Genomic DNA, 72,089 nt, shown 5'->3' on the forward strand with positions numbered 1-72,089 from the left:
TCTTCTTCCCGTTCCCAGACTAACTGTTCAGGTAAGCTTTGATTATTTGCATCTGTCTTTTCAGAATTAATGACAGAATACTGACAGAAAGGGAGGTGCTGGAGTTAATGGCAAATGTTTCTTATTGTTCTTCTTCATGAAAGCTTGGAAGACCCATCATCCCCAAGGTCTGTGGCTGGCTTGCCACTGCCAGAGCCTATTATTTAGAACTGTCTGTGTTGTCCTCTCAAACAACAAAGCTTGCTTCCCTTCCGTGTTTACTCACCTTGTCACCATCTTTCCCTGGGAGATGGAAGGGTGTATCAAAGCAAGAGAAAGCGTCAGTGGCTATTTCTTCCCCTTCTCTCTCTAGGTTGAGTATTGTTTCGGCACCTTGTATATACCTATGTAAATTCATGATGAAATATATGCTTTCCAAAGCAGTTCTTTGCCTTTTGCAAGAGACTTTAAAAAAAAATCATTGTGAAATTAACACAGTGATCAGGAAACAAGTTAGGCATGCATTGCTGGGTACAAACTCAGCTGCTCTTTGTGAAAGGGAGACTTGAAATTTGTTTCCAACACGCTGTGAACAGCTCAGCTGGACCATTACCACTTGCCTTCTACCCTCTTTACAAGTTACAAGCCACCTTGTATATTTATGTTATAGAAAAATTGGGCCCCACCCTGGCAATTCTGCAAATGAATAATTAATTGAAATGTTTACCAAGAAGTGAGGTAAGCTTCCTCTAGAATCTTAATCTTTCTCAGAGCACCTGCTACTTAAAACAGATGTCAGGGTTTGGTGGCTCAGGCGTTAAAGAGTCTGCCTGCAATGCAGGAGACCCAAGTTTGATCCCTGGGTCTGGAAGATCCCTTGCAGAAGGGAATGGCTAACCACTCCACTATTCTTGCCTGGAAAATTCCATGGACAGAGGAGACTGGTGGGCTCCATGGAGACACAAAGAGTCGGACACAACTGAGCGACTAACACACACAGAGGGTTCTAGTGAGGTCCTAACGCCACCCCAATAAGGAGGGTTCTTAGACAACTCGGTTGAAAGACACTTCCCTTCCCTACAATGTTTATAGTGAGGGAGGGGTGGGAGCAAGGAAGGTTAAACCGGGGGTGGGGGGTGGGGTGGGCGGGGGGGGGGTTGGTGGGGAAAGACATAGTTGTAAAGTTACAATGAAAGTTGCGTGGTGGTTTTTTGGCAGAGCAGGATGCCCCAGAGTTGAAGTTTTCACAGAAGGATACCCACAGATCAGAATCCCACAGCCTGGCACAACTCAACAGCTTGATTCAGTGAATGTTTATGGAATTCCCAAAGGCAGAGCTGCTTAGTTCGGGACCTGGGACCACTGACACCATCAAGGATGTTTTTTAAAAATACAAACTGTTGAGACCTACTCCAGACCCATTGAAACATAATTTGCCAGTGTGAGAATGGACTTTTACCCCCTAAGGAGGCTTCTTGGGTGATTCTTCAGCATACTGAAGTTTAAAAACACCAGGGTCTGTTTTATTCATTGATGTGTCCAAGTATCTAGAACAGCAATTGTCAGAGCTCAATAAATACCTGCTGAATGAATAAAGGTCCTTAGGTGTCTGTGGCACTCAGAGACTCCAGTTATAAATATCTTCTTGACTGTCTAATTCAAAATGCTGTCATAGAACAAGGATACTGTTGCATCCCATGGGGGCAGAGGAAGCTCTCCTATCTCTGCCCAGCAGCCTCAGCAAATTGTTCCCACTTTGACAGGGCTTTCCCTGCCTATATATGTGCATGCCTATGTATGTATGTGCATGCCTATGTATGTATGTGCATGCCTATGTATGTATGTATGAGGTCGCGTCCGACTTTTTGCGACCTCATGGACTGTAGCCTGCCAGGCTCCTCTGTGCATGGAATTTTCCTGGCAAGAATACTGGAGTGGGTTGCCATGTCCTCCTCCAAGGGATCTTCCCAACATAGGGATCGAACTCAAAGTCTTTTTATATCTCCTGCATAGGTAGGCTGGTTCTTTACCACTAGCGACAACTGGGAAGACCTTCCCTGCTTATACTTCACTGCAAAAACTGTGACAAAGACCAGCCTCACAGCTTTGTTTCCTTAAAAAATAAAAATTAAAAAATAATAATAATAGTAAAGGAATTAGTAAAACCAACTAAGGTATAATAGGTACCCTAAATCCAGCATATTGAGTAAATTATCTTTCCTAAACCACCCATAACTAAAGCTAGGCAAACATCTGTAAGCCAGTTTTATTTGTAGTCATAATAGCTAAGGGATCAAGTTTCTTTCTTAATCATTCAAACCACAGGAAAGATTGTATACACAATCTTGCTTTTGTATATACACTGTGCTAATAAGATTATATTAATAATTTATTAAGAACCCATTACATCCTTAACAGGTGAATGAATCAAGAACCTGGTCCATCCACACAATGGAATACTACTCAGCAATAAAAAGGAAAAACTTAATACACACAATATGAACCTCAATGCATTATACAAGAAACCAATCCCAAAGGATTATATGATTCTCTTTATATGACATTCAGGAAAAGGCAAAACTATAGGCAAGTGGAATGGGTCAGTTGTTGCCTGACTAGGCCTGGGAGTGGGGGTCACATTTAACCATAAAGTGACAGCTCAAGAGGGTTTTGGGGGGTGATGGAACGATTCTGTATCCTGTTTGAGGTGATTATGTGAATCCATTCATGTATTAAACTTCACAAAACTGCACATAAAGAAAAATGTGAATTTACCATATGCAAATTGTATTTTAAAATAACCCATTGCACACACAACTCATTAGGTCTCTGAGGCCCCCTCAGACACTTTCCTTCCCTTGATCAGTTTATTAATGTGGACAACACATAAACAAGTGGTCTTGGAGTAAGTGTGTGAAAGTGAGGGAGGATTGTGCTACCAGATGGTCCGTGCCAAGTACATCATGTGCTGTGTGTTTAGTCCTGTCCAACTCTTTGCAACCCCATAGACTGTCCTGCCAGGCTTCTCTGCCCATGGGATTTTTCAAGCAAGAATACTGGAGTAGGTTGCCAATTTCTTTTCCAGGGGATCTTCCTGACCCAGGGATTGAATCTGAGTCTCCTGTGTCTCTTGCATTGGCAGGAGGATTCTTTACCACTGAGCCACCCGGGAAGCCCAAGTACATCACACCTGGTACCAAATTTAGCACCTTATAAATTGGAAACCATTTTGTAGAAAATGCCTTTATTATAGTGCAAATAACTTTCAGCAGTGACATCATAACGCTAAAACACATTTAGCAACATTTTACACCACGCAGTAAGTAAGAAAGTGTTTCTTTGAAAATATGTCATCATAGGAACATTATTTCTACATTAATAATGTAGCTGGAAAATGCCAAGGGTGTTTCTCTCAAGGCAAAAGGGATCCCTCCCTCTTTTTGGATATTTTCTTTTTAATAAAAATGAAAGGATTTGCCATTTTAATAAATCATCAACAATTCCAAGAATGATCCCTTTGGAAGTTTTGAACTAAGGTTGGCATGATTTGAAATGGGGTTTCAAATTTTTAAAAAAATTAAGACAATTCTGGGATAGCCCAGAAAGTAGAAGTCACTTCTATTAACTTTTAAGTAGATACATACATTCACTCCAATTTTGATGCAGAAATGAACAGATTGTCTAAAGCCTGCCTATTATTCCCCCAGAGCCTGATTGTTATTTATGTTCCTTGGTTTTGGTCATATTGCAGAATTAGAGCTCTGGTCAGGAATAACACCTTACACACCCAAATGCTTTCCTGTGAAGCTTAAAATTGCACTTTTCATCCTGAGTTCCCACCTTAGACCTCACATGCTGATGAGAGGATGTGAACAGTTTCCAGTTTACAGATAATGATTAATACAGCTGGACTAGCCCCCCAGTAACTTAATTATACCTGAATCAAACCATCACATCATTCAGATAAATTTCAATAAGCTTAACCAAGAGGTTCTCACTGACCCCACAGAACAATGAAGGGTTAACTGTGTATCTTTACACTAAGCTGCCTCAGGGCTTGGCTGCTAACCAGTTAGCTGATAGGCAGAGAGAACAGTGTCAGTTCCAACAGTTACACCCCCGACTCCTCTAGTTTCTGCTGAATTATGCAGTGGGTGGGAATGGATGCCCCCTCAAAGAAAACCTCCTGTGGGTGGGGCAGTCTTCTACCACAAGGAGAATCACAACCCCTACCAATATATTTCAGGGTGCCCTCTAGGTCTCTCTACAAACACTTGACAAAATCTAGTGGCTGCACAACGTTAGTCACTGGCTCCAAAATACCTGGAGCCAGAGCACAGCCCTCCTGGCTGAATATGGCTGGTTAAGTCAGCTGGGACCTAAAGCTTTTCAATGCTCAGACAGTCTTGTTGGCTAAAGCATCTTCTTACATAACTCAATGGAACTGTGCTAAACAGTTTCAAAGCTGAGGAGAATCCAAATATATCACCTATAAAAAAAATTCACGATTTTAGTTTGCTTTTTCTTAAACTTTGGTACTGAAACACTGTCTACATTCTTGACACGTGAAAATGACGTGGCCACTTCAGTGCCTCTGCATGTTGTGTAAAAAAAACTCAAAAGCAAAGCAGGACAAGGACGTGTCATAACAAGACGCAGTATACTGTACAAATAAAACCTAAATTATATATAAATACACCCCCACCCCAGCACCCCCTTATCCCCCCACTAGCTGACCAGAGCAATGCCAAGGGTCCTTTTCTCCAAGGCCAATGCAGTTTATGAAATCCAGCACCCAGGACTCCAACCATCTCTTGCCTTGCAGTGACGTGTGTATCACTGCAGGCTTTTCCCGGAGGCTCCCTGCTGCCTAATCAGTTCCACAAGTACAGGGAAACTCCCAGAGTTTCACTGGAGCATTCACACTATTAGCTGGACTCAAAGACTTAAGAGTCCTGGGAGTTAACTTTTCAGATAAACTAACTGGATCATTTCCTAGGTTGGATCTTGTCTTATCATACTATCTCAGCAGAGCCCACACAGTAGGAAGCATCTTCTACTCTGAAGCTCCAAGGCATTGCTTAGGGATTGGTGAGGGTCACATAAAAAAAAGTGATACAATGAGTTAACAGCTTAAGTGGATATAAATTATTTCCAAGTAAGTTATTTAGGGCCATTTGCTTCTGCTTTCCATTGCATTCCCAAATCATTTTCACACTATATCTTTAAAAATGTATATAATAGTCCATTTTAAAAACTATCGATGCAATCACCTCTTAATGTGTTTTCAATTAGCTTAATAACAACTTGATGAGCTATTATGTAGATCCAGTGAAAAGTAGTTAATTATTCTTAAGGAAGCCAATACTGTGCTAATTTCACAGTATGGAGAAAAAGCAATGTAAATAGAATTTAACATAATCATCAATAATTTGAAAAGCAGTCTTACTGAACTGTTGCAAAGTTTTCCCAAAAGCACTTACAGCAATTTATATCAAGAGATCCTAAGTGTAGGAGTAGGAGGATAAGACTCAACTCTTTAAGGTAGAAACTCACCTTTCTCATGACTGTAATAGGTAATTTCCTCACTCAGACCTAAGATAATTGTACATTCAAAAGTTCATAACAAGCTGTTCTTGAGACATTAATCATCTCTAACACATACACTGAGTAGAAATAAATAACTACAAGAAAGCTTAAAAAATCTGAGTTAACATTATGCTGTGCAAAAAGAAAAAAACAAAAACAAAAAAACCTTGAACAACCTACATTCTATGTTAAATACCCTGACTAAAATGTCGGTTGTGCTACACGATTCCACTTCAGTGCAGAAATGAGTTGATTTCTGTGTACCGTCTTTGTTGTTGTTTTAAGTCTTTAGCACTTTTGTTCTAAATATCACCTTGCTTTGAAAAGATGAATAACTTATTACCAAATCACAAATCGTCACAAATCCATCTCAGTTTAGTCTGAATAGAATCCAGCATAAATGTATTACTTTGTTCTAGGAATAATGGCTCTGTGTCTTAGTTCTGATAGCTTCCTAAGGGCAAACCACCGTTGAAGTCATTTTGGGTTTAAACTGCACAGAAAGAAGAAACAGTGAAGTCTGCCTTTTTGTTTTCTTTTTAAGTCTTTAGACCTTGCTAGGATACTTCTTCCAGATCAACAGTTGTGGCACCTGATGCTCTTTGAAACAGACGTGGTTTAAACATCAGCCAAGCTTAGTGATCTGGAGGTCTCCATTGATCTTTATGGTGTCGATTGAAGATAATGTTTGAATGCGGTGGTAAAAATCAAAAAGTTGGTGTCCATCCACAAACACTCTAAAACGTGGGTGCTCACAAAGGATTTCCACCTGGAAGAAACAAAATAAAACCCTCAGTTCATAATTTCAATGAACTCTGCTGGGAAAAATGAACAAATACCTCATTTTAGAGAAAGGCACCATCTTCAGTAGTTCTTAAACTCTAGAGTGCACTGGAATCAGACAGAAGGCTATAGAACTGACTGCTGGGCTCCACTCCCCCCCCCAAATTTTCCATTTAGTAGGTCAAGGGTAAGGTCTAAGAATGTGCTTTTCCACCAAGTTCCAAGATGATGCTGGTGTTGCTGGAATGAGGGACACACTTTGGGAGGCATTGCTCTACACTATTCAATGTCCTTGAAGGATTTAAAATTGCCTTATTATTTCTCCCTTCTCATTGCATGCCAGAAAGTGATATAAAGTGGTACAGATTTATCTATATGGCACTTAATGCCTCCATCCTCATCCCCTGAACAATTCTATCCCACCTTCAGAGAAGCCCCTCACAAGGCAGAGCAGGTACCCATTAGGCGCATGTAAAAACAGTCTGGACATTCAAACAAGATAAACACTAAGCAGAGAAGGATACACAGTAATTACCATTGGACCAAGGATGTGTAATTAACAAGGCTTTGTTAAGCCAAACAAAAATACTGATTCCATATGGTAAAAGCTTTTTCTTCCTCTTTTTTCTAACTTAAGGAATTCACCATAGAGTTTAATCACTGGTTTTGCGCTATGTATTTATTAAAAGCATTTGTATTTATCATGTAAGGAGAGACTCCATATGTGATATTAGTCACATTTAATGCATATTATTACTAAAATTATGTCACCAAGAAGGGCTGATTCCATCTCAATTTTGTTGTTGGGGAGCATTATCCCATTGGGCAGAAGCTTTGGTTACTCACACTCATGAGCTCTGCATTAAGAGTCACCATTAAGAAACTGTCACAGTTCAGGGGAGCCTCAGGATCATTATCATTCTAGAGAAGGGTAGGGGTGCCTTCCCTAGGCTATGCTAGAAGGGCAATTAGTCTCTATTCTATCACTGATGTCAATGTCATAGATTCTTCTTTCCCCCCAAGACTACAAGATGGGAAGAAAAATTATGACTTATTCATAAGGCCCTTGTACATTTCTAGATAAGGAGCAACAGGTTAAGGGTAGTTTTGGTTTGTTAGGTATATATGAAACAGGGAGCTTTTAACCAAGTTGTCATTATTATGATGTATGTTAACAAAGTGTAGGGCTTCCCTGGTAGCTTAGCAGTACAGAACTCATCTGCCCATGCAGGAGATGCAAGAGACATGGATTCGATCCCTGGGTGGGGAAGATCCCCTGGAGGAAGGCATGGCAATCCACTCCAGTGTTCTTGCCTGGAGAATCCATGGACAGAGGAGCCTGGCGGGCTACAGTCTGTATGGTTGCAAAGAATTGGACACAACTGAAGCGACTAAGTATAACAAAGTATAACGCAGACACTTCATCACCAGGTCTGACATGTCAGAAAATTCTTTTCTAACACATTACTGACTTGCAACTTTTACTTGGCATTGTCCATAGAGGAAGGTGCGGCTAGTGCTATTTGATGGGAATGGAAGTCTGGGCTGTGCTTACTGCCTGACAGATAGTGGGGAGCAAATCTATACTTATCCCGGCCCAAGGGAAGGAATCTATCAGCCACACAGCTTTGACAATGAAGTAGACTGAGGCTGCTTAACCCAGCATTAGTCACTCAGTCATGTCTGACTCTTTATGACCCCATGGACTGTAGCCTGCCAGGTTCCTCTGTCCATGGAATTCTCCAGGCAAGAATACTGGAGTGGGTTGCCATGCCCTCCTCCAGAGGATCTTCCCCACCTAGGGAACCTGGGTCTTCTGCATTGCAGGCAGAGTCTTTACCATCTGAGCCACCAGGGAAGCCCAGGGGAGCAACGGCATGGCTAGTCCTCATTAGCAAAGGGAACAAGAGAAAATAATAATCGCTCTATTCTTAAAAAAGGTATAACTGATATGGTCTGGTACTACTTAAAGGTTGAGAAAAAATAAAGAAATTCTAGGTATTTATTAATATTTATTAAATAGTTACCTTAGGACAATTATCTATTAAATGCCTAGTACTATATTGAATACTACACAGAGAAGTATTTATTCTTAACAATCTAGACATGTAAATATGGGTTTATTTACATGTATTGGCTAAATAGAACCAAGACCTACTACTGACTGTTAATTCATATTGCCAAACAGAGCTCGTTTGATCGTTTTTCTTTTTTTCACCATCAGGTGACAAATTTCCTGGACATGCAAAAATTCTGGCCGCTTAAAGCACTCTTGGCACATCTTAGATGAGAATATCACCATTCTGCCAATGGCTGGAGCTGAAGCCCTCGAGGTACTCACCCTGAATGGCTGGTCTGGGATGAATGGGAAGTAAGGGATCGCTGACTGTTCTTCACCCCTTTCCCCAGATATACAAGAATTTCTGAGTAGCTGCCGGTCTGTGAATACTGCTTTGAGTTCAATTGCCACGTCGGCAGGAGGATCTTCTGAATCACCACAGGTCAAGCTGATGGCAAAGCTGAAAAGAAAATCATCTCATTTATTCATGGTTGAGCAAAATAACATTTAACAAAGACCCAGGCTCCCATTTCCTTCTTCGTCTCTGGATTTGACAGCTTTTAATGGGCCAACACTCTCCACAGGGCAGGGGTAGGGGTGTGATAGACTATGGAGAAGTAGGATTACAATCAAACTAGTTTATTTTGTTACCCACAGGAGGTGGCCCTGGAGAAAACTTTGATAGAGATGAAAATAACTAACTGTAGACATTTCAGATACCCCAAACTACCCACACATCTGTGTTTTAATCCATTTCAGAAGACTCAAAAACAGCCAAGGGAAATTGACCAAGGGAAACAATATCTTGTAGTTTGGTTGTCATTTATATTGATAGGTTCTTACTCTAAGCACTATGTTTGAAAAACATTAAAAAAAAGTCCTTTGGCCTCCCTAAGGGTCAAAGAGAAAATGATGTGGGTCTATATTTATAATCTCTGATATAAATAGCTGTCTAGAGAAATGACCGCTGAGATTCATACACATTCTTTTCATGGGAACATAGTACTTTCTTGGCATTTGCAATCAGTAACACTGGCCACAGGGGGTTGGAAGAGCAGCAGAAAGCCACAAGAGTGAGCAGGACCTTGTAACTGCTGGATAGGTATGTGTTGTAGTGAAAAAAGACGAAAAAGTTGTTTTGTTTTGTTTTTTCTCTTGCCCTTTTCTGAGCTCTTTTTTTCACTTTAACTGTTCCTGATCTGTAGTAGGTAATCAAGACTAACCTGATATGCTGATCGAATTCTGTTTGGAGCTCACCTTTACAGCACTCTCTTTGCAGACGACCCCTCAGTTCTCTTCCTTTGTTTTTGCATTACAGAAAGGAGGCCACAGTACAATTCATGCAAGACAATGGACCCAACTACTTGGCTACCTGATGGCCAGTCTATGACTGTTTTTGAAATGATCCAAAAGGAAGAATACAAGACTTTCACACCTTTGTTCCTCATCACCACCCCCTCATCTATATAACCATCCCCACTCCCCACCTCTGATTCCTCATGGAAGGGGCGCACAGTTCTTGAGGCTCTAGCCTGCTGTGTCTCCCCTCTTCTGGTTGAGGATTAAAGCCACCCTTTTATTTCCTCCAAACTCTGTCTCCATATTTTTCATTTGGCTGGGTGGGCAGAGAAAGCCAAGATTTTTGACAGCATCATAGGAGACAAGCAATCTGCCTTACCTTTCTGGGTTGAGGTCTACAATGCCCATCACTAACACCTTCTTGCCTGGTCTCATGCCACCTTTAATGTGCCCACAAAATGGCACGATCTGTAGAGGATGAGAGCAGAAACAAACTTTACAGCCTGTTAGGGAAGGGCCCAGCCCTCAGTTCCTTAGGACTTGACCCATTTGAAAATGCAATTAGAAACAAGAGGGTACAGGCAGACACCAAAGAGGGAACAAAATCATTTACCAGTCGTGGGAAGTACACGTCGGCTTGAACTGGAGAGCCCAAGGAGTTGTTTAAATGCCCATCATCTAGTTTCTAAAAATAGAAGCACACAGATTGGCTTTCCAAAGGCTTTCGGAGGTGGGTGTTAGCAGGAGCGGGGAAGAACCTATACAAATCTGGAGGAATCTAGCAGCCCTCCCCACAACATAGGCTCAGTCCACCGAATACCCGCAGAAAACCCCGGAACCAAACCCGTCCTTTCTATCAGGTAGCTAAGCCTCTGATGCTCCCCAGACCCTTCAGATCTAGATCAAAATGAAGGTCGAGGCCCACTGGGGAACCAGAGCCCCGCTCCGGAGGAGGACAGGCTCCTCTCCAACCGCAAACGCCCCTAGAACCTGTCGCCCAGGCCTGTCCTCCAGGACGTGGCTGGAGTGCAGCAGCCGCGCTCAACTTCTCCCGCGAGCCCCCGGCTAGGACCCATTTCCAAGGGGGAATCCCCGGGATGTCGTGGAGCGGGGGGTGGGTGGGAAGAGGACACGGGGCGCGCGCGCCGAACACACTCACACCCGCACACCCGCGCACACTCACACCTGGCCGGTGGCTGCACGGCGCGGAGTGGGCTGTAGCTCACCCCCACCCGCAGGCCGCCCCCAACACCTCCACTCAGCCAGCGGTCCTCCCGCGGGGCACCCCTCCAGCCCTCCCCCCACTCCGGTCGCACACAGCCGGCTCCCCCTAACCAGGTACTGGGGCGCCTTCTCCCGCCGGGGGCGCGGGGCTGGGCCTCCGCCAGGCGGGAGCCGGTGGCGGGGCCGTGCGGGCCGCGGGAAGGGGGCGCCTCGCGCGCACTCACCACCACTGCATCGCTGTCGGCCACCGACCCCGCCATCTTCTCGCGCAGCGCGACAGGGTGCGCGGCTGCCGGCCGGGCGGCGGGGGACGTGGGACGCGGCTCGCGGGCGGGGATCCCAGGGCGGTCCTGCGCCGGGCGGGGGCGCGGGTCCGAGGCTGGCTGGGGCGCGCACACACGCGCGGGCACGCGCGCGCGCACGCCCGGGTGCCCGGCGCCGACCCGGCCGGCGGGGCCCGGGGGAGGGGGAGGAGTAGGGGGAGGCGGAGGAGGAGGAGGGAAAGGAGGGAGAGGAGGAGGGGGAGGCGGGGGAGGCGGCGCGGGCCCCGAGGTCGGAGGTGGCCGCCGCGGCCGGGACGGAGCTGCAGAGTCTAAGCTGCTTTCTTCCTCGGGGTGCAGCTGCCGCCGCCAGAGGAAAAAGGTGGCGAGGGCCGCGCCGTGTCGGCCTAGGGCGGCATTTAAAGGCCGCCGGGGCCCGGCTCGGGAACCGGGAACAGGGCGGAGACCCGGCTGGGCTGCCGCGGCTTGCTCAGCTTGCCCTGTCCCTCGGCCATTGGACGGCGGCAGGAGGCTGGGGCGGGAGGGACTGGCCTGCCAGTGTCGGGGCGTGCGAAGGGGCGGGCGCCTGGTCGGTCCTCTCCTGCGGCAGGGTGGGTGGGGCCGGGGGTGAGGAAGTGAGGCCGGGGCCTACAAGGTGACAGGTGCTTGGGACATCCCCGCCCCTCCCCTCCGGCCACCCCTTCCTTCTCTGGCTGCGCCTGGGGGGCAGGTGGGACGGTGGAGGCCGAGATCCAGGGAAGATCGGAGGTGGAGGTGGTGTTCCAGAGCTCGAGATTTCTTAAAAAGAATTTCAACGAAGTGTGAGAAAAGATCCATTTCGAGCTTTCCAGGGTACAAAGATAATGAAAGGCCTCTGGGCTTGCATAAATAAATATTTGACCCAAAAGCAAGAGGCAGAGAGGACTTGGAGTAGGGACTTTTATATAACAGGAGGCTGAGTATGGAACAGACCTCCCTGCCTTGCGAAAAGATGGGGAACCTGGAGACTGTTTTCAGCCAGAGGTCTGGTTAAGTCTCACCAAATTGAACTGAGCACAGTGCCTGCCCTCAGAAAGCCTTCATTGGGCTGTTTTGTTTGTTTGTTTTTTACAAGTCACCTGCTCAATCTAGGCGAGTGGGTTTCTCACTGAACATCTCCTGATACCTCTTGAGGAGTGATTCCCAGGGAGTGCACCTCTCCTCATTCCAAGTCACAAATTCCTTTGTGGTGTTTCCACATTAGGATGATTATGTAACTTGTCAGATAAAGTTGTATCAACATACCCTGTATTAGGTGACATCTTGGCTTAATTTTAAACATTCCATTGTGTGAATCACCCTGGTGTTTTATATTTAATAATCAGGGAACATGTGTGACCTCAGAGGGGCCCTCAGAGACTCTTTTCCTGCCATGGTTGCTGACTCTGTGGCCTGGAACATCACTGAGGCTTTTGTGTCTTAGCTTTCCCTTTATGGACCAGAGCTAATCATGGTAATCTCAGTTGAGTAGGGAGAATTACCTGCACAAGACAGGAAGCCACAGTCATACCCTTTGTGTGCTCTGAACTCGAGACTGGAGTGCAACACAGTTGTGACTCACACTTTTGCTCTTGTTTACCAGTCTTAGCTCAAAATCACACCTTATTGATGATTTTAAAACGTTAGGCAGTCATAAGAAACAATTAATGTTGTTAAAGCGCACTTTGATATATTTCAACTTCTGGGAGTTTGATATAGGGAAGACTTTTTGAAGTTTTTTTTCATCATTAGCTAAGCTAAGAGGGACACAGTATTGTGATTAAAGAGCCTGTGCCCTAGGTTCAAATCCTGGCTCTACGATTAACTAGCTGGGTGATCTTGGACAAGTTACTAAACTTCTCTGTGCCCCAGTTTCTTCATCTGTGAATCCAAGATGACAGCAATGATGACGATAGCACCTATCTTGTGTTATTGGAAAGATTAGGTAATTGGTTCCCATACCTTCGTTAGATTAGTACCTGGCATATAGTAAGCACTTTACAAATCCACAAACATCCTGAAGGCCTGCCATGTATCAGGCACTGGGGAATTTGTGGGGATACTTTTTGTAGTTCTATTTTATTATTATTTTAAAATCATTTTAAGAATGGAAATATAATTATATTATATTGTGTTAGTTTCAAGTGTATGGCAAAGTGATTCAGCTATCTATCTATTCTTTTTCAGATTCTTTTCCCTTTTAGATTATTACACATTATTGAATATAGTTCCCTGTGCTATAAGTAGGACCTTGATGTTTATCTATTTTATATATGGTACTGTGTATCTGTTAAGTCAAACTACTAATTTATCCTTCTCCACCCCTTCCTCCTTTGGTACCCATAAGTTCATTTTCTATGTCTGTTTCTGTTTTGTAAATATGTAAATACAAATGTTCATTTGTATCTTTTGTTAGATTCCACATGTAAGTGATAAGTGATATCACATGATATTTGTCTCTGACTTACTTCACTTACTATGATAATCTCTAGGTCCATCCATGTTGCCACAAATGGCATTATTTCATTCTTTTTATGGCTGAATAATATTCCATTGTGGGCTTCCCAGGTGGGTCAGTGGTAAAGAATTCACCTTCCGATGCAGGAGATGCAGGAGACACAGGTTCAATCCCTGGGTCGGGACAATCCCCTGGAGGAGAAAAACAACCCACTCCAGTATTCTTACCTGGGCAGTTCCATGGGACAGAGGAGCCTGGTGGGCTACCGTTCATGGGGTCGAAAAGAGTCAAGACACGACTGAGTAACAGAACAATATTCCATTGTATATACATAATGCATCTTCTTTATTCATTCATTTGTCGATGGATATTTAAGTTGCTTCTGTGTCTTGGCCATTGTAAATAGTGCTGCTATGAACGTTGGGGTACACGTATCTTTTTGGAATAGAGTTTTCGTCTTTTCCAGATACTTGCCCAGGAGTGAGATTGCTGGATCATATGGTAACTCTACTTTTAGTTTTTTAAGGAACCTCAGTGAGGACTTTTTTGTTGACCTAAGCAGAGTAAAAGCAGGACTTAGGAGGCTCCTGCACCAATCCAAGCAAGATATCGTGGTGGCTCAGACACGGTAGAAGTGCTGAAGATATGAGAAGCTGTGGGCCCTTGATAAGTCCTAGCCGTTGTTATTACGTAGTTCGGAGAGTTCAAATTGACTTCTAAGCCTCAGTTACCTCACTGCAAAGTTAAGAGGTTGGGCTCATTCACCATTCCTCCTTAGCTCTTAAAAAGTTCTTCTGGTTCCTGAAAAGCTGTGTAAATACCATCTAAATGTAAATGGTTTGAGAGTAGGTGCTTTTGAATGAAAATAATTTTGGGTTATATCTTTCAATAAGTAGTTTGTAGGGTGAAGAATAACGCTTTGATTTACATTGTAAGTGGAGTTGAAGATACTTGGATTGCTTGAGATGAGGTCTTACATTTCTTATGTTTTAGGAATGTAAAAAACAGGAAGATACTGAGCCTGCCCAGAACACTTTATTCTGGAAAATTGCTTTTATTCCAAAAATGCTTTGTTCCTTCTCAATCATTCTATAGAATAGTTTTGAACATGGAGAGCAGGCAGAAAGCCTAAATGAATTTTTTTTTTGTTATAATTAAAGCTGAGCAGAGTCAAACTATCCCTTACAGGGAAATTCATTAGCAAATAAATGAAATATAGAGCTTGAGTTTTTAAAGAGTTGTACAAAGAAAGACAGGCAAACTTTGCTCTGGGCTTTGACTATGGGCATTTGTGTCTAAAAAACATTAACCAAGACTGTGACCCTTTTATGAAATGCAAGAGTGAACTGCATTACTGCTGGAAACTCCTAAAAAGGCTAAGGTAGGTGGGGGAGGCAGTCAAACATGATTAGCATCAAAAAAGAAGTATGCACAGCTCTTTGAAGACAGACTTTGCTAAATGATCTTTCCAGATGGAAATAGTAGAAGGGAAGTGTCTTTCTTTCCTTCCTGTTTAATATGTTTGTTTGTTTGTTTGTTTTCAAATGCAGGCATGTAGAATTTCTAATATTGGGTGGAAAATACAGCATTGACGTCAGTTCAGCAACCATATTGTGAGCAAGGCTAGGTGCTGTGATACCGTGCACCAAGAAGAGATATTTGAAAATGCATGGATGTTGTCCTGCAGGAGCTCACAGGTCATTCTGGGAACCTATGTAGAATGCAGGAGATAAGATAATAAAGGCCTCAGATCTACAGCCCAGAGTAACAAGTTGGGGGAGTCACTCCCATTGGGAAGACTACGGCAGCTTTCTGGAGGGGCTGGCATATCTCTGACCACATGTACAGCAGCCCCTTCCATAGTCCCCCCAAAACGAGTCTGCAGAGACTGCACTACCGCTCTATTCATGGTTCAAATTCTAAACCACCTGAACCCCTATTCTCAGAGGCTGATTTTGTCTCCTGCTGTGGTCCAGGTAGATACGTGCCTTCTTTCTCTACATGTGCCTGACTTTGACCTTCAGACCACTTGTTTCCTATCTGTGTGTATGTATACACATCAGCAGCAGCAGGGTTTCTCATCCTCAACCCTATTGACATTTTAGGGTGAGAAATTCTTTCCAGTGGGGGGTAGATGCCAGTAGTGCTACCCGCACCACCACGAAATGGTGACAACCAGAAATTCCTCCAGCACTGACAAATGTAAAATGTCCCTGAGTGGGATGGGGCAAACTTGCCTCCAGTTGAGAACCAGTTATCTAAAAGGTGCTTTCAGTTCAGTTCAGTTCAGTCGCTTAGTTGTGTCCGACTCTTTGCGACCCCATGAATCGCAACATGCCAGGCCTCCCTGTCCATCCCCAACTCCCTGAGTCCATCCAAACCCATGTCCATTGAGTCAGTGATGCCATCCAACCATCTCATCCTCTGTTGTCCCCTTCTCCTCCTTCCCTCAGTCTTTCCCAGCATCAGGGTCTTTTCAAATGAGTCAGTTCTTCGCATCAGGTGGCCAAAGTATTGGAGTTTCAGCATCAACATCAGTTCTTCCAATGAACACCCAGGACTGATCTCCTTTAGGATGGACTGGTTGAATCTCCTTGCAGTGCAAGGGACTCTCAAGAGTCTTCTGCAACACCACAGTTCAAAAGCATCAATTCTTTGGTGCTCAGCTTTCTTTGTAGTCCAACTCTCACATCCATACCTGACCACTGGTAAAACCATAGACGGACCTTTGTTGGCAAAGTAATGTCTCTACTTTTTAATATGCTGTCTAGGTTGGTCATAACTTTCCTTCCAAGGTGTAACCGTCTTTTAATTTCATGGCTGCAATCACCATCTGCAGTGATTTTGGAGGCCAAAAATATAAAGTCAGCCATTGTTTCCCCATCTCTTTGCCATGAAGTGATGGGACCGGATGCCATGATCTTGGTTTTCTGAATGTTGAGCTTTAAGCCAACTTTTTCACTCTCCTCTTTCACTTTCATCAAGAGGCTCTTCAGTTCTTCACTTTCTGCCATAAGGGTGGTGTCATCTGCATATATGAGGTTATTGATATTTCTCCCGGCAATCTTGATTCCAGCTTGTGCTTCCTCCTGCCCAGCGAGTCTCATGATGTACTCTGCATATAAGTTAAATATGCAGGGTGACAATATACAGCCTTGACGTACTCCTTTTCCTATTTGGAACCAGTCTGTTGTTCCACGTCCAGTTCTAACTGTTGCTTCCTGACCTGCATACAGGTTTCTCAAGAAGCAGGTCAGGTGGTCTGGTATTCCCATCTCTTTCAGAATTTTCCACAATTTGTGGTGATCCACACAAAGGCTTTGGCATAGTCAATAAAGTAGAAACAGATGTTTTTCCTTTAAAACTCATTTTACTCATGTATGTGTGTGTATCATGTCTGACTGAAGTGGGTTGCCATTTCCTTCTCCAATATGTGTGTGTGTGTGTGTGTGTGTGTGTGTGTGTGTGTGCTTCCCTGGTGGCTCAGTGGTAAAGAATCTGCCTGCAATGCGGGAGACCTGGGTTTGATCCCTGGGTTGAGACGATCCCCTGGAGAAGGACATGGCAACCCACTCCAGTATTGTTGCCTGGAGAATCCCATGGACAGAGGAGCCTGGCGGGCTACAGTCCACAGGGTCTCACAGTTGGACACAACTGAGACGACCAAGCAGTGTGTATATATATAATCTATCTAATCTGATCTAGAGTAGAAACTTGTGCATCAGAAACATTTGCCTTTTTATTTAAGAAGTCATTGCTTCCTGATATTATGAGAGTACTTTAAGTGGTTCCACAAAGAACCTCTACAATGAAGAAGGACCTGTGAGGACCCCTATGAATGTAGCTGCCAGCTCAAAATGTGTGTAATATTGAGAAATTTGTGTGACTTTTGCATTCTGTTCCACAGTATCACCATGTTTATTTTTGATATAAACATGACGTGCTCCCCACACCCATAAATACAGTGAAATTGAGACATCTAAATGTTTACCCATTTGTCTTGTGGCCTGATTCCCTGCGTGTCCCAGACCCCAAAGGGTGGTTGCAGCCCACTTTGAGGGATAAGATAATGCACCGTTTTACAGGCTGGTCAGGCTTTCAATGCTCCATAATTGTTTTAGTCAGGCCAGTCTCTGCTCAGGATAAATAATCACTTAGGCAGAAAATATACAAACTCAGCATTCTTTTGTTTACCTAGTTAGGTAGGAGGGCAAACATTTATCAGCTCTTTTTCTGTATTTCAATACATGATTAAAGTTCTTAATTATTCTAGAAACTCTGGTCACGGTTATCAAATAATTATTTTGGACACACGCACAAATTTGTGTTGTACCAGTGTAATTAGGGGACAACCATAAAATTTGGCAATCAGTGCCAGTTTCCAACATTTCATTATTTTCAGTTTATTTATAAGGAAACTAGAACCAGACTCCTGCTTGCATTTTAATTATTTAGTGCAGGAAGGATTGATTTCAGAAAACCTCCAGGCTGAAGAGGGTAATAATGAGCCTGTTTCCCAGGAGGAATTCAGGGCTTCAAAGCTATGCATTGCTTCCTACTCCAGGGATGGCACTGTGGGCCCTTTATCATGTCTGAGACACCTTGGGAGTGCACAGGTCCCAAGGGGGCTCACTCCTGTGAAAGATAACAGGAGTCTTTGCTGATGAGGAAGCAAAAAGCATTCTGCTGGGAAACAGAAAAGAACGCTACTTCCAGCCTGTGGATCTGGCAACATGAATGAAAGGCATTTTAAGACACAGGCTTTGTGTGGGTATTGAGAGCCAAGGCTGTGTTTGTGTGCCCCCCTCTCCAGCCTTCCCTCTAAGTAATTCCAAGAGTCAGATCTGTGTGCAGCCAGCCTTGTACCAATAAGGAATGTGACCGGACTACGTGACGGAGCCCCAGGCCTCATTTTACTCGTCTCATTATGCATGAGGTTTCTGTTTTCATCTGCTGGTTTATAGTCCTCCTTTTTATTGCCTCTGTGATTTTATTTTCTTGTCATCAAGTGGCATAAAGGGTTTCTTGCTCTGGTAGTTTCATGGAAACTTGCTTGGCTTGGCTGCGTGGAAGCAGATGAAGGTTCAGATTTAGCAGTCCGCTGGAAATCCTGACTAATGGGCACAGGAAAACTCCGGAGGCAGGCTGCCAGGTGGTCATTTGCTTTTTAGAGGAAACATGTTTGGGTGACACAGATTTCTAGACTTCTTAAAAGGTGAACTGCACAGAGGAGGGATTAACACAGGCAGCTTCTGAACAAACCACCAGCCAGGAGGGACCTGGGAATTTAAACTTGGCATCCAAATTTGACTAACCAAAGAGATTCAGAGGAAACAGACTTCATTTATTTGTTCAACAATCCTTTATTGAGCTGGGCTCTGTTTTAGTTGTAATTAGGATCATTTTTTACTTTCTTAAAAAAGCCCCAAACGATCATACACATACTCATACTTAAAATATTTGCCCTCCTTTTCCATATGAGTCTCTTTAGGGCATCTCTCCTTTCTCATACTGTAGATCCCTCCCTGCATACTGCCTATTCCATCTGACAGTATCCAGAATGGGTCTAAGAGCTCCCTTGCCAACATGGCAGCATAGCCCAGAAAATAAAAATAAAGTGTTTTGAATTCAAAGGCTGGTTTCATTCCACTTCCAGTCAGATAACACATTTTCTATCTAAATTTAGTTTAGCTGGTAACGTGTTGATTTTTAGGCCTGAAATTGTTCAAATGATTAATTTATCCCATAGAGAAAGATTAATTGAAGAGTTGAAGAAAATGTTTTAAATTGCAGAAGTTCAAATTGGTAATCTACAGGGATTAAACTCATCACATTTCATTCATTCACAACCTTGGCCATGGCTGGCTCAGTGTTGCTCTTGAACGTAAGAATTAATTGGAACTGTAAATTTAGAGGTCTTCCCAGGTGACTCAGGGGTAAAGAATCTGCCTGCTAATGCTTGGAGATGCAGGAGACACATGTTCGATCCCTGTGTCGGGAAGATCCACTGGAGAAGGAAATGGCAACCCACTCCACTATTCTTGCCTGAAAAATCCCATGAAAAGAGGATCCTGGCGGGCTGCAGTCCATGGAGTTGCAAAGAGTAGGACACGACTGAGCGACTGAGCATGTCACACATCACATAAATTCAGGAGGCTTTGGAGTTAGGTGTGACTTTTTATGGTTGCTTGGTATGTGAGATGTGTGTGTGTGTGTGTGTGTGTGTGTGTGTGTGTATAACAAATGGGGCTTCCCTGGTGACCAGATGTAAAGAATCTGCCTGCAGTGCAGGAGACCTGGATTCGATCCCTAGGTCAGGAAGATCCTTGGAGAAAGGAATGGCAACTCACTCCAGTATCTTGCCTGGAGAATTCCACGGACAGAAGATCCTGGAAATTATAGTCCATGGGGTCACAAAGAGTCAGACACAACTGAGCGACTAACACTTACTTACTTGGTATGTGAGGTGTGTGTGTGAGTGTGTGTGTGTGTAAGGCCAGGTGGAGTGGGGAAGGAGGGAAAATTTCAGCCTTTCTTAAAAGCCAGTCCTCATTCTAATACCAGGAATAGATGGAAGTAACTTCAGGAGAGGAAGCAAACTAGCTGACTGGTTGTTTTTGAGTCCATTGATTTAAATGCCGGTAAAAACCCCATCAACAGAAGAGAACCTCATACTTCTTTTTTTTTTCAGATGACTGAGGCAGAGATACACATATTAAATTTCTATCCTTTGATATTTTCTCTGCTAACAGATGTCCTCCTTGACGCTGGTTCGGAATCTTCCTTCGCAAAACTCTATTCCTGGCCAGTAATGCCCACTTTGCACATTAGTCTCATGGGCACTTTCCCCAGTGATCCCAGCTCCTCCCCCGCCAGGCTCCTCCACTTCATTGCTGTTCCCAGGCTCCACCCCTCTCTTCCCACTGGATCTGGGCTCTCCTCCTGGGCAGGCCCCTCCTCCACAGCCTGTCTTCAGTGAGTAGATGCTCACCCGGCCTGAAAGAGAAAATCAAAAACAGACAAGCTCTTCTCTGAATTTTTGGTAGAATTCAGCTGTGAAGCCGTCTGGTCCTGGGCATTTGTTTGCTGGAAGATTTCTGATTACAGTTTCAATTTCCGTGCTTGTGATGGGTCTGTTAAGATTTTCTATTTCTTCCTGGTTCAGTTTTGGAAAGTTGTACTTTTCTAAGAATTTGTCCATTTCTTCCAAGTTGTCCATTTTATTGGCATATAGTTGCTGATAGTAGTCTCTTACGATCGTTTGTATTTCTGTGTTGTCTGTTGTGATCTCTCCGTTTTCATTTCTAATTCTGTTGATTTGATTCTTCTCCCTTTGTTTCTTGATAAGTCTGGCTAATGTCTTGTCAATTTTATTTATCTTCTCAAAGAACCAGCTTTTGGCTTTGTTGATTTTTGCTATGGTCTCTTTTGTTTCTTTTGCATTTATTTCTGCCCTAATTTTTAAGATTTCTTTCCTTCTACTAACCCTGGGGTTCTTCATTTCTTCCTTTTCTAGTTGCTTTAAGTGTAGAGTTAGGTTATTTGTTTTACTTTTTTTCCTGTTTCTTGAGGTAAGCCTGTATTGCTATGAACCTTCCCCTTAGCACTGCTTTGACAGTGTCCCATAGATTTTGGGTAGTTGTGTTTTCATTTTCAATTCATTTCTATGCATATTTTGATTTCTTCTGTGATTTGTTGGTTATTCAGCAGTGTGTTGTTCAGCCTCCATATCTTGGAATTTTTAATAGTTTTTCTCCTGTAATTGACATCTAATCTTACTGCATTGTGGTCAGAAAAGATGCCTCGAATGATTTCAATTTTTTTGAATTTACCAAGGCTAGATTTATGGCCCAGGATGTGATCTATCCTGGAGAAGGTCCCATGTGCACTTTAGAAAAAGGTGAAATTCATTGTTTTGGGGTGAAATGTCCTATAGATATAAATTAGGTCTAACTGGTCTATTGTATCATTTAAAGTTTGTGTTTCCTTGTTAATTTTCTGTTTAGTTGATCTAGCCATAGGTGTGAGTGGGGTATTAAAGTCTCCCACTATTATAGTGCTATCGTTAATTTCCCCTTTCATATTTGTTAGCATTTGTCTTACATACTGCAGTGCTCCTGTGTTGGGTGCATATATATTTATAATTGTTATATCTTCTTCTTGGATTGATCCGTTGATCATTATTAGTGTCCTTCTTTATCTCTTTTCACAGCCTTTGTTTTAAAGTCTATTTTATCTGATATGAGTATTGCTACTCCTGCTTTCTTTTGGTCTCTATTTGTGTGGAATAGCTTTTTCTAGCCCTTCACTTTCAGTCTGTATGTGTCCCTGGTTTCGAGATGGGTCTCTTGTAGACAACATATATAGGGGTCTTGTTTTTGTATCCATTCAGCCAGTCTTCTGTCTTTCTGCCTGACTTCAGGCTCTACTACAAAGCCACAGTCATCAAGACAGTATGGTTCTGGCACAAAGACAGAAATATAGATCAATGGAACAAAATAGAAAGCCCAGAGATAAATCCACACACCTATGGACACCTTATCTTTGACAAAGGAGGCAAGAATATACAATGGAGAAAAGATAATCTCTTTAACAAGTGGTGCTGGGAAAACTGGTCAACCACTTATAAAAGAATGAAACTAGAACACTTTCTAACACAATACACAAAAATAAACTCAAAATGGATTAAAGATCTAAACGTAAGACCAGAAACAATAAAACTCCTAGAGGAAAACATAGGCAAAACACTCCGACATAAATCACAGCAGGATCCTCTATGACTCACCTCCCAGAATATTGGAAATAAAAGCAAAAATAAACAAATGGGACCTAATTAAAATTAAAAGCTTTTGCACAACAAAGGAAACTATAAGCAAGGTGTAAAGACAGCCTTCAGAATGGGAGAAAATAATAGCAAATGAAGCAACTGACAAATAATTAATCTCAAAAATATACAGGCAACTTCTGCATCTCAATTCCAGAAAAATAAATGACCCAATCAAAAAATGGGCCAAAGAACTAAACAGACATTCCTCCAAAGAAGACATACAGATGGCTAACAAACACATGAAAAGATGCTCAACATCACTCATCATTAGAGAAATGCAAATCAAAACCACAATGAGGTACCATTTCACGCCAGTCAGAATGGCTGCTATCCAACAGTCTACAAGCAATAATGCTGGAGAGGATGTGGAGAAAAGGGAACCCTCTTACACTGTTGGTGGGAATGCAAACTAGTACAGCCACTATGGAGAACAGTGTGGAGATTCCTTAAGAAACTGGAGATAGAACTGCCATATGACCCAGCAATCCCATTGCTGGGCATACACACCAAGGAAACCAGAATTGAAAGAGACGTGTGTACCCCAATTTTCATCGTAGCACTGTTTATAATAGTGAGGACATGGAAGCAACCTAGATGTCCATCAGCAGACGAATGGATAAGGAAGCTGTGGTACATATACACAATGGAATATTACTCAGCCATTAAAAATAATACATTTGAATCAGTTCTAATGAGGTGGATGAAACTGGAGCCTATTATACAGAGTGAAGTAAGCCAGAAAGAAAAACACCAATACAGTATACTAACTCATATATATGGAATTTAGAAAGATGGTAACGATAACCCTATATGTGAGACAGCAAAAGAGACACAGATGTATAGAACAGTCTTTTGGACTCTGTGGGAGGGGGCGAGGGTGGGATGGTTCGGGAGAATGGCATTGAAACATGTATATTATCATATGTGAAACGAATCGACAGTCCAGGTTTGATGCATGATACAGGGTGCTTAGGGCTGGTGCACTGGGATGAACCAGAGGGATGGGATGGAGAGGGAGGTGGGAGGGGGGTTCAGGATGGGGAACACATGTACAACCGTGGTGGATTCATGTCAATGTATGGCAAAAACCACTACAATATTGTAAAGTAATTAGCCTCCAATTAAAATAAATAAATTTATATTATAAAAAAAAAAACCACAGACAAGCACGTTGCATTTACAAAATGTTTTTCTCTGGAAGGCAGGAGTTCTTGTCTTTCAGAAGGCTTCTCTTTTAGTCACTGTTAGTGACTAAAAGGCTTCTCTTTTAGTCACTGTTTAGTCTTCTGACCGGGCAGAAGAAGTGTCATCCCATTTCATAAAGTGATACAGCTGACAGTTATTCTAGAGAAGCTATAACTAAGGGTTGCTTTAGATGATTTATTCAAACTATCCAATGTCAGGTGATATTCTATAGTTAGAAATAACAAGGAATGAGCTCAGTGAGAAGAGAGGATGGGTAGACTTTCTGAGTATGGGCAGGATGCATGTTTCCTCAGGTCTAATGTTGGTTTTAATCTACAATGTGGTTTCATTCTCAGTGCCCTGATAGCAGCTCCTAAAACAGTCACAGTTCACCCCAAAGCCCTTAGAAATTACGGCACAGTGCTAAAATAGAGCATCATCCAAGTATCTGAGAGTAGCCACATCTTTTGTAAACTGTAATTCAGGTCTGTCTTCAATGCTGAGTTCACATTATCAGTATGTTCTTTTAAAAACATAAATCATGTACCATTGACTCGCCTTAAAATCACGAGGTGAGTTCTCATGGTGTTTAGGATGAAACCCTAATTCCTTTCCATGGCTTTTAAGGCCCTGTGGGAGCTGGCCCTCTCTCTCCATCTTTACTTGGGGGCCGTATTCCTCCCCCTGCTCACTGCTTTTCAGCCCAAACTGACCTTCCTGAAGTTTTCCCAACAGTCGAGCACACTCATTCCTCAGGGTCTTTTCACTTGCTCTTGGGGAAGCGTGCTTCCCCAGGCACTTCTTTGGGTTTCTTATTCTTAAATATTTCACTCAAATGTCACCTTCCATGAGAGACAGTTCCTAATATAGGCTCCAGCCAGGACTCTTGCACTGCGTCCACATTGTCCCTCCATCTTTAATTGTCTTGTTTATTACCTGGTGTGGCTTTTCCCCATCAGAGGGTATGAGCCTTGAGAGCAGATTCTTGTCTTTCTTCTTCCTGAAGTGAAGTGAAACTGGGAGCAAAGATTTATTGATTGAATGTATGAGTCAATGAATGAATTACTGAATAATGCAGATCTGCAGATGAAATAAAACCTCAGAACCAGACTTTGCTGGTGGTGTAGTGGATAATAATCCACCTGCCAATGCAGGGGACATCACTTCAATCCCTGACCTGGGAAGACTCCACATGCCTTGGGCAGCTAAAGCCCATGCGCCACCACTACTGGAGCCTGCGTGCTCTAGGCCACAACACACTGAAGCCTGTGCACCCAGAGCCTGTGCTCCTCCAGAGAAGCCACTGCAATGAGTAGCCCCCACTCACCACAACTAGAGAAAGCCCGCGCACAGCAACAAATATCCAGTGCAACCAAAAATAAATAAATAAATAATTTTAAAAAATAAACCTCCCACTTAGAGGGACCCCTCCAGGGTCCCAAGGCCAGAGTCTACTCATTTCCCTCTGTTGCACAGCCTGAGAACAATCTTCTTTGGACTGACATATAAAGACATGCCCTGAGAGATCCTTCCCATCCCTGAGAAGTGTTGATTGTAGATGCCATGGGTTACACATAAACTCAACCTAAACATGAAGCAACCTAAACATTAGGTTGTTGAACCTAAGTAATAATTGTCAGAAAGTACACTTGTAAGCAGTGAAATGTTGAATTGGTGAGATCAAGGGCAGAAAAGATAATAGTGAAAAAAAATCCCAAAGCACAAGCATAGAAATGTCAGTAGCTTTATTAGCAGTATTATTGTTTTCTCATCCTAATGAGATAGGCTCTCAATCTCTTTAAAGTAATCTGATATTGAACATTAATTATAACATCTTCTCTAAGAGGAATGAGCAATGAAGGTGCTGCTTCTCCCTATTACTTATTTAATTTTATTTAATTAGTGCTTACAGAATATTCCCAGGTGGTGCTAATGGTAAAGAACCTGCCTGCCAATGCAGGAGATGTAAGAGACGTTGGGTTCAATCCCTAGGTGGGGAAGATCCCCTGAAGGAGGGCATGGCAACCCACTCCAGTAGTCTCGCCTGGAGAATCCCATGGACAGAGGAGCTTGGGGGGCCACAGTTCATAGGGTCGCAGAGAGTTGGACACAACTGAAGCAACTTAGGACAGCACAGAATGTTCGCTACGCTCCAGGTATCTCTCTAAAAACTTGACAAATGCCGTCTCTGGTTGAGTTCTTTGGAAGCAATAGTGGAGAGAGTTTGGTGTGTAAGATGCTCGTTAGGGATGAACACCTTTGAAGAGGAAGCCGAGAAACCCACGAGAAGTCAAACTGTACTGCGGGCTCAGGAAGCCAGGGGAGGTGTGTTGCCAGGCGTGTGCTGCCTGTCAGAGTATCCTGTGTGGGACTGGAATGGCCTGCCTTTTACCCCCACCTCACTCAGTCAACAAATGTAGGCTCCCCTAGGAAGGGCACAGCCTTGGGCGAGGCAACTGTGTGGCTGAGGCACACTGGCGTTGCTGAGAGCTGGAGCCTGTCTGCTTCCTATCCTCCCTGCTTCTGGGCAGCAAGTTCTCCCTTGAAATGCACCTCTGGGTCTGCTCAAATATTAGCTTCTTTAACCCTTGCAACAACCCTAGCAGGTAGGCCTTTTCATTAGCCCCATTTTACAGATGACAAAACTGAGGCATGGAGAAATTAGTTCACTTGCCAAACTAGATCAGGTAAAAAAAAAAAAACCCTCTTGATGAGGGTGAAAGAGGAGATTGAAAAAGCTGGCTCAACATTCAAAAAACGAATATCACAGCATCCGGTCCCATCACTTCATGGCAAACAGATGGGAAAAAAGTGGAAACAGTGACAGATTTTATTTTGGGGGGCTCCAAAATCACTGCGGATGGTGATTTCATGAGTGCAACCATGAAATTAAAAGATGCTTGCTCCTTAGAAAAAAAGCTATGACAAACCTAGACAGTGTATTAAAAAACAGTGATATCACTTTGCTAGCAAAGATCCATATACTCAAACCTCTGGTTTTTCCAGTAGTCATGTACAGATGTGAGAGTTGGACCATAAAGAAGACTGAGTGCCAAAGAACTGATGCTTTTGAACTGAGGTGCTGGAGAAGACTCTTGAGAGTCCCTTGGACAGCAAGGAGGTCATACCAGTCAATCCTAAAGGAAATCAACCCTGAATATTCACTGGAAGGACTGAAGCTGAAGCTCCAATACTTTGACCACCTGATACAAAGAGCTGACTCATTGGCAAAGACCCTGATGCTGGGAAATATTGAAGGCAGGAGGAGAGGGGAGTGACAGAGGATGAAATGGTTGAATAGCATCACCGACTCAATGGATGTGAATTTGAGCCAACTCTGAGAGATAGTGGAAGACAGAGGAGCCTGGAGTGCTAGAGTTCATTGGATCATAAAGAGTCAGACGTGACTTAGCAACTGAATGACAACGACAACAAATAATCTTTTAAAGATATTTAGAAATCATTTCCCACATTACATAATTAGATTTCTTAATTCTACAGACTGGCTTAGGGTAAGGAAGGAATCCAAGGCTGACTGTTTTATTTTGGATGATGCAGAATACACGTTTCTCCCTATTTATCATTCTCTTTTTGTCTGTAAGAGTCCAAGCAATAGAAGTCATTATCCTTAAGGCTTTTCACTCCAGTGGGATTAACTTGTTTCAAATTCTTTTTCTGAAGTTTGGGGAAATCCCCTCTTTAAAAACAGTAGAGAAATTCTGTTTTAACCCCTCACTATCTTTATTTGTATATAAAAACACGTTCCAAATGGCTGTAATAACGTCTTGATAAGTAGGGCTCTTTGCAAAAATAGTCAGTGGGAATATGATTCACAACAGGACATGTAAACTTCCCAGCAGACCAAATGTGTCCTCTGAGGGATTAAAGGATCTACGTGGGATTTGAATAAAGGTCATTCTTGCTGCTGAACTGATTACGCTGTTATTATTGACCCTTAATGTTAACAGGTTCTTTCCCATGTCACATATTCTAGCACATTCCCTTATGGATATTTCAACACAATTTGCCCATTTTTATAACACATAAAGCCATCTTAGAAACTTACTTTTCAGCCCACACAATAACACTGCTCTAAATAATTCACAAAGAAAAGCAAATACATAGATATTAAATAATTTACAACTACAGGAGAACTCATGATGCCCAGGATGGATCTTACTTAGAGTAGATGCTCAAACTCATCTATTACACTAAACCAAATTGGGAGGATGTGTGTCTGGAGTATAGTATAGTTCAAATGCCATCATCTTAAAAATGAGCATGTTTACAGAGGAAAATAGCTGTTTCCTGGAGTACATGGTTTGTATTTGGGCCGGGGGACAGGTAACTTCTTTCTGAACTCCAGGATTTTATTGAAGAATATTTTTCCCAAACATGACAGGCTTTATGAAGACAGAAGCAGGAATAAGCATGGAAGATCACTGTTGAGCGGTAAGGATTGGGGTGACAGAAGGAAGAGGAGATATTTTGGAGTTCTTCATGCTCTCTATTGAGCCGCTGACAATTCTGACTTGCCTTTCTGTGGCATCGTGCATGGGACCCACTGAAAATAAGCCTTGTTTTAGGGATCACTGGAAAAGTGGGTTGCTTTAGGACACTGAGGTGCCTGTATTCAATCTTTGGACACTGCATTTGGAATCCATCTCTTCTAGGATGTTTGTCCCTTCCAAGAGCTGAATTCAGTATCAAAAAGTGATCTGTTTCATAGAATGCTTCACTCACCAGAAAAATCAGGATACATTCTTGTGAAAAATCAAAGCATTTGACTACTTAGAAGTGAAATCACTTGATTATAGGGTACACACATCTAATAGTTTATAAAGGCTGCTGGACCAACTAAACACATTATCTTCTCTCATATGTGATATATCATCACTCTGTTGAACCAACCCTAAGACAAAGTTATTTTCTTCTTCTAAAAAACAAAGACAAACATGCAACATCCAAATCACCAAATTTCAATCTCTAATAGATATTTGGTCACAGATAGGTCTAAAATAAATTCTATGGGCATCTGATATCAACCCTTGGCTCTGTGCCTCGCCCCTGTGATGCAAGCCACACACACACTTTTCAGCCTGCTCTGGTTCTAGAATTAACTGTACACCTCTTTCATAAGATGACATTCAAGCCACAAAAAGCAAGGTCAGTGAGGTCTGAAAGGGAAAGTGAGTGTGGTTCATAAAACCAAGAGGCATTTACGATTTAACAAGATTAACAAGTGCTGTTCAAAAGAGTTACCAGGCCTGAGTCACAGAGGGAGAAGGATACCAGCTCAGTTCTCTTGGCTTTGCTGTCACACCACATGAGTGCAAAGCTCCTGAAAGCCTTGCATGAAATTGCAATAAAGCAATCTGGAAAACGATTGTATTTTTAATGATTACTTCTTTTGGATCATTACAGAAGGAATGAGTTGTTCCTTTTCACTGGCCCTGTTATTTGTCGTTAGTATTTCTTTTGTCTGCTTTGTTGGGAAGGTTATGTCTGAAGCTTGCCCAAATTCTTAAATCCAAGGCATTTAATATATCATCAGCTCACACTGGACTCTTTTAAGCATTTTCTATTTTAAAAAAACTATAGTGGTTTCAGTATCAGCAAGATAAGGAAGACAGTTCTTCCTCTCTCCATGCTGGGTGAAAATGCATGAATTAGTGGAATTCACTGAAACACTTGTCACTCAAATATCGATCAGTCTTTTGGTTCCTGGGCAAAAGGAGTTCTTCCAGAGCAGCTTTGATAGCAATTTCAATTTTCAGAGCACTCTATGCTTTGTGTCTCATTTGCTGAAAGTTCATTTTAAATGCTTAGTGACTAGAAGTTATAAGGAATGCTCAGTCATCCTTGTGTAGGTAATTTGCTAAATGTTATATAGAGAGTGGACTTCCCTGGTGGCTCAGCGATAAAGAATCCGCCTGCCAATGCAGGGGACAACAGTTCGATCCCTGGGTCAGGAAGATCCCCTGGAGAAGGAGATAGAAACTCTCTCCAGTATTCTTGCCTGGGAAATCTCATGGACAGAGGAACCTGACAGGCTAAGTTCATGGGGTCACAAAGAATTAGCCACATCTTAGCGACTAAACAACATGTACAGAGAGAAGGAACTCTTGAAGGTATGCTGGGTGCATGTGCACATTGCAATACAGGCAGTTAATCAGAGCCAGGCATTTATTTTGATGCTTTTTAGATGTCTGAGTCTGGGAGTTACATCCATATAGAAATTACAAGGACTCTGCCCACCAGTGCAGTTAGCTTCGTATTTCCTTTATATCAGATACTTCCCAATGATTCCCTAATGTCCAGTTCCCCCACCCCAATGTTATCCTTTCCTTGCAAAAAGAACCTATTCAAGGTGAGTAGCTACTTGCCAGCTAGAAAGCTCTGTTCTCCAGACTTCCTTGCTGTCAAGGTAGTCTTGTAATGTCAGCGTGATTTCAATAGAAGTTTAATTGAAGGGGCTTTCCGAAAAGCCACTGTTTTACCCATAATTAGCCTGTGCCATTGGGAGAAGGCAAAGGCAACCCACTTCAGTACTCTTGCCTGGAAAATCCCATGGACAGAGGAGCCTGGTAGGCTGCAGTCCAGGGGTCGCTGAGTCGGATGCGACTGAGTGACTTCACTTTCACTTTTCACTTTCATGCATTGGAGAAGGAAATGGCAACCCACTCCAGTGTTCTTGCCTGGAGAATCCCAGGGACGGGGGCGCCTGGTGGGCTGCCGTCTATGGGGTCACGCAGAGTTGGACACGACTGAAGCGACTTAGCAGCAGTAGCAGCAGCAGCCTGTGCCGTTAGTTCTTTGTTCTTCCTCCTTCTTTCTTATTGGAACATGGACATAATGATGGCAGAAGCTACACGCTAGTCATGGTGTAGCAGAAAGTTAGGCAGAACCTAGTCCTTGATGGTATCAAGGACCCTTAGGTGTCTAACCTGGAGTGCTATCCGCACAATTCTTAGGCAAGGGAAATAATCTGCTTGTTTTAGGCACTGTAATTTGGTTTCTGTTTCATGCAGTGGAAGCACTGATACACATTACCTAATTTCTGTATCATGGGTGCTTATCTTGGGACTTAGTTCTAAACAAGAGTAGGTCAACTGTCCCAAAAAGTCACTGCACTTAGGGTTTGAGGATGATCAGTTTCAGATATCCTGAGGATTTGATTAACCACAGGAAAGAAAGACAACTCTGAAATTCGTCTTTTAATCCTTGCGGTGCGTTCAGTGGTCACTGTGACCCAAAAGTCAAGGAGTTTATTTGTCTCATGTTCTCAACTTTGCAGAGATTGAGTGAAAGAAGATAACTTTATAGAGTCTGTTTGGCTAACTCCTAGTCATATTTATGTCATTATTTCCCAACAAGCCAATGAGTTTCTCTGTGAGTGCTTGCATGCTAAGTCGCTTCATTTGTGTCCAATTCTTTGTGACCCCATAGACTGTAGCCAGGTTTCAGTCCATGGGATTCTCCATAGGGTTGCACAGAGTCAGACATGACTAAAGCAACTTAGCACATGGTGATATAAATTTGGGGACTATACATCCATTCCTCTGTCTTGAAAATTCACGACGTATAACTGATAACTAGAGACTGAGAAGTTGTTTTAAAGGAACTGATTAAACTTAATCCAGGATTCCCCTCCCTGTTCTTCTGCCATAACACCTGACAGCAGGAAGGTGCTGGAGGGACAGTGGGGAGCCACTGGAATTCTTTGAAAAGAATGATGTAAGCAGATGCTTTAGAAACATTTCTGAAAGCAGTGTACAACCTGTATCATCAATATTTTGGAAAGAGGGTGCCTCAGTGAAAACTAGAGGCAAAGAATCAGTAAGTCAGGGTCTTCTCAACCTGGCTACCTGTCAGAATCCCTTGGAGATTTTTAAAAAGGTGCCAACTCTGTATTGCACTTCTAAAGGTTCTGATTCGGTAGGTGTGCCTTGGGCTTGGGAATGTGTGTATGTGCGTGTACTTCTGATGCAGAAACTAGTGGTGAGAATTTAAGAGCCCAAACTGATTGTGAGGACTATTGGCAGTCCAGTTGAGAGCTTATGAGACCAGTACTTGGAGAAAGGCAGTGGGAGTGGAAAAGGTGGGGAAGGATGTAATAAACAAAGTGAGGGAAGAACTTACAATGCCTTGACATGTGAAGGAATGTGAGGATGGTATAGAACCAAAGGGAATTCAGAGACCTTTTATGTCTGGGTCACTGGGGGAGAATGATGGTATCATAATAGAGGATGAAGGTTGTTGTTCAGTTGCTAAGTTGTGTCCAGCTCTTTGTGACCCCATGAACTTCAGCACACCAGGCTTCTCTGTCCTTCACTATCTCCCTGAGTTTGCTCAAACTCATGTCCATTGAGTCGGTGATGCCATCCAACCATTTCATCCTCTGTCTCCCCCTTCTCCTCTTGCCTTCAATCTTTCCCAGCATCAGGCTCTTTGAAGTTTAGGGGGCAAGAAAGTACTTTGAAGAAAGAAGAGCTCTGGTTTTGGATATGATTAGGTTGAGATGCCAACCTATGTGAAGGCCTGCCAGACAGTTGGAAATGCAGGTTCCAAAGGCAGGAGAACAGAGAGGGATCTGGATCTACAGAGAGAACTAGTTACAACCCTGGGGATAGCTCGGTGATCTAAAAGATGATGTCTAAAGAGGGGAAAGCCAAGAGTAGAACTGTGAAAATGCCTTCATTCCAGGCACATACTCTTGGGATTCAGCAAGGACGGTCAGAGGAGCAGAACAGTCAACAACTATATTATGAAAGTGGAGGAGGAAAGCCTCTAGAAGGATGCACTGGGACAGGGGTCAGATCTTAGAGCAGAAAGTGCTACTGCAAGCTTTAAGCCTGACTCTTTGCTCCACTTCTTGATTACATGGTGTTCTTGAGCAAGTTTACTTAACCTCTCAGGGCCTCAATTTCCTCGTGGATGAAATGAGGATTACACTACCTCCATGCTATGGGTAAGGGCCAAATGCAATACCATGAAGTATGGAATATAATGGTGTATAATAGAGCATATTATATTACTACAATACATACTATATTGTATATATATTATTATCTTAGTGAGGTATCCTTTGACCCTTTAAAAATCAGCTATATTATAAAATCGGTAAAAGAAAAAATACTCAACCATAATTCTGTTGTCTTAAAAATAAATTCTTTTGATTTTAATGATCCCATTTTAGTCCTTGATCACATCCATTTATTATTTTACATAATTATAGCATCACTATAATTTCAAGGTGTGCTTTCGAACTTAGCATATATGCTAAGAATTTCATCTCATTGTTAATTTTCTTTTTAAAAAATTTATTATTATTTATTTGTTTGGCTGTGCCACATCTTAATTGCGGCATGCAGGATCTTTGATCTTTACTTGCTGCATGTGGGATCTTTAGTTGCAAAATGTAGGATCTAGTTCCCCTGTGAGTGAAATGAAAGTTGCTCAGTTGTGTTCAACTCTTTGCGACCCCATGGACTATACAGTCCATGGAATTCTCCAGGCCGGAATACTGGAGTGGGTAGCCGTTCCCTTCTCCAGGGAATCTTCCCAACCCAGGGATCGAACCCAGGTCTCCTATATTGCAGGCAGATTCTTTGTCGTAGTTCCCCAACCAGGGATCAAACCCAGGCCCCCTGTACTGGGTGCATGGAGTCTTAGCCAACACTGGACCTTCAGGGAGGTTCTATTAATTTTCTTAATTATCATTTTCTTTAGTCAACAGTTTACCAATCAGTAGACATCTAAATCATTTCCAGTCTTGTTTTCTGCTTTATTTTAAATACTTATCTAATTAATGCAAACATTAATATAGCCCCTTTAATTTTTATAAATTATCTCCTCTTAGATGAACTTTCAGCATCAGAATTATTGTGTCAAAGGGGATGAACAGTGAATGATTTTCAAAATAGATTGCTCAGTGGCTTTATCAGAATTGTATCAATTAACATAGTTTCCAGGGGTAATACTTGTTAACCAAGTATGAGTGTACCTGTCATTGTACATGTCTGTCATCCTTACCAGAACTAGTAATCTCACTGTTTTTTAATATTTTTGCCAGCATAATGGGAACTGACTGGCAGAAAACAAAGTTCATTGTTTAATTTGTGTTTTGATAAACAGTTGGGCCTAAACAGTGAATATTTTCCCACATGCTTGTTTTACTAATTATATCTCCTCTTGTAGAGAAGTCTTGTTGATACTTTTGTAAAGGTAAACTTGTTGATCACACATTTGTTCACTTTTTAAAATGAAAGACTTATGGAAATCACCCTTGGAATGATGAAAGAAAACAAAGAATTGGGTAGGCTATTCTGTTAATCAAGGTCTTAGTCTTCAGCATGGTGAGGAATGCTTAATGAAGGGGATATTTACAGAAGTGTGATGTGTTAAGGAGAGCTAACAGGGGCTGGTATAGTACCCAGGGCTAGCAATAATAATACCATTTCTGGGGTGGGGGACAGATCATGGAACTCAGAGAGACAACTATAAGAAATGGCTGCCTGACATTTGTAGAGCTGTGACCTTCGAAAGGGAGACACAATCAATCCATGGTGACCCAGCAGAAAGTGAACAGGAAATGAATATCCTGACCTTGATGATTTCTACTTACCCTCCGATTTCCTGGGGTGTTTCTCACTGACCCAGCACAACTGCCAGAGGGTAGTTAGCACAGTCCATAAAGGTTAGTCTCCTAAAGCCCTCAGCAGGATGAAAAAGAGAGCTGAGTGTGTCTGTAAGGACAAATGGAAAATATTCAGCACAGATATCCTGGCATTAAGATATTTTAGAGTGGTTGGTAATATGAACCTTCACAAATAGATCAAGATGATAGATCTGAGGTCCCATTTAATTCAATTTTTAAATGTTATTAAAAACTATTTAATTTACATAAGTAAGCCTTCAAATAGAAACAAAACAGAATGTTAATGCCATTACTTGATTTTTTAAAGGACTCTGGATAGGAGAATTTACTCCTTACTTGAAGGAAGTTTTATTAAACCTGAATTTCAGAAACAAGTATGAAAGAAGTATTCCAGGGACTTTCCTGGTGGTCCAGAAGAAATAAAACAATTCCTGTTTGTAGATAATATGATTGACTATGTAGAACGTTCCAAGAAATCCACACAAGAAACCCCTCCCAGAAGCAATAAGTTCAGCAAGGTCACAGAATACAAGAGGCACAGGATGCAAGATGCAAAATAGATGCCAAATAATGTGCAAAAATAGGTTATATTTCTATATAAAATATAGAACCATGGTCACTGAAATTAAAGATGCAAGATCATTTATAATTGCTCAAAAGAGAGAACTGCTTAATGATACATTTTGGACTTTACAGTGAAAACTACATAGCACTGATAAAAGATAGCAATATCTAAATTAATGGAAACATACCATCTTTCATGGACAAGAAGGCTCAACAAAGATGTAAATTCTCCACAAACTGTTATACAGGCTTGACAGAATTCCTATCAAATCTCAGAAAGAACTTTTAAAGATATAGTAAGAGCATTCTAAATTTTACACCAGAAGATAAAGGAACTAGAAGAGCTAAAATAATTTTTAAAAATAATTAAGTAGGAGAACTCAGTTTACCTTAGTTCAAGATTTAATATACAGCTGTAGTAATCAAGACTAAGTGATAACGGTGAAGGGACACACACAAAGATCCATGGAACAGAACAGAGAACCCAGAAATAAGCTCACACAAACAGGTCCAACTTATTTTGGACAAAGGTGTAAAAGCAGTTCAGTGATGGAAAGACAGGCTTTTCAATAAATGGTGCTGTAGCAATTGGACATCTATAGGCCAAAAAAAAAAAAAAAAAGAACCTTGACTTAAATTGCACATCTTACACAAAATTAAAATGATCATGAATTTAAAAGTAAAATGTAAACTATATAGAAAGAAGCATAGCAGAAAGGCTATCAACTATGGAAAAGTTGACCTCTCGTGGCCAGGACCTTTGCTGAGCTCCATCCGCAGCTGGGCAGACTCCTTCAACAACAGCCTGGGGCAGCTGTAAGCCCCTCCACAACAGAGGGTCCTTGGGCCCAAGAGGGGTGAGGAGGGAAGACGCAGCAGAGGAACTCAGGTGGGGCTGGACCAGTGTGAGCCCTCCTGGTTGCAGCATAGAAGTTCCTCTTGGTGGGCAGAACTGCGTCTCAGCAGAAAATGATTAACCTGACTGTGAAGCCCCCTGAGCTCCTGGGAAACAAGACTGAGAGGAAATAGGTGTTTGTCTATCATGGGGCCCAGGATTCAAAAGTTGGTATGGACGTGCCCTGTCTAAGCAGACTCAGGGAGGCCGGGAGGTGCTGGTGATGAAATGGCCCGTTACCAGCAGGGCTCCTGGGTGGCACCATCCACAGAGAGACCTGTGGTTTTACCTTCCTGAAGCGTCCCTGGATGCAGTTAAGAGGCCGTTAAGGATCCAGTGTGATGGTAAAGAATCTGCCTGCAATGTAGGAGACCTGGGTTTGATCTCTGGATCAGGAGAAAGGAATGGCTACCCACTCCAGTATTCTTGCCTGGAGAATCCCCATGGACAGAGGAGCCTGTGGGCTGCAGTTCACGGGGCTGCAAAGAGTCAGACACGACTAAGTGACTAACAACTAACTAACTAACGAGGATCCAGTGAGAGGCTGGTACCCTGGGTATGTGGTTCAGGGTCTCAGATGCTGTCTCGTGGGCCTCAAAGTGAAGGGTGACCTCTGAGTGTGAGGAAAGGAGGACTTCTGGGTAACAAGAGAGGTTTCCCCATGGCCTCCATTCTGTTGATTTGCTCTGAGCCTCAGATACCACAGCAACTTCGGAGTTTTCAGATCTGGATTTGGTGTTCAGATTGAAAAATAAACGACAAGATTGCATATGTTGGGAGCTAGAGGAAGCCCATGGTTTTCTGCATGGGTAATGAAAGGAAGCAACACATTCCTTCCTTTCTTTTTTTTTTTTAAACTTAAGTCAAAACAACAGCCGCACAGATGAGTGTGTGTGACTGCTGCTGGAGCTGTCTCAGTCAGCGTGGCTCTTTCTAAAACTCCAGGAGAGGCACAGTGAGGACTTCCCTATCACTGAGAGGGGAGGGAAAAACTCCAGCCTGGAGATGGGAACGCAGGCTTCCACTTCTGGCTAAACCCCAGCTTCTCTGCCTACAAAATAGGTTGAAATTAAATGTTTCAATTCTAGGATTTGTCATTTTACTCAGGCTCTTACAAGTGTTTAAGTCAAACCCTATCTATCACTATGATTTTCTTCCTGCAGGTTAAATGGCAGTGTGTGTGTGTGCTGCGTGTGTAATGTGTATGTGGTATAAGTGTAGTGTATATGTACATTGTGTATGTGTGTTGTGTGTATGCGGCACATGTGTGTAATGTGTATGTGTTGTGTGTGTAGTGTGTGTGTTTGGCACATCATACACTATTTACTCCTGCTGTCCAGAGCGACCACCCACATGGCCCCATCAGTGCTGGATTTCCGGATCCTTCAGAAACCCTGTCTCCCACACCCAGCCAAATAAGCAAGAACACATGTGAAAAGCCTTATTCCAGTGCCTCTTGAGATGCAGCCAAACAGCTGGAATTATACCCTTTGTAGAGAACCAGGGACGTGGCATGGCAGTAAAAAAAAGTTCAGTTTGTATTTGGAAATCAAATTCCTTTTCCCAAACCTGAGAGGGTAGGGAGGGCTGGGCTGCCCTCTCTAAGGGTGTGTGTGTGTGTGTGTGTGTGTGTGTGTGTAGGGGGCATCTTTCATTAAAACCTCTGTCTTTTCTAGTGTTCCCCCATTTACACGTGCATTTGCATTTCAAGCTCCAATTTAAAAGTCAGCTTCTTCTTCCCTTTGCATCTCTTTCTCTGGTTCTATTGTTCTTCATACATCTCTCTAGCCCCAGCCCCCAGCGCTCCCCCTCCCACCCCCTGCTTCCTGTTTTGCCTGGGAACATGTCAAGCTCCCTGTGACAGCAGCTCAGTGTTCTTAATCTGCTGTGTGAAGGGGGCCCCACATTCAAGCAGGAAAGATTAGAATGCTGTATGATTGCTAGGCTGCTGGATGTCAGAATCTTTAGCACTTATACCTTCCTGGCCACAGGAGAGTTTCCTCTTGATTCCGGAGTTGTTCAAAGCTGCCAGGGTCCAGCTTGCCATTCCACATCTGTTCCCGTCCTATATTGCTCCTTACCAAGTCACCCCAAACTCAGTGGCTTCAAACAATGATCATCAGTTTTGCTTATCAATCTGTGATTTCAGCATGGCACTTGCTAGGGTGGCTCAAAGGTGAGGGGTGACTCCATGGCTGGGGGTTGGAGTCATCCGAAACTCATTCACTGACAAGTCTGCTACTTATTGCTGGCTGTTGGCTGGGACCTTAACTAGGACTGTCGACTGGAACACCTTCATGTGGCTTTTCTGAAAGACCTGCGTTCTCACAGAATGTTGGCTGGGTTCCAAGAGAGAATGTATCAAGAGACAAGGTGGAAGGGGGTGTTATTTTTATGACTTAGTCTCGAAAGTAATATAGCATCACTCTGTTATACTGGGCTGGCTGTGCATGCTAAGTCGCTTTCGTCATGTCCGACTCTTTGCGACCCCATGGACTGTAGCCCGCCAGGCTCTTCTGTCCATGGAATTCTCCAGGCAAGAATACTGGAGTAGGTTGCATTTCCTTCTCCGGGGGATCTTCCCCAACCAGGAATCAAACTCATGTCTCTTTACATCTCCTGCACTGGCAGGCAGGTTCTTTACCACTAGGACCATCTGGGAAGCCCATTCTATTATTAACAAAAATTAAATCAAACACTTTAAAGTATGCAAACATGTATGAAAACAGTCATAGAGTGAGAGGGAAAAAAGATTTGAACTAATTGTCCTAGTGAACAAATAATACTGAACCTTTAAGAAAGTAGAAATCCTTGGAAAATCTAGCATTTACTGACAATATGCAATGCTTTAGGGTTTCATCTCATTCTCCCTGAAGAAGGAACTGGAAAGGAGAATGAACTTGGAGTTAGGATCCTTCTAGGCTCTCTCACTACAAATCAGTTTTAGGAATCTAGATGCATTTTTTTTTTTAGCATTTCTTTAATTTTCTCATTTGCTAAATATTGAACTTGTTTCCAGGCAAGAGGAGCCTGGTGGGCTGCAGTCCATGGGATCACAAAGAGTTGGACACGACTGAGCGACTTCACTTTCACTTTTCACTTTCATGCATTGGAGAAGGCAATGGCAACCCACTCCAGTGTTCTTGCCTGGAGAATCCCAGGGACGGGGGAGCCTGGTGGGCTGCCATCTGTGGGGTTGCATAGAACTGGACATGACTGAAGCGACTTAGCAGCAGCAGCAGCAGCAGAACTTGTTTCATAGAAAGGTTGTAGTGCATAGCAGTGAAAAAAGTGTAAAACTGCTTATTTAATAATGACAGACTGTAAAGCATTTTATGTATAGATAATACCTGTTTAATGGTGTTAGCCATGGTAATATTTTGGTAATATAGTAATAACAATATTATAGTTGTTGAGGCAGTTACAAAATTCTGTCCAGATTCAAGAGGGGGGTGTAACATAGAACACACTACACAATGGGAAGAGGGTTTGATGGTAAAAACAGCCTGTGTAGTGTGTATGTGTGCATGTAATGCTCTGTGTACTCTATTGTACTAATTTGGTGTCTATGTATTAAGTATAGTGAATATGCACAATGTTGTGGCAGCTGTGTTTGAAAGAAAGTTCAGTCTACCACCTCTCTTTTCACATTCACCATCCCTTTCTTTGCCTCTTACATCCTAGTGGTTTGCATTTATAGACAGAGATGGAATTTGTAATAAGGTTTGTGTAATGTGTGGGTGTTAAACTTACACTTTTGCTTGAACCATGTGGTAGGAAGAATGGCCTCAAGATGGACCCCAAGATTTCCTCCTCCTGGTCTACATGTCCTGTATGATCCCCTCCCCTTGAGTTGGGGGAACCTGTGCCTATGATGGAGATTTCCTGGGGTGATTAAGTTACATGAGACACCAAAGCTAGAGGGATTTTATACATGTAATTAAGGTCCCTAATCAGTTACTTTGAGTTAATAAAAGGGAGATTACACTGGTGGCCTGACATAATCAGATGAGTCCTTTAAAGCAACCGTCCACGACCTTTTTGGCACTAGGGACTGGTTTCTCGGAAAACGATTTTTCCATGGACACAGGGTGAGGTAGGGATGGCTTTGGAATGATTCAAGTGCATTACATTTATTGTTCACTTTATTTTTATTATTATTAAATCAGTTCTACCTCAGCTCATCAGGCATTAGATCCTGGAGGTGGGGACCCCCTGTCAGATTTTCCCTAAATTAGGGATTCTCCTTCTGGTTTTGAAAAAGTAAACTGCCTTGTTGTGAGAAGGCCATGAGACTACACTATAAGGGTGGCCTCTAAGAGCTGCAAGCAAAGAGCTGCAAGCAATGCCAGTAAGAAAAAAGGGACCTCAGTCCTACAAGAAAATCCTGCCAACAACTGAGTGAAATCGGAAGAACTCCAGGTGAGAACACAGCCCAGCTAGTATCCCGAGACCCTGAGCAGAGAACTGAGCCACTCTGTGTCTCGGACCAACAGAAACTATGAAACGACAAATGTGTGTTGTTTTAAGTCATCCAATTTGTGGTATGTGTTATGCAGCAATAGAAAACTCACACAAGTCATAACTATGAGATCCACTGGCAAGAAAACATTATCGAGTGGGTAATTGGAGAAACACTAGGCAGATCTAGTAGCGAGACTATGCACACCTTCTAAAACTCAGCTCAGATGTCACCTCCTTTAAGATCTTCATGGAGTCTCTTCAGCTAGAAGTAATCTCTTGTATCTGAAATCCTATAGCTTGTTTGTCCCTCTTTTGCGGCACTTCTCACATTCTATTTGTGTTCACCAGGGCACATGTTTTGACTCCTCGACTGGACTGTAAGGTCCTCCCGATGGAAACTGTGTCCTGGTTTTTTTGGGGCACCAAGGTACTTAGTATAGTTCTTTGTGTATCAAAAAATGTTCTTGATAATTTACCAAGAACTAATTTTCTCAATGACTGAACTTCAACTTTTTTTTTGTTGCGGCAGTTCAAGAATACATTTTGAAATATGGAAATTCAAGAGATGGTAGTCCCTGTTGTTTTAAGGCTGCTTAAAATATACAAACTCACCTAGTATTCTGGCCCTCATTTGCAGTCAGTGAGAATGTTTCTGTCATTTGAGATTCTGAAATTAAGCCTCTGAATGTTCATCTAATAGACTCTGGTTTTCAGGCTCTGAAATTCTCTGCCAAGATAGATCTATGTGAGTAATCTATGAGATCACTCATAGATCACTCTATAGATCACTCACAGATCTATGTGAGTAATCTTTATTTTAATCCTGAAAACAGAGGAAAGGGCTTCCTAAGCCACTGGGATGAGGTACTATTTAGCTGTAACCCTTAGAATGAGGACCACCATGTTCATGAATGTAGGGATGATATTTATTCATAAAACACTAACTAATAATACAAGTCTATTTAGAGAAACATATAGACTTTGGATTTAGCTTTGGGACACTGAACGCAGAGGAAGCAGAAAGGCCAAAGGACATTAAAAAAAGAGTCATGCTTTTCATAGACAAAACTTTCATAGCAAAAGAAGCCAACATCTCCTGGGGACTGGTTGGTTTGAGCTCCAGAGGTCTCTCATGTCTCAGGGATGTGAGGACCTGAACACCAAAGGTACTGTTTTTGGCAAGCTTGATTATTAACAACAAAAAGCATTGCCATTAATAGTCTTCTTTGTAGCTCTTATAAAAATAGAATTGTATTACCATGAGGGTTTCTTTTTGAGCCAAATTATTAGTCAGGTCCACACTTATGCACATTAGAGGAATGCCAGCTGAGTACTCTGGGCTTGGGAACACCTTCCAAGGACTTCCAGATCGGGGCTTTTAAAAATAGTGAGTAGAAACACTGCATTTATATTGCTTCTGATAATTGGCAGAGTTTATATACATTATTCCATGAGGCAAAAGCTGTCCTCCCCTAACTTGGTCTACCAGGGGCAGGCAAAGTTCAGGGACTACGATTGCTAAGGCCTCAAAAGGCATCCAGTTTGTTTAGAAATTGAAAGTGTGTGTCCTGTTCTGGTTGCCAGTCTCACGAGGCCCCAGATGTCTGGAGGGAGCAGATCAGATCACTACTAGTTAGCATCAAGATGGTGTTAAAGGCCTGAGTCAGAAATTAATCACACCAGCTATTCTCTGGTTCACCCTATGGTTATCCCCATGGTCAATAATGAAACTGGATGTGACAGGTCCAGCTTTTACATTTCATATAGAGGACAGATAAGCATTTGCGAAATCTACCAGGAATTATTTTCCAAAACTCCTGGTATGGAATCTGTGGTCTATTTGCTGTTTAGACTCTAGACAGTCCTTGGACCTCACTGGGTATTTATCCTTATAAATGGCTTATATGCTAAATGTGTTAGGGGAACAGATCACAGTACCGTGTGTGTGTGTGTGTGTGTGTGTGTGTGTGTGTGTGTTTATCTGGAGGGAGGTGGGACAGTAAGTAACTATGAAGAGACCAGGCCGCTGCTTCTTCCTTCCTGGCTATATTGGGAGATGGAGAACTAAGAGGAAGGAGAAGGTGGAGGATTTGAGAAATAACAATGTTGGGATAAATGAACTAGGTGCATCCATCTCTGCCTTAGCTTCACTTAGAGACGACATGTCAGGACATTTGGATGAGCTCGCAGAGTGGTCGGTCAAGGCCATTCCTGCAGTGGGATGGCTTGCTGTCACTGATCTGCACGTGGAAAACACCATAGACATTCCCTAAATGCATGCACAGGTATGTCTATAATTTGAATTCTCTTCAGCCAGATCCCCCAAATGCCCATGAGCAGTCCAGGACTGACTGACTTGGGATGAATGCATGATGGAGGAGGAGAGAGAGTGAAAAGAGGCTGTGATTTTAAATTGTTGCTGATAGAAATACATATATTTACATATGTATATTTTATTATTTATACTGCAGATAGTATGATACATATTTCATATGGACCCTATAACTTATATATACTATATATTCTGGAGAAGGAAATGGCAACCCACTCCAGTATTCTTGCCTGGAGAGTCCCATGGACAGAGGAACCTGGTGGACTACAATCCATGGAGTTGCACAGAGTCGGGCACAACTGAAGCGACTGAGCAGCAGCAGCATATTGTATATATCAACGATATATATAACAGATATGTAGTCTATTATGTGTTATGTATTATATATTTATAATGGTAAATATTCTACTGTATACATGTGCCATATAAATTGATATACACACATATATATATATATATTGCCAATTTTACAAAAATATATGGCTGTATGATCCCATTGCTAGGGCCCTTCGAAAGCCTGGAGGAGTGAGTGCAAAAGGAGTCAGTGGATCTCAGAGCTTCATTGGCTTTACAGTAGATCCACCTCTGCTTTAATACTGAGACAGAGGCCAGGGTTGATTGTGGGAATCACAGGGCTGAGATTTTTCCCCTGAGAGTGCTGAGTGTTTTGAAAGTATTGGCCCTGTGGAGGACCTAAGCTGATACTTCCCAGTTGGTTATCCTCATTGTCTTCTGTCCCCTGAAACAATAGAGTTAATCTTTGAAGAAGTGGGGAGAAAAGTTCTAAGATGAGTACATATCTTGAGAAAGCACTGAGAAACAGAAGCTCTTCCTTGGAGCCCATCTAAAGAGAGCACAAACAAAGCTGGATTGTCAGCAGAGAATCCAGCAGAGAGTATGGCTGACTGAGTCATGTTGGAAGCTGAGCAGGCAGGAGGCATTAGCAAAGATATGAGGGAACTCTGCTTGTGGGTGGAGGGATGGGGTGGGGCAGTGAAGGTGCCTATCAGTGTGACTGACTTCAAGAGACAGGAGCTAACTGGAGACTTCCCAGAACCCTCAATACGTGAACATCTAAGAGTATAGACTCTACCCAGTAGAATGTGGACACAAAGACAGTAGAGAATGATACAGTAGGACATAAAGACAGTAGAGAATGATAAAATCCCCTTGTGATGTGGTTGCTGCTCTGTTGGCCAGGTTCACTCATACTAGCTAAGTGACATTCTGGATCACCCAAGCTTCCAGAGAGAGATAGACACAAGTGAGCCTCATCCAAAGACACCTGCATCACAGGGATTCTGGGTTATGAAGGACTAGTTAAACTCTCCCATCACTTCCTGGCAAAGAAAGGGAAAACATGGAAGAATGGCAGATTTTATTTTCTTGGGCGCCAAAATCACTATGGATGGTGACTGCAGCCACAAAATTAAAAGATGCTTGCTCCTTTGGAAGGAAAGCTATGAAAAACCCAGACAGTGTATTAAAAAGCAGGGATGTCACTTTGCCAAAAAAAACAGTCTGGAGAGTCAGAGCTATGGTTTTTCCAGTAGTCATGTACAGATGTGAGAGTTGGACCATAAAGAAGGCTAAGAGTGAAGAATTGACGCTTTTAAATTGTGGTGCTGGAGAAGACTCTTGAGAATCCCTTGGATTGCAAGGTGACCAAACGAGTCAATCCTAAAGGAAGTCATGCCTGAATATTCACCAGAAGGACTGATACTGAAGCTCCAATACTTTGGCCATCTGATGTGAAGAGTCGACTCATTGGAAAAGACCCTGATGCTGGGAAAGATTGAAGGCAAAAAGAGAATGGGGCAGCAGAGGATGAGATGGTTAGATAGCATCACCAACTCAATGGACATGCATTTGCACAAACTCTGGGAGATAGTGAAGGATATGGGTTTGCAAAGATATGGACATGACTTAGCAACTGAACAACAACAGTCAAACTGTCATTGTTAAATTAATACCATGACCCTGCTTTAAAATTCTGACCAAAATTCTGCAAGTGGCTTCCTTTTGTAAGTAGAGAAGAAGAGGTGTAGGTCAGGGAAGTGGACCTCAGCTGAGGGAAGGCTAAGGAAATGTACTAGAACCCAAATTCTGGGAACCTCTCTTTGCTGGAGGCTCAACTGGATGCAAGACTGGTGAACAGATCCTTTCTTCAGAAAGGATCCTTCTTCTGAAGTCCTGATCTCCTTTGGTTTTCTTCTTATTTTAAAAAATTTCAAATCAAAGAATACTATATATAGTAAAGTGTTTAAAGTGTATTAATCTTATGTGTACAGCTCAATAAAGTTTTGCATACATGTATATCTGTGTCACCACTACTCAGATATATAGACATTTTCAGCATCCCAGAAAGTAACCTTTGCTCCTGCATACTTTATTATCCTTCCTTACTCTAGAGGTAACCAGTATTCTGATTTCTCTTACCGTTGATTAGCTTTTCCTTTTCTTGAACTTCATACAAAAGGAGTCATTCAATGTATTTTCTATATTAGTTTTCTGTTATGGTATAACAGATTACCATAAACATAGTGATTTAAAACAACAGATATTTATCATCTCACATTTTCTGGGGCATAGCTTAGCTGGATCCTCTGCTCAGGATCTTCTGAGGCTGCAGTCAAGGTTTTGGCTGGGCTATGTTCTCATCTGATGGCTTGATGAGGAAGAAACTGCTTGCAAGTTCATTCAGGTTCTTGGCAGAATTCACTCCCTTGTGGTTGCGTGACTGTTGGCTTTGTTCTTAGGAAATACTTGTAGTTCCTTGCCATGTAGACCTCTTACCACAGGCTCTCTCATAATATGACAGCTACTTCATGGAAGGTAAGGGAGAATCTCTCTCTCTCTAATTTACAATGACAGAGTCTTGTATAAAGTGATATTACCATGGGAGAAATGGTGTTCCATTACTTGTGACATATATCATGATCTAACCAAACAAGCAATGTCCCATTACATTTGCTTTATTCTATTGTTAGAAACAAGTCACAGACTCCCCCTGCAATCAAAAGGAGAGGATTGGATAAAGATATGATGTGTTGGGGGGAGTCACCATAGAGTGTGTCTGCCACATTCTGTTTTGTGTTTGACTTCTTTGGTTCACCCTAATGTCTATGAGATTTGTCCATATTGATGAGTCCATACTTTGTTCATTCTTTTCTACCATGTAGTATTCATCTGTATGAACAGACCATTATTCTTTATTTCACTACTGAAGGATGTTTGGGATGTTTCTCCTTTTTTGTTATTATGAAAATAGCTGTTGTAAATATTCTTATACATATCTCTAGAGGACCATATGCATTTGTTTCTCTGGGATTATATTTAAGCATGTTTAGCTTTTTTTCCCCCTGTAATTTAATTAATTCAACAGTTATTTACCCTTGGCTCCTCTTGTTGCAGTTTTAAACATCATGACCTGAGATCAGGCTGGAGGATTAGAAAAGGGTTAACTTTAGATGTGAAAATCATGATTCACCTCCTTCCCCCTTGCTAAGGGTGGTGGTGATTTGATCCCTATTTTATGAAAGCTTTCCTGATGATTCCTCTCCCCACCACTTTTTTTTTCAACATAAAACAGCAACCACCCACCCTAACGTTGAGAGACTGCACTGTGGTTGCTAATCTCGTTTCAGTGGGATACACGTTTCCAATACTTACCACTTTCTGTGCTTTTCTCTGTGCATGGTTTCAGCCTGAGAGTCCTGGACAACAGAGGAATGCCACAGAAGCATGCGGCTTCCTCCAAGGGGCTAGAGTCTAACTCTGTAACTTTGGGAGGACTGCCAGAGTCAGGCTCTACTCTTTGAGGAGCCTTTCCCTCTGCAGTGCAAGGGAAATGGAAAGATTCAGTCATGTAGTAAAGTCCAGGTAATGAATGAAACATAGAAATACAGAAAAAGAGAAACACATCTGCCTTTCCTTATAGTTTGGAGTTGAAGAGGGAAGAATTAAGGTCACTCCTAGATCTCTGACTAATACAATCAGGGTGAATGGTGGTGCTGTTTACCGAGAAGAAGAGGGCCAAGGAGGAGTGTATCTGGGGAGAGAAAAAAACAACAACAACAACTCTAATCTATTAAATTTGAGATGCTTATTAGACATCTGAGTGGAGATGTGGAATAGGTAGATGGTTATAACAAGTCTAAATATTAGAGGAATGTAAGAGCTGGAGATATAAACTTGACACTCAAGCATATCAGTGGTATTGAAATCCAGATCATGAATGAGCTCACATAGGGAGAAAGGGCAGAGAAAAGAGTTGAGAGCCTTGGAAGACACCACATTTGGATATCTGACAAAAGAGGAAGAGTTAGAAAAAGAGATTGGGAAGGAATAGCCAGCAGTGTAGGAGGAAAACCAGGAGTCTATGGTGTCAGTCAAAAGAAAAGAATGTTTAAAGAGTGAGGAAATGGTCAGCTGTGCCAAATGCTGTAAACAGCTGAGTGGGACGAAGATAGGTGAGTGTTCCATGGATTTGCCTGAGTAGAAGTAGTGTTGCCCTTGGCAAGAGCACTAAAGCAGTGGTTGCTGAAGCTAAAATGAAGTGGATTAGGGGTGAATGGGAAGTGACTAAGTGGTGATAAGATGTGTAAATATTGCCTCCTAAAAATTTGGTTTTGGAGAGGAGTAAAGGATGAGGCAATAGCCAGAGGGGTTGGACAGCAGAGAATGAGGAAGAAACTGCTGCTGCAGGAGAGGAGGAGAGAACTGAAGGGGTGAAGATCTTCTTGGGGAAGAAGAGGGTGAGACCCTGGGTGCCTCTGGAAAGATTGGGCTTCGGCAGGAGGAGGGACACTTCATCTCCGCATATTGTGATGAAAAAAGATGCTCGTGGATTTAGGTTTCATCGGATGATTTCCGTTGTCAGGCTTCAGGACATCAGCTGTGAGGGGGGAAGAGAAGGGAGTTCTTGAGAAGAGAGGAGAGGGAGGAAAGAGCCAGTTTCAAGAGGGGTGTCTCAGCCCAGGTCTTGCAAGAAGCAGATGCCAAGATGGGAGTAAACATGCAAGGATTTTATCAGTAGAATCATGCGTAAGAAAAAAATGGGGAAGGAGCCAGAAGAGGCTGGGAAAGCTGTCAGACAGAGATGCAGGTCTGACTCCAAGTGAAGGAGAGAGGAAAGGAAGGGCGGGTGGAAGTGTACTAGACTGCCATGAAATCTAGAGAGGTTTCAGCGAGACCAGTGGGGAGCTGAAGCTGGCTGTCAGAGGAGTCCTCTGTTTCCTTGTTGTTCCTGCTGAGCCCAGTCATTGGGGAGCAGCACCTGGGAAGGTGGTCTTAGCATCAACACAGACCTGGATGGATCTCAGAGCACAGCTGCTGGGTCCTTAGGCTAATTATGCTCCCTATGATGCGTTCTCAACTGCCACCATAGGGAAGATGAACTTACTAGAACAGATGTGATCATTCTCAGGCAGGGTTGGGCACCCATTTGAAGTCTGTGATGATAAATTTAAAGTGAAAGTCATCTTTCCTTGGAAACTGTAATGCCCAAATTTAAATGCTGAGTGAGTGCTATGGTCTAGTGGACAGTTGGTAACTCCCAATGGGAACAAATTTTAGGCCAGCATCAGTGTGGCTAGTATTCCATGGGTGAAGTTTTGAGATTTTGACTTCTCATTGGCTTGTGTTCTGGTGTGTGTGTGTGTGTGTGTGTGTGTGTGTGTGTGTATACTCAGTCGTGTCTGACTCTTTGCGACCCCATGGACTGTAGCCTGCCAGTCTCCTCTGTCCATGGAATTTTCCAGACAAGAATACTGGAATGGGTTGCCATTTCCTTCTCCAGGGGATCTTCCCAACACAGGGATTGAATCCTCGTCTCCTGCATTGGCAGGCGACATCTTTTACCAAGTGAGCCACCAGGGAAGCTATATTCTGGGTTGGTTCCAGCATATTTGATGAGACAAACTTCATTCCTTCTATTGTACTGGCCCCAGCCCACCTTTGGACAGAGAGGCAATTGTCATTGTTTAGGAGAGTCACAGTCAGCTCTTCAGTTCTCGTAACAGGTGCCAACAGACGGCTTCTGATAATTCAATTTTTTAAAGTATTTTCCCAATAGCAAAAGTAATACACATAGAAAATTTGAAAACTATGTTGTGTGTCCATATTCCTCAATCTGTTCTGGAGGTCTCCTGCTGACAGGGGACCTTATCTGTCGGTGGTGTCCTTTTTTCAGCATCTCTGTCCTCTTTGTGAGGACTTTATCTTCTTGAGGGCACAGGGGCATGTTTGGCCTCCACACAGGGCAGGTCAAAAGTACTGGGGAGTTAACACCCCAAGAACAACCCTCAACAGTGAGGGTGAGAGTGGCTGGGTAAAAACCCCAGCTATCTGACCTTCAGCGCCACAGGTCTAAGATATGTTACACATGCCTCTCAGAGAGTCCCTGGGGGATTTCACTGCAGTTGCCCACTTGCCCACATGCAAGTGCCCCTCACCAAGGCACTCCTGATTGGCTTTCTTCCCTGCTCTGTTTCACTTTCCCACTCCCCTTCTAGTGCCTCCTGGATTGTCTCCAAACATACCACCTGCACCCAAATCCTTGTCTTAGGAGTAAGGACAACCTACACTCTGTCAAGAGGGAGTGAAAGTGAAGGTGTTAGTTGCTCAGCTGTGTCCTACTCTTTGTGATCCCATAGACTGTAGCTTGCCAGGCTCCTCTGTCCATGGGATTTCCGAGGCAAGAATGCTGGAGTGGGTTGTCATTTCCTCCTCCAGGGGATCTTCCCGACCCATAGATGGAACCTGCATCTCCTACACTGGCAGGCGGATGCTTTGCCACTGAGCTACCAGGGAAGCCCATGTCAAGAGCAAAGAGGTAGGATTCTACCTCCTAGAGACAGTTAACATTTATATCCTTTCTTTCGCTCTTTCTCTCTCCCTATATATAAGTACACACACACACACACACACACATTTTTCCACTTAGAATTGACCAATTAATATTTTATATCTTTCCTTTTCTTCCCCCAGTGCTTCATGCTACACATCATATTTTGTTACTGAGGTTTTGTTTAACTGTTGTATTATAGACATTTGTAGATTGTGAAAATTATGATATAGAAAATAATTGTTAATGACTTTCTAGTGTTTCTTTGGAATGTGTTAGATCGATTTTGAAGATTACTGATTTGCTTTTAATAAGTAATAGAAAATTATTCTAGCTGAGTCTTTTCAGATAGTATAACTTCTATGTACAACTCAACTTTTAAGAAATGTTTATGGAAGAATGCTTGAAGGATATGCAGTCCACTCTTTAGAGAATGTAGATATTGTTTTTGGATCCACATTGGATTAAGTCTAATACTGTGGGTTCATGTGTTTGGCCTTCCTCCTCTGTCAAAGAACTGCTGTCCTAAATTGAGCTTTGGAGTATCACCCACAGGGACCCTATGGAAAATGCCATGGAAAACTTGGCGTTGCTGGAGAGCTGTTGGGCGCACTGGGAGACTGCCCTGTATGAGGACTTGGAGGAAAATGTTCACTCAGGTCTCAGAACAAGGACAAGTAGAGCTAGTCCCCGGGAACTGGTTTTCTCTGGTCTTTTGTTACAGTTCACAGGGTCGCAAAAGAGTCTGACACGACTTAAGTGACTAAACAACAACAACAATTTCATAACTCACATTTTCATTTTTGCTTTGTTTCGTAGGAAGTTCACAACCTAATTGATAGCCTACTTTTGAAAATTTTATAAGATCAGTGCAAATCACCGAGTACTGACTTTCTACATGAATCTCCTTTCTTCTACCTCTGCTCTATTTTCTCCTTAAATCTAATTTCTTTATCAAATTTTAAAAGATTTTACAGTGGGTAGATTTTGTAATTTGTCTCAAAAAATATTTTAATGATATGTGGTATATATGTATTTATAGCCCCCCCACCATTCTTTCCTCTCTTGTGTGGCCTCTCGGGACTACCCTTCTAGGGTATTTTTGGAGTGGGAGAGCTGGAGGGCTGAACTAAACCCTCACCTCAGCCAGTTCAGACGATGGGGCTCAGCAATTTCAGGTGTGACCCCCACAGCGCTCAGCCAGCTGTTGATGTAGAACTTCCATCCCTTCTGCCCAGGGGTGGAGATGAATCAGTGCGAAGAAGCTGAAGGGGTTCGGGTGTGGGCATCATGGCAGTCTCTCAAGGGGACTCCTCCTCCCTAGGCTGCCTGTGTCTCCAGCCTTCCTCTGTGCCATCCCCCAGCCCGGTGGTGGGGGAAGAGGAGGCCCCCTTGGGAGGGCTGTCATCTGCCCACTCCTCTCTCCCCTTCTTTTTCAATTCACTTCCCTAGAGCCTTGCTTATTGATTCTCAAGAGCATCATTTGGAAGAAAGGGGAAAAAAAAAACCCAACTGAATATTAATTGTGTTTTTCCCTTTATGTTTCTGCTAAGAGCATCGTAATTCTCCTGGGCAATGTGCAGCCTCTGACTGCCTGAGGGAGAGTGAACAGAGAAAGAAAAACATAAAAAATGATTTATCTAGATTTATAGGAGTGAAATATATGTATTTCAAATATATATGTGTTTAGAATATTTAGATATTTTAGTGTGTTTTATAGATATCTATGTGTGTGTACTTGTTTGTGTAATATATATATATTCTACATGTATGTATGTATATGCAAGTGTGTCTCTCGATCTGATCATGTCATGCTTTCAAAACCTTCCATAGTTCCTTCTTATTATAGAGCGAAGTCCAAACTCTCCTTGGCAAGTCCTCCATACACACCCTCTGGCCTCTCCACTCCCAAGTTCTCCTTGTCAGGCCACCTCCCCACCCCCACACTTAGGCTCCGACATGGGAACTACTCTTTGGCACGCTGTGAACCTTGCCCTTTTCCCCTTCTCAGCCTTTGCACAAGTCATTCACTCCACCAGTTCCCAGCTCCCAGCTCCTTCCCCATCAGGAGCCTGCCTTCAAAGTTCTATTCATTGAGCTTGAATGAGCTCACCATCCATTCTAAGCTAAGCCCACTGAGATCCCAATGCCTAGCGCAGTGCAATCGACGCTGGGTGAAGGCTCAGATGCACCCCCGGGGAGTCAGGAGTGCCCTCCCGTCTGCCCCAGACACTCGGCTCACTAATGTCTCCATGAGAGCATTTCTCAGGTGCCTGCCTCTCCCATCACAACCCTCAGGGCAGGACCCATACTTCTCCAAAATAGCATTCTCAGCATCCTGCACAGGGCCTGGCCCGTGGTTGCCACCCAATGCATGTTCCTTGAATGAATGAATGTGTATTTATAGATCACTGTCCATGTGATGGATAAGCTGGACACAGAGAAACTGAAAGCCAAATGTTGAAGCTCAAGAAATAATCATCAGGAACAGAGATAAAGTCTCCCACACAGACGATGAGTTCATTGTGGAAAACTGAATTTGATTTGTAAAGACTTGGACTTCACTACAACTCTGGAGAACAGGAGCGATTGTTTCTTATTGGGTCCCCCCCCAACCCCTGTCACCATGAGTGACCTGTGTGTATAACGGATTCGTTCCTGGTGGCTCAGACAGTAAAGAATCCGCCTGCAATGTGGGAGACCTGGGTTTGATCCCTGGGCTGGGAAGATCCCCTGGAGAATGGAATGGCAACCCACTTCAGTGTTCTTGCCTGGAGAATTCCATGGACAGAGGAGCCCGATGGGCTGCAGTCCATGGGGCTGCAAAGAGTCGGACATGACTGAGCGACTAAGCACACCCACAGCTCCTGTAGCAACCAGAAAAGCAGCACCGGGGAAGGAGGCCAAGGGCCCCTCCCCCAGCTTGGGGGAGATCCTCTAATTGCCAGCAGCTCCGCAGACTTGAGCAAAGGATTCTGTGGCTGCTGGGGGCCAGGGCCCTCCCCCTCTAAGCTTCCGATGATGGCTCACTTCCTTCCGTGTATGTGTTGGGGGAAATTCAAAGCTACATTTTCAACTTCCCACTCCCATTAGCCATACATTCTTGGTGGGTTTTCCATCCTTCCTGATTGCTAGATCTGGACTTCAGGCCTGGTGAACCCTAGACGCACCGATAAGTTTGCAATAGGGTCAAAGGATATTTTCAGATCTGGGGCTCAGCAGCCTCTGATTATTCTCTTTATTATCATTTTTCCAACGACTTCCTATTCCTTTCTTCCTATATATATATTTAAAATTTTTATTTATTGGCTAAGCTGGGTCTTCGTTGCTACTTCGACAGGGGCTACTAGTTGCAGTGAGCAGGGCTACTCTCTAGTTGTGGTGTGCAGGCTTCTTTTGTCATGGAGCGTGGGCTTCTGCAGTTGCGGCTCATGGGCTTGGTAGTTTTGGCTCCCAGGCTCTAGAACACGGGCTCAGTAGTTGTGGCATAGAGGCTTAGTTGCTCCGAGGCATGTGGGATCTTCCCAGACCAAACCCGAGTCTCCTGCACTGGCAGGCGGATTCTTTACCACCAAGCCACCAGGGAAGCCCCTTTCCTTCCGATATTAAATCTCTAATATCCATCAGTTGTACATAAGATGCACAACGGCACAATACTGAGAGCAGCAGCTGGTACGTGTAGACACCTTGTTGGACCGAAAATGAATGAATGAATGGCTGTGTATTGGAACAAAATGAATGAAGGCTGTAGGCACTCCTTTGGTTGTTTTTTCAACTAGACTATCTCCCTGTCCTCTGTGCTGGCTTAAGTCTGGCTCTGTCTGAGGGCTAGATGAGCTGGTCTGATTCCTCTGGCCTGAGGACTCTAGGACAGTGAGGTGGGGGAGAAGAAAGTGAAGGGCTTGAGAGAAGAGGCAGCTGGTAGGTCTTTCAGGAGCGTCACTCCCCAGTGAGATTTCTTCTGGCAGCTTCCCCCATCGCTGACCTGGAGCCGGAGCCTGCCTGCTCCACAGAAGCTGCTTGGCTGTGGTCACACTGTCTGGCTCCAAAGTCAAGAACAGTGAAGTGGGGAGGGGCCTGCTCTGTGGGCCCAGGGGTTAGAGAAGGGGGTGGGACTTGAAGGGCTCGGAGCCCAGGCTCCATATGGCATCCGGATTTTAAACAACTCTACTTAGAAATAGAAGAAAATCTTTCCGGAAAATGGGAGGGCTCTGGCAGGCATCCCAGGCCTGAGGAACAGCAAGTTCCTGCCAACTTGTGACGGAAGTGGAGGTTTTGTGGGAAGGCACTGAAGGCAATGGACACAACCCAGCAGCGTTCTTCCTGGTTAAAAAGCCTGTCTGGGGGTAAACATGTTTCTGAAAATGAGGACGGTTTTTATTCTTCCAGACTGGCCTACTTCCTGTGAATGCAGTTATTCCCAGGTGTGCGTGTTTGTGTTCAAAGAAGGGATATGATGAACTATTGGTGGTCCCAGCCTGAGAAGGCTTTGGAATCATGGAGTGCAAAACTCAGCCCAGCATCAGAATGGATACATGTATATGTATGACTGAATCCCTTCACTGTTTACCTTAAAATATCACAACATTGTTATAGGTTATACCCCAATACAAAATGTTTTTGGTGTTAAGAAAATTAAAAAAAAATAAGCCCTACCTCTTTGCGTTTCTGAGGCAGGAACATGCCTTCTAGATTTCATCTTCCAGGACAAGGCTGGGAATTCTCCTGGGAAACTCCTTTCCAGCCTATGAGAGCCTGAGGCCCACTTATGGCCTCTTCAGGGCTTTTTTAGGCTGGGGAGGGTGAGGGATACAGATACGCAGACAACCTCCCTTGGCTGCTCCAGCAAGGTGCGCTTGGGGAAGGAAAGCTCTGAGCGGGGAGCGGGAGGCGTGAACGAAGAGGGGGAAAGGAGTTACACATTTATAATTGGAGAAGGTCTAAAATCAGCATGGTTCCCAAGAGATCCAAAGTGGATAAGCAGACCCTCAGTCTGCAATAACTCATTCCCCTGTCCAGAACCCCAGCCCACAGCTGTCCCTGATGGGGTGGGGGCATTTCATAATCTCTTTGACTTCAGAGCCTCACTGTGAACCTGTCCCCAGAGCCAAAGGAGCTCCTTTTTTCCCTCAGGGAGTGGACTGTGAATATGATTCATCTGGGAAGCCCACCTGGAAAGCCCATGTGGGGCAGGGGATGGCAGAGGGGATGAGTGCATGTGTGTGCATGCTAAGTCACTTGTCGTGTCTGACTCTTTGTGACCCTATGAGCTGTAGCCGCCCACCCCCAACCCCGGGCTCCTCTGTCCATGAGGATTCTCCAAACAAGAATACTGGAATGGATTGTCATGCCCTCCTCCAGGGGATCTTCCCAATTCAGGGATCCAACTTGTGTCTCTTCTATATCCTGCATTGGCAGGTGGGTTCTTTACCACTAGTGCCACTTGGGAAGCCCGAGGGGAGAAGTGGATGCATTTAAAGCCACCCCTTTCACAAGGCTTTCTGATAAGGTGGGTCATCTGTACTGCGATAGGAACTCTGAGGTGTTGCTGGTGGTAGGATGACTTGGTACAACCCCTTGGGAGAACTTGTCACATTACATAGGAGAGTCCAAGATGTGTAAAACTAACCCAGCAATTCCATTCTTCCTAGAACAGCAGCTCTCAAGGCTTTTGGTTTCAGGACCCCTTTTTACTATGAAATATTGTTTAAGGTGCCAAATAACTTTTGCTTGGGTGAGTTATATTGACCAATATTTACCACACTAGAGATTAAACCTAAGAATTTGATAATTTATTAATGCATTTAAAAGTAACAATAAAAATGCATTACATAACCAACAAATAATGTTTATGAAAAATAACTATTTTCTAAAACAAAACAACTTAGTGGAAAGAGTGCCATTGTTTTATAATCTTGCAAATCTGAGTTAATAGAAGACAGCTGGAATTCTCATATCTGCTTCTGCATCTCTGTGTTATCTCACGTAGTTGGTGGAAAACTTCACCATTTACTTATGAGAGTATGAAAGCAAAAAAGCCCAAAAATCTTTATATTATGAAAACAGTTTTGACCTCTCAGATCCCCTCCTCCACCTCCGCCAAGATCATCTCGGGGGTGCCCAGAAAACATTTCTTACTTCGATCCCAGGAGAAAAGTACGATAATGCTCAGAGTGGTCTTATTTGTAACAGCAAAAAGAAACCCGACTTAAATGTTTATGAATAGTAGAAGTGATAATTCGTGATATATTCATAGTATTGCTGAATCTCACAAACAATACTTTACAAAAAACAATAAAATATGATTTCATGTTCATAGAGTTCAAAAACATAAAGCATATTATTTAGTGGTATAAATATATGGCAAAACCTTAAAGAAAAGCAAGGACAATGGTTATCACTGGGGAAGAGGGAAAGAATACCACTGCCAAGGGATATACGCGGAGTCTCAGAGATACTTCTGTTTGGGAACAAACAGCCCCTGAGATCTCAATGGCTTAAATACATTAATGATTCATTACCGGCCAGCTAATATGGCCTCCACCAGTTGGTGTGTCTTGAATAAGTGTGGTGAGGAGAGGGACCATGATAAGACATGCACTGGGTCTTAGAGGCCATCCAGAAGAGGCACGTGTTACTTCTGCTTACATCCTATTGGCCAGAGCAAGTCACATGGCCATGTGTATGTACAAGGAAGTGGGGAAGTGCCATCTGATCATGTGCCCAGGAGGGAAATTGAGACATTCGGGTCATTTGGTATTGTTCTACTTCATTAGGATCATTTGGCTTTAAGTTGAGTGGTAGGTTCATAGAGTACTTGCTTAATTATTAATTTATACATATAAATTTATAAATACATTTATGCTTATCATATGCTATTTACGTATATGGGCTTCCCAGGTGGCTCAGTGGTAAAAAAAATCCACCTACCAAGCAGGAGACATGGGTCAGGAATATCTCCTGGAGGAGGGCATGGTAACCCACCCCAGTATTTTTGCTGGGAAAATTCCATGGTCAGGGGACTCTGGAGGGCTACAGTCCATAGGATTACAAAGAATCAGACACAACTTAGCAACTAAACAATGACAACAGTAATTATATATATATATATATGTCTTATTTAAATATATATATGTATATATGTATATTAGGTATAAAATATTGGAAAGGAAGAAACAAAAAAAGAGAGAAAAAAGAATAAATCTTTAATTTAATATCTTTTATCCAAATACCTAATTTGTATATTTGGATTTTTAAAAAGTGGGGGCTGAGAGAGGAGAAGGTGAGAGCTAAATTGAGAAACACTTGGAAGTCCTGGAGCAATGGTCTTTATTTTTTTTATTTATTATTTTTTTTTATAAGCTTTCTTTTTTTTAAAAAAATAAATTTATTTATTTTAGTTGGGGGCTAATTACTTTACAATATTGTAGTAGTTTTTGCCATACATTGACATGAATCAGCCATGGGTTTACATGCGTTCCCCCTCCTGGACCCCCCTTCCACCTCCCTCCCCATCCCATCCCTCCCGGCCATCCCAGCGCCCCAGCCCCGAGCATCTGTCTCATGCATCGAACATGGAATGGTGTTCTGTTTCACATATGATAATATACATGTTTCAGTGCTATTCTCCCAGAACGTCCCACCCTCACCTTCTCCCTCAGAGCCCATAAGACTGTTCTATGCATCTGTGTCTCTTATTCTGTCTCGCATATGGGGTTATCGTTACCATCTTTCAAATTCCATATATATGCATTAGTATACTGTATTGGTGTTTTTCTTCCTGGCTTACTTCACTCTGTATAATGGGCTCCAGTTTCATCCATCTCAATAGAACCAATTCGAATGTATTCTTTTTAATGGCTGAGTAATATTCTATTGTGTATATGTACCACAGCTTCCTTATCCATTCGTCTGCTGATGGACATCTAGGTTGCTTCCATGTCCTGGCTATTGTAAACAGTGCTGCGATACATAATTTGTATATTTGGATTTTTAAAAAGTGAAGGCTGAGAGAGGAGAAGGTGGGAGCTAAATTGAGAAACACTTGGAAGTCCTGGAGCAATGGTCTTTAAACTGGGGTAAACATATTCCCAGGGTCCATGAAGACGTTCTAAAAGGTTGTAATACATATTCTATTAAAGATCAGTTTCTAGATGCTCATTTCCAGATGTCCTCTTGACTAACATTGGTATCCCTGAGAATACTCCTGTGTTTGAGCTGTTCTCCTTTCCCCTTTCCTCTTTTCTAAGTGGCCTTTTCCCATATTTTTCAAAAGAAAGATGTGCTCCTTCTTGTCATTTTGTCATTGATAAAAACCTCAAGACAGGAATCAAAGAGACAATTCAAAGTGTTGGTTCTAGCTGAGAAAGTGAATTACTCCAAAGATAGGACTACAGATCTGTTTGCAAATCAGATGTTATCCCATCACTTTAACAAAGGTGAAGGAGAAACCAATGAACATTTAGCAATATCACGTGATAAATGATTAATAATGGTCTTGTTATTATGCATGAATTCAGAAAGAGTTCAGAGAATCAAATAATAACTACAATAAATTCCCTCCATCCTGAACATGTTTTCTTAGCACTTACATTTTTAAAAGTGAAAAATTAAAGCTAGAATTGATGCTGAACCACTCTCATTCTGGAAAGAGTAATATTTATCCATGGGTATGTGGGAGGGAAAGCACCAACTGTCTCACTAAGAAAAACATTTCCAAAATATTCTTTGGGATAATAATATTTTATTAAAATGTTCAATAAACCCGTGATATATTTATGTTATTTTGATGAATTGTGTGTTACTACTAATTGTAATGATAACTCATTCTGTAAGAAAGTCTTCGTGCTGTAGACCAACACTGTCTAACAGAACTTTCTGTGATGATTGGATTTGCTCCATCCAATATAGCCCCATATGCCTCATGTTGCTATTAAATACCTGCATTGTGGCTAGTGTGAATGAGGAGCTGAATTTCAAACTTTATTTATTTAAAAAAGTTTGAATAGTCACACGTGGCTAGTGGCTATAGCGTTGGACAGCACAGCTTTAGAACTTTATGGCCACAGAAAAGGAAAAACTACTAAATTTGAATTTGTATACATTTTTAAGAGAAATATGATAAAGTGATTAATAAAGTATTTTAATCATAAATGTGTATTATATTATGATAAAGTTTTACAGGGGAAGAGAAATGGAAATACAAATTCAAAGAGAAGAAGGAATAATGTAAAATTTCTTACTGTTAAAGAAGTAGACATTTGTGGTATTTTTAAAAGGATGATGGAAGATATTCCATCCAATTCCTTTAATATTTCAATTATATTTGGATACATTTAAATGAGGGACAACAATGATTTTTAAACGTTTAAACTGTTAAAATATTTCAGATTTACAGTGGACTTTTAATCTTTTACAGCTATTTAAACTTAAGATGAAAAATCTTACACACCAATGTAAAAATGTTTGAGGGGAGTGTGTAATGACAGCCCCAAATGCAAAACTTCCCTTAAAAACAGATGTCCTAAAAAAAAAAAACACCCAAAATCTAAACAAATGAGCCAAAAATACAAAGTTGCCTGTCTCTTATGCACACACGTGTACACACACACTCCCCCCAACAGACCCCCAGTTCCACACTGGCAATTACGTTGCAGCCGGTTAATGAACCACACTTGGTTAGCAACTTGGGGTAGTCTGATCAGTTAGAACTCTTCAGAGGTGGGACAGCCTCAAAGAAGATTGTTAAGGATCAAAAGTTCATTTCAAAGTTGTTTGTATGCTGCAACCTAAACCTGCTTGGCCTGAGCAGCCCTCGACGGACCACACACAGGTCTTTCGTGTTTGGTTTGGTTTTGGTGAAAACTGAGCCAAGGACCTGAGTTAGGTGCAGACCTAGGACAGTGCACACAGGTCCCAAGGTGACTCGAACTGAAAAAATCCAGAGGAAGCAGAATCTAGGAGGCAGAGGTGACCCTCAGAACATAAGTCTGCTCTCCCCCTCCCCCCAAGGCCTGAGCCTCCCTGTGGAAGTGGGCCGGGGTTTGGAATTCATGTGCTTTGTGTGTTGCAAGGCGTGCTGAACCCAGCGTGCTCATCCTCATTCACCCATGGTCTCCCTGCAGTGTTGCTCAACTCCAGGTGTCAGGAATGGTTCAGCCCATTCCCAGTGGCAGCAAGAAGACAGGAGGCCCAGAGGAGACTGAGAGGCAGGGCACTGAATGATCCCAAGTCACCACCACCACCAGCCCACCCCGGTGCTGTAGGGGATGGGAAAATATTCCCGTGACCCAGTGAGTGCTTCCCACGCATGTGAGCACTCTCAGCCAGAGGGGTGGAGGTGGGGAGGGGGGCAGGGCTGGGTATCCTGGCAAGTGAGTGGCAGGAGAGTGTCTTCACACTGTGGGACCTGGGATTCCGGATCAGCAGCTCTGACTCAGCCTCCGAATGGCAAAGGTCAGGCCTCCCTTTCGCAAGGGCTTCCACTCTCAGCTGGGCCCTGCCCAGGTTAGGCAGGCGGGAGGCCTGGTGCTCAGCACCGACCTTGGGAGCGCCCAGGAAGCTGCAAGGGATCCAGGTGGCCTTGGCACCATTTCAAAGGCTGGCTTCAAGATGCTTTATCAGTGGGCTTTTGTACCAGGCCCAGGCTGAGGCTGCATAAGAACATGGAAGACGCCAGGGAAATCAGAACAGCTTTTTAAAAATAAGGCTCAGACCAGAGGCAGGTGCTTCCATACCACTTGGACCTTAGTGAAGGAAAAAGCGAACATCAGCCCAGAGGGGGAGAACAAAACAGACACCTTCCTGTAGGAAGATGGGAGAATGACTCCAAGAGACATGGGGTGTCAAGGAAAGCCTGGGTCTGCACCTTTTTTTCCTTGACTGGCATGCCACTTGTCATCTCTGAATGCCTCAGAGCTTGATGTCGTATCACATGGTGAATGCCTGTGTGCGTGCGTGCTAAGTTGCTACAGTTGTATCTGACTCTTTGCCACCCAATGGACTGTAGCCCACCAGGCTCCTCTGTCCATGGGATTCTCCAGGCAAGAATACTGGAGTGGATTGCCATGTCCTCCTCCAGGGGATCTTCCTGACATAGGGATCAAACCCACATTTTGCCTGAGACAAGCTAAAGAAAACTAATAGCCAATAGCAGTGTTGATGGCCACTAACATTGGCTCCTTGAAAAAAATCTAGAAAACCCAATCATTCTCAGCCTTTATTTTAATATGACTCACTTTACCTGCATGATTCACCTCTATAGACAGTGCCAGATTTTGACACAACTGTCAAATGTGTGCAATTCCTGGGCCCTCATTTCATCTCTTTCTCTCCAGCTTAGCAGCTCAGGAAGAATGCATGTAAGAGTATAGTTATTATAAGGTAACCTTGAATTTCTCTAAGTCATTGAAACAGTAGATTCTTTGCAAAACTGAGAATGAAATGAAGTTGCATCTCTTTTGTCAGTTCCATTACTTTGGCTCCAGCTTCATCCCCTCTACCATAAGGATGGCCTCCTATCTTTCCCCAGGTCACTTGTTCTGTGATGAACCTAGGAAGTCCAGGTTCCCAGGATGATTATCTGAAACGCAACAATGACTCCTGGTCTCTTGGACCACTGGAGCCACCTCAGATGCATGCCTTCAGGCTGGGAGCTCCTCAGTCACTGCCAAATCCAGGGTTCTTGGTTGGTCGCCAAAGCCCGAGGGGCCAGAGCCCACAGCAGTTGTATGGTTGCTGCAGTTGCTGCCAGTTTGTAATTCCATGACCTTGTCTGAGCCTCAAAGCCTGTCCTGGTTGCTCCCACTTGCTCTAACCCTGAGTCTTGGACTTCTCTTGCTGCTGATCCTGGAGTCTGTGGCACAGCCAGGAGCCCTGGTGCAGGTCCCATTGGCAACTGTCCTTTGAGCCCAAGACAGGATGCTCCCTGGCCCCTTCAACACCACGCTCAGCTAAGGCTGCTGCCCAATGGAGCCATGAGGAGCCACTGCCCCTGGGCAGCCTGGGCCAGGAGAGCATGTGGGGACAGGTTCCCCTGTCTGCCCGTGGTGGACTGAGGACCACAACTCCCTTCTCCTCTGCATTGCTATAGCCTAAGCCCACACCCAGTTCCTATCACTGAATGAGTTATGTGTCTTTCAAGGAGACAGACTCCTCAGTCATAAAGTCCTTGGAATCCATCTTGCAGCCAAGGGGTTGTGATTCAGTTTTTGAGAACTGCTGAACTTGGAGATGTCCCTTCAGCACAAAGGTCTGCTCATCTCCAAACCAAGCCAAGCTCTGACGGCATCTTCTGTCTTGTTCTCAGAGAACCATGTTGCAGTGGTATCATGCCGTGACATTAGCCATGAGTATTGGCTGCAGGCTGTGTTAGGGTGCCACTAGCTGCTGTAACAAGCCCCAAGTTCAGTGATTTAACACATTAGAAGTCTACTTACCACTCACATAAGAGTCTAGTGCCTGATTCCTAGTCAGCAAGTGGCTTTTTGTCATGTGGCTGTTGCCATTGTGTGGCTTTTTCCATCCAAGGACCTGGAAGTCCTCTGCATCTGACTGACAGATGTAGAGAAGTCACATCCTCTTCTTTTTGTTACTGCAGTAAAATATACATGAAATTTACCATTTAACCTTTTTAAAGTATATAGTTCAGTGGCAAGTACATGTACATTGCTTTGTAGCCATCACTGCTATCCATCTTCAGAACTTTTTCTCCTTTTTTGGCTACCCTGCTAACATGTGAGATCTTAGTTCCCTGACCAGGGATCAGACCCATGCCCCTTGCATTGACCATGCAGAGTCTTAACCATTGGACTGCCAGGGAACTCCCTAGAACTTTTTCATCTTCCCAAACTGAAACTCTTTTTCCCTTAAACACTAACTCCCCATTTCCTGCTACCCCCTAGCTCCTGGCAATTATCATTCTCCTGTCTGTCTCTGTGAATTCAGCTACTCTAAATGCCTCATATAAGTGGCCTTTTGTGATATTTGTCCTTTTGTGACTGGATTATTTTGTTTAGCACCGTGTCTTCAAGTTTCACCCATGTTGTAGCACCTGTTAGAATTTCCTTCCCTTTGAAGGCTGAATAATATTCCATGGTATGTGTACACCACATTTCGTTTGTCTGTTCATCCGTTAATGGACACTTGGGTTGTTTTAACCTCTGGGCTCTTCACACCCTCTTCTTAACCATCTTGACATGCAAGTGACATCTGTCATTTGATCACATTCCTTAGGAGAACCTAAGGAATGTGATCCTCACCTACATATGTGGTGAGGATCACCTACATTATGTGGCCTCACCTACATACATAGGAAGCTGGGAAATGTAATCCCTGGCTGGGCAGCCACTTCCAGAAATAATTCAGCCTGTGGAAGATGAGGCACAATTTGTTGGTGGACAATTAGTTGTTCCTGCCATCCCTTACCTTTGTACTTCCTAGAACCACCTTTTACTGTGGTCCAGGAAAAATGTCTTTTTTTTTTTTTTCCAGCTTCAGTTCCCAACAGGATGAAGGTTTTGAAGTCTCAGTGCACTTTCAGTAAAACCTATAGTAACATTTGTGTAGTCTGTTGCATTTTTCCATGTCCTTTTCATATGGTGTCATTGTTCTGATTCTGTCTCTTATTGTTTTCTCACCAGCTGATGTTTGTAGAGTTTGTTCTGCTACAATAAATCCAATAAGTAGTAATTATTAATCTTCACAGCAACACCAGGTTCGATCATCTTCCCCTTCTGTATAAGTGAACATATTGAGATTTGTTCAAAGTTGTGTATGCTTAGTCGCTCAGTTGTGTCCAACTTTTTGCAACCCCATGGACAAGCCAGGTAATAAATTGTGACTCCATCTGTCTATCTGTACCTCTTGCTTAGGGAGCCATCCTGTTGGATTTGAGAACTAACCTTGATGTCCTTCAAAGGACACTTTGAGCCCCCAAACCAAACTCTGCCCCCAGAACACCCTCCTTGTTCTAGAAATGACAGACTCTCTCCTCCAGTACCCAAGCTGAGCCCCCCTGGAGAGCGTGGTAAGAAAGGGAGGTGAGATCTTCTCACTCTGGAACCTGTCCTGTGCTCCTGACCCCCAGGAGCTTCCCAGGACCCTTGGAGCGAAAAAAACCCAAAATATCTTCTGATGCTGCTGCTCTCATGGCAGCAACAACATTCACGAAGCCGCTTCTGTGTTCCAGGCCCTGGGGATGTATGCAGGAATAAGAAATGGTCCCTCCCCTCCAAAGAGGGCATTGTCCGACCAGTGAGACAGTCATGGGAATGAATGCTCTCATATCATATGACAAGCGATATAGACAAAGTGCTATGGAAATTTGGAAGAGGGAGTCATTAATTTTGCTTTGTTATGGCAAGCTACGGCAAGAAGGTGACATCAGAGTTGGGTGTAGACCACGGAGAGAGGATTGGGGAGAACTATTTTAGATAGAAGGGACTCAGTGGTGTCAAAGAATATGGTGTGTTTGAGGATAAAGAGGAGGCACTGTGAGGGGAAAGCAGGAGTCGAGACAGGGTGGGGGAAGACTTGAAGAGATTGAGTGGAGCCAGGGGTAAAGGGGCATCATTCTACAGATGAGGCAAGGAGATTATTAACTGGGGACAAATGCAACCAGAGCCATCTAATACACAGCCTCCTCTGGCTAGGATGAACAATGGGAAATGGAAACGACCACCTGTTTCATTCCAGTCCCATTCATCCCCACAGGGCAGGCCCACCCCAGCCATCCTGTGGTCATCCCAGATGCCACGTAATAGGGTCATTCTGCACAAAGCCCAGAAAAGAGACTGCTTGAGGACATCAGTACTCCCCAAATGACCCCTCCCCCTTGGTCTACAGGTGAAGAGGGACTCATGATAGGTTTTTTTCCTCCCTAGTTGGCTTATAGGGGAGGATTAAGCTGAATCCCAAGTTGGTTATCTCAAAGCCAGGGTCTCTATCTGTTACCTGCAAAGATAGGATTGAAGCCTGAGGTTGCTAGGAACACTGTGGCTTCTCTCCTGTCCCATGGCTGAGTGTGAAGGAGGTGGAGAGAGAAGGGAAAGAAGATGGTGGAGAAAACAGAGAACAGTGTCAGAACCCAGTTCACCATCACAGCAGGTACTCACCAGTCCCGCACTCATACTTCCCCACCCCCTTACATCAGGATGGGATTCCCAGATATGACATGTTTTTCTAAGTAATTTACAATTAGAAGTGGAAAGCCAAGGGATTCTGGGTTAATAGTGAACCTGTGGTGAGAAATCAAACCCTGAAGGTGGCAGCTGCCCCACCCAAGAAGCCAAAGCCCTTATCTCATGGAGGCTGTGGGCCAGCAATGCTTTACTGAGAACCCACCTGTGCCAACCTTGAGGGTACAGTGATGAAGGGGACATTCTTCCTGCCTTCAAGGACTTCACAGTCTGGTGGCAAAGGCAGGCAGGTACACAGCTCCCAGCATCTTAGATGCCAGCCATTGTGTAAACTGTGATGAATTCTATCTAATCTCTTCAAATGAAACATCTAATCAAGATACTGGGTGATCTAGCCTCTCCTTCTGCAAACTTGCCCTCAGTGGGATCCATTTCTCATATTATGAAAGACATACTATATCATCATTCTCTAATCATAAATGACACCATGAAATTGATATAAAAATCTATTCAGAAAAACAATTCAGATTCTCTCATCAACATATGTCATTCTATGGCAAAGGCTCTAATTAATTATTTTATTTTCCTCTCCAATTTTGTTCTAGTCTTCCAATAACTTCGTACAGCAAAGTTCTAGATTCCTTAATTCCTCTGAACCCTGCCAGGTCTGGGGCTGTTTTGGTGTTCAACGATGGGGCAGCTGAAACATTCAAAATTCAAGGCAGGGCCCATGATTGGGTTTTGTAAGAAACCATGAGTCTAAGCTGCTGGTTAACATACCTTAGCAGAGCATATTTTTTAAAGATCCAGGATCTATTTTGAAGGAGTAGAATTGAGGAAGTTAAGAAATGACTCTTGAGAGTCTTTTAGACAGCAAGGAGATCAAACTAGTCAATACTAAAGGAAATCAACCCTGAATATTCATTGGAGGGACTGATGCTGAAGCTGAAGCTCTGATACTTCGGCCACCTGACAGGAAGAGCCGACTCATTGTAAAAGACCCGATGCTGGGAAAGATTGAGAGCAGAAGGAGAAGGGGTTGACAGAGGATGAGATGGTTGGATGGATGGCATCATTGACTCAATGGACATGAGTTTGAGCAAACTCCAGAGACAGTGAAAGACAAGGAAGCCTGGCATGCTGCAGTCCATGGGGTTGCAAAGAGTTGGACAACAAGAAATGACAATGATAAGGATAAAAGGATCTTTGGATGAAAGTTATAGGAATATGAGTTTGATCTCAAAACAAGGAAAAATTTATCATAGTTGGAGCCATCTAAGACTGGTGGAGGTAGTGGATGTAGGTTGACAGAAGCCAAGCAGAGGCATGATGACAGTCAGAGGGTCTAATACTGGGAGGGAGGTTGAATAAGATAAACTCTACAGCCCTTTGTGCTGAACTTGAGTCTTCACTCTGCTTTCAGCTGATGGAACAAACCTGGCCTGACAACATCACCTTTCCTGGGCTCCGTCTTATCATTGTTGAGTTGGATAGGGGGAGCAATGGTCAGAGCCCTCACTGACCACTGTGAGTGAACCCCAGACCATTAGCCCTGGGTCTCAAAGATAGGTGAGCACAGTCTTGGGACCTCTGGATCCTCAGGTCCATCTGATGACTCGGAAGTTCCTTTAATCTTACACACTGGAGACCAGCCAGGCTGGCTTGTCTTGTTCTAATTATTATTTAGATGACTGTTTGGCTCATCCCTAGGCAAGGTTTAAATCAAGTCAGACCTGTTAATTGAATCAAAGTTATATAATCATATTTGGGCATTTAAGTGCAAACCAATTATTTCAAGCCTGATCATCTTATACACAAGGAGGGAGTTCTGTTAAGTGTATGCTAATACACAAAGCCTAACCCCTAAAGTGGAGGGTGGAGCACTCCAGGGCACTCCTGTTTCGATGAGGTTGTTGTAATAGTTATTGCTCTGGGCACATTCTGGGAGGATGCTGGAAACGTCTCAAACAAATATGATGTTGACATTACCCCAGCTTGTCAAACCCATTATATTTGGAACATGTCTTTCTGTAGCATTTGGCTTGGCTTATAAATGCATTATCAAAATCTGTAAGAGGTGTTACCAGCAGCCTTCCCTTGGCCTTTCTGGTCATCAGCATTCCTTCCTCTCTTGACAAATATATGCCATAGGGCTCTGTTAGGCATTTCATTTTTTCACTTGGGCCTCTTTCTAGTTTGCAGTCTCAGTCCACAAGCCTCCAAACCTTGCAGTCCTCAAATACTAGCCTCCTCTGCAAAGAGAGAGGAAAAGAGGGAGGAGTAAATAAGGAAGTAATTGATGAGTTGATGGGATGGACTAGTGACATAAACCAACCCGTCAGGAAGAAGATGTCAGACTCAAGATTGAAGTGTTTGCCCCTAAATGCTCTAAGGAGGGAAAATAAACTGATACAGTCACTATGGAGAACAGTATGGAGATGCTTTAAAAAAAAACTAGGACTAAAACTACCATATGACCCAGCAATCCCATTACTGGGCATACACCCTGCAAAAACCATAGCTCAAAAAGACATATGTACCCCAATGTTCAGGCTTCCCCAGTGGTTCAGTGGTAAAGAACCTGCCTGCCAGTGCAGGAGATGCAGGAGACATGGGTTCAATCCCTGGGTTGGGAAGATCCACTGGAGGAGGGCATGGCAACTCACTCCAGTATTCTTGTTGGGAAAATCCCATGGACAGAAGAGCCTGACATGCTACAATCCAAAGGGTCACCAAGAGTCAGACATGACAAGTGACTGAGCACCAGCACACCCAATTGTTCATTGTAGCACTGTTTACAATAGCTAGGACATGGAAGCAACCTAGATATCCTTTGACAGATGTGGTACATATATACATATATACAATGGGATGTTACTCACCATAAAAAGGAACAAATTTGAGTCAGTTGAAGTGAAGTGGCTGAACCTAGATCCTGTTATACAGAGTGAAGTGAGTCAGAAAGAGAAAAACAAATATTGTATATTAATGTATATATATGGAATCTAGATATGTGGTACTGAAGAACCTGTTTGCAAGGCAGGAAATAGAGAATGGACATAGAGAACAGTCTCCTGGACACAGTGGGGGAAGGGGAGGGTGGGATGAATTGAGAGAGTAGCATTGAAACATACACATTACAATATGTAAAACGGATAGCTAGTGGGAAGTTGCTGTATAACCCAGGGACCTCAACCCGGTGCTCTGTGACAACCTAGAGGGCTGGGATGGGGTGGGAGTTGGGAGGGAGGTTCAAGACAGGGGACATTTGTATACTGACATCTGATTCTCATTGTTGTTAAGGCAGAAACTAACACAACATTGCAAAGCAATTATCCTCCAATTAAAAATAAATAATTTTTAAAGAAAAACACTCATCCAGGCCTCACAACCTCAAGGGGGCCTCTAGCTCAGAGGTTCCCTGTACATTCTTCACTCTGCACTTGGAGAGTGAGGTACCAGGTGCCCGTTTTCTGCCTGGTGTTAAGAACTGAGCTGGCAGGCTTTGCCAAGATAACTCAGCCTGAGAAACAATCAGATGTCACTGTTGGAGATGGTGTGCTCGCAGAGGAAGAGGCATTTTCTGCCCTCACATTTTGTCTGTGTCTCTAACACAAAAGCATCAGGTGCTTCTGAAGAGAAGCATTCTGGAGAGAGTTTCATCTTCACCACTATCCTAATTAGGGAGCCCTTCAGCCTAGGGATTGCAAAAGCCAAGGAGGTACTGCTCACTAGAGGTGGGAACCTTGCTGCAGGTTTCATTGTAAACACACGGCTGAAGTGTGTCACACATGGGCAGGCATGCTGGTGTGTCCAAAATCAACCACCAGCCAGAGGACATGGACTTTCAGCAAGACCAAATGGAACAGGAAGCTGATTTTTTTCAAATAGGCTTCGTTAGACCCACAGAGGACTAACCCTCACCCTGACTTTGAATTACACTTGCCAGGAATTATATTAAATGATTCTATCTGGAACTGAAGGCCTTGATAGACTTTGGTGTGGCTTTGGAGTCTTTCGAGAGTCAGCTGTCAGGACTCCGCCATTCAGACCACCCACAGGTCCCCAGGGCACCTGTGACATAGGCAAGCCCATGACACCTGGCAAGACTATTAACTTTAGGCAGGAAGGTAGGTGTTAGCATGTCAGAGAAGATCTGAGCAAACATTCCAAGCCAACCCTTCCACATAGGGAGCTCAGTCCCTAAGAAAGAGTCAAGATAAGGGTGACCATCTCGCCTCTAAGAGGGCAGAGCAGGGTAAAGGCCACACCACTGTGTGCTGAACTCAGGGAAGAAGAGGTTCAACTGGGCCCTGCTCAGTCCCTTGAGGGACTTTCTATGCGAAACAGGTAATCATCCCTGCCCGGAGCTCTGGGATGGTGGCTGTGAGCCCTCAAGATTCTGCAGAGCTGAAAGGTGGCCTACGTGTTGCTTGCTGTTCAGTCGCTATTTCATGTCTGACTCTTTGCGACCCCGTGGACTGCAGCACAGGCTTCCTCGTCCTTCACCACCTCCCGGAGTTTGCTCAAACTCATGTCTATCCAACCATCTCATCCTCTATGTTGCTTGGCTGAAGGATAATGGAGTCAGGCCCAGGTTTAATTGCATCACTCACCCAGAGGGCTCTGATCAGGAGTTATTTTCAGATGACATAGATCCCCACGAGGCACTTGCCTCCTGCCTGTGACACTTTCAAGAGTGACTCTTGCCATATGACTGTAGTGACAAATAGAGCTTTTCTCCAGTGATGTCACTGAGAATTCCAAACTTCTCTGAAAGGAAGAGGGGTGACTACAAATACAGACTTCCCAGTGTATCTCACTTCTTAAACTCCTGTATCTATGGGCATAAAAAGAAAGCTTAGAATGATGACTACCAGGGAACCGAAAAGAAAAACGCTTTTCAAGTTATGAAATCTGGTTGTTGTTATTACTAGTTCAGAATATATTTTGCTGCTTGAGTTTCTAAAACAGAAGGTGACCAGATTCAAAATTCAAAGTATTTAAGCAGGTGTTTTAAGGAAGCTTAGAGGAAGGAATTGGGGCCATAGGTTGGTGGTCACTTTAATGAAACCTATTTGAAGTGCACTCAGCAGTGCTCAGCAGTGCTCTGAGGTCTTGGGTTTCATAAAAGATAATCATAATTTCTCCTTTTAAGGAAAATTGAGTCTAATTGGAGTTTTTCCTTCCTCTACTCCTTATTTCTTAATCCTATCTATCCTTCAAGACCCAGCTCAAATGCCACCTCTCTCCATAAGCCTTCCATGATTAAGCTCAGTTGGAATTTCCTTTTCCCTACACTCTCATGGTACTTTATCCTCATCTCTCTGATGACTACTTTCCATTTTCTATAAAGCAAGTTACATACTTGTTTATATTCACAGATTTCAAATGACTAAAGTCTTACAGAGTATGTTCTTTGACCACAATGGAATGAAACTAAAACGGAATAAAATACCTAGATAATTATAAATATTTGAATATTAAACATTATGTAATACTTCTAAATAACAATGGATTAAAGAAGATATTTTAATAGAAATTAGAAAATATTTAAATGGAATGATAAAAGTCGATATTACATTTCCATTTATAAAATTTATAGGGTACAGCACTTAGAGAGAAATCAATAGCACCAACCTGATCATATTAGAAAAGAAGAAAGGTTTAAAATTAATTATCCAAATTTCCAGTTTAAAAAGAAAAATAAGGAAATTAAACCCAAGGAAAGAAAAAAAAGCAATAAATATAAAATAGAAATCAGTATATCAGAAAACAAACTGTAGGGATTTTTAACAAACTTGAAAACTGGTTCTTTGAAAAGTTTCATAAAATTTATAAATCCATAGTAAGACTGATCAGTTAAAAAGAGAGAGAGAGAATTCAAGTTACCAATATATGGGATGGAAGAAGGGCTGACATTACCAATCCTATAGGCATTATAATGGTAATAGGGGAATTCTATGAACAATTTTATGCCAGTAAGGTTGATAACTAAGTGAAATGAACTTTCTTTGAAAAATACAACTTACCAAAATTGACCCAGAAGAAACAGAAGATCTAAATAATCTATATTTTATAAAGAAATTTAATTCATTACCAAAAGCTTGCCACAAAGAAAAGTGAAGTCGCTCAGTTGTGTCTGACTCTTTGCAACCCCATGGACTGACTGTAGCCTATGAGGCTCCTCTATCAATGGAATTTTCCAGGCAAGAGTACTGGAGTGGGTTGCCATTTCCTTCTCCAGGGGATATTCCCCACCCAGGGACAGAACTCAGGTCTCCTGCATTGCAAGCAGATGCTTTTACCGTCTGAGCCACCAGGGAAGCTCCCTATGCCTAGATGATTTCACTTGTGAATTCGATTCATTTAAGGAGAAAAATAGTATAAATCATGCACAAACTGTTTCAAAAAGAGAGAATAAGGGAAAGTTTTAAAATTCATTTTAGGAGATCTGCATAACCCTGATATTAAGACCTGACAGGACACCTAAGGAAATGAAGTGACAGACCAATATACCGGTGAATATAGCCACAGAAATCCTCAACAAGATGTAAGCAAATGAAGTTCAGCAATACATAAAACTAATAATGCACTGTGACCAAGTGGAATTTATCCCCAAAATATATATAAAATGCACAAAACCCCTCTTTTGTAAGCTTTATTTGAACTTTTAAATGTTATGGACATATTTCGTTACATTCATTTCTAGCATCTGTTAAGAATAAATCATAGGAGTACATAAAGCCTCTTTTACTGTTTTTGTAACTTCTAATCTATAGTTATTTAAGAGGGCTTCTCTGATAGCTCAGAGTAAAACACCAGACTAATGAAAAATAAGTTCAAGAACAATCAAGTTCAAGAACACCATAACAAATCTTTATTGCGAAACTGTACTTGAATGAGGTATCACATTTCTTGTGAAATCAACTCTATTCCAAAATTTAGAAACCATTTAAATATGGGTTTGAAACGTACATACTGAACAATGCTTACACATTTATGAAATAGAATTGTTTTCCCAAAACATGTTCTTTTTCATTATTTCCCACATCTAATCCTAGTTTTTAAATGCCTTTTAGTTTCAAGTGTTCTATCTTTGTAAAATACAATTTGAAATTTTAATATTTTGTTTCTTGTTGAAAAATAATTCTCTAGCCATGACTCAGAGAGGAGGAAACTGAATGCAGGTCCAGCCTGCTGACTTCCATAAAAGAGGCTCCAGGACAGCAATCTCCCACCCCATATTCCCCCCTGAACTGGCCCCCTGAAGAGGTGAGAGTAGTTTGTGGAGGCATCTCTGTGATCTGGTGTTGGTAGAGTTGGGGGAGATGGGAATGGGCCCTGTATTTGTGGTTAAGGAGTTGGATGTCATACTCCAGGCAAAAGAGAGTAACTAAGGCTTTTAATAGGGCGAAACACCATTAATCTCTGCATAGCAAGGTACCATATTTCATCCAGTCTAAGGTACCTGATTGTGTAAACCACCATTATTATAAGTACTTCTAA

At 42.9% G+C, this 72,089-nt stretch overlaps 1 protein-coding gene and 2 long non-coding RNA genes across 3 annotated transcripts; 2 read left to right on the forward strand and 1 right to left on the reverse strand.

Annotated features, from left to right (window-relative positions):
• Positions 1-3,206: 3,206 nt before the first annotated feature.
• LGALSL (galectin like) lies at positions 3,207-11,378 on the reverse strand. Its single transcript, XM_081588336.1, has 5 exons — positions 11,158-11,378; positions 10,323-10,394; positions 10,089-10,177; positions 8,693-8,870; positions 3,207-6,337 (listed from the first exon to the last, which is right to left on the reverse strand). Exons 1-5 carry the CDS (start codon positions 11,191-11,193, stop codon positions 6,194-6,196), a joined length of 519 nt encoding a protein of 172 aa, XP_081444462.1. The 5' UTR covers positions 11,194-11,378; the 3' UTR covers positions 3,207-6,193.
• LOC145544939 (uncharacterized) lies at positions 10,499-27,615 on the forward strand. The gene is made up of 2 exons (XR_014081743.1): positions 10,499-10,569; positions 26,691-27,615. It is a non-coding gene; the product is annotated as an uncharacterized LOC145544939 (long non-coding RNA).
• Positions 27,616-41,572: 13,957 nt separating this feature from the next.
• On the forward strand, positions 41,573-44,912 carry LOC145544940 (uncharacterized). The gene is made up of 3 exons (XR_014081744.1): positions 41,573-41,651; positions 42,410-42,549; positions 42,798-44,912. It is a non-coding gene; the product is annotated as an uncharacterized LOC145544940 (long non-coding RNA).
• Positions 44,913-72,089: the final 27,177 nt, after the last annotated feature.

Source organism: Giraffa tippelskirchi, chromosome 4 (genome assembly GCF_054371585.1).
Source record: "Giraffa tippelskirchi isolate mGirTip1 chromosome 4, T2T-mGirTip1v1.2.pri, whole genome shotgun sequence".
NCBI lineage: Eukaryota > Metazoa > Chordata > Mammalia > Artiodactyla > Giraffidae > Giraffa > Giraffa tippelskirchi.

Excerpts from the sequence above, each read along its gene's own strand:
- LGALSL (XM_081588336.1), bottom strand. The coding sequence starts at position 11,193 with ATGGCGGGGTCGGTGGCCGACAGCGATGCAGTGGTG. Across the intron at positions 10,395-11,157 it reads CCGACAGCGATGCAGTGGTG|AAACTAGATGATGGGCATTT; the intron begins GTGAGTGCGCGC and ends TTCTATTTTTAG. Across the intron at positions 10,178-10,322 it reads ACGTGTACTTCCCACGACTG|ATCGTGCCATTTTGTGGGCA; the intron begins GTAAATGATTTT and ends CATCCTCTACAG.